Source organism: Monodon monoceros, unplaced genomic scaffold (genome assembly GCF_005190385.1).
Source record: "Monodon monoceros isolate NGI ecotype Baffin Bay Population unplaced genomic scaffold, NGI_Narwhal_1 Super_Scaffold_18, whole genome shotgun sequence".
Taxonomy (NCBI): domain Eukaryota; kingdom Metazoa; phylum Chordata; class Mammalia; order Artiodactyla; family Monodontidae; genus Monodon; species Monodon monoceros.
Window position 1 is genome coordinate 171,695,206 of NW_021703774.1, and position 70,815 is coordinate 171,766,020.

Consider the following 70,815-nt stretch of genomic DNA (forward strand, 5'->3'; position numbering starts at 1 on the left):
CATCTATTGAGGTGGATAAAACACAACCAGATTAAAAAGCAGAATGTAGTCTGTCCTAGAGAGGGATGAAGGGCTGGGAGTTCAAAGAGCAGAGGATCAAATCCAACTGGGAAGGACTCTCCTGGTGGCACAGAGGTTAAGAATCCGCCTGCCAATGCAGGGGACACGGGTTCGAGCCCTGGCCCGGGAAGATCCCACATGCCTCGGAGGAACTAAGCCCGTGTGCCACAACTACTAAGCCTGTGCCCTAGGGCCCGAGAGCCACAACTACCAAGCTCATGTGCCACAACTACTGAAGCCCGCGCGCCTAGAGCCCGTGCTCTGCAACAAGAGAAGCCACCGCAATGAGAAGCCCACGCACCGCAGTGAAGAGTAGTCCCAGCTCGCCGCAACTAGAGAAAGCCCACGCGCAGCAACGAAGACCCAATGCAGCCAAAATAATAAATAAAATAGAAAATAAATAAATTTTTTAAAAAATCCAACTGGGAGAGTGAGCAAAGGCTTTGGCGTGGGGGGTGGGGGGAAACGTGCAAAAGACCCTTAAGGATGGGGGAAAGGGTGCACCACGGAGAGAGACAGCATGGAGTACGAAGATACACAATGGCTGTGTTTCGTAGGGTATAGGGTACGATGCAGAGAGGTGGCAGGAAACACCCGGAGACCTCACTCGCTCTGGCCTGAGACACCTGGGGGAGTTTCTGCCTTGGCCACTGGGAGCCTTTTGCTTCCCAGGCAGGGAGAGAGGCATTCCAATTTGAGGAGGGCCACTCCAGTGATGCCACCAAGGAGGATTAGTGGGAGAGGGGGCAGGGGCCAGGGGACCAGCTAAAAGGCTGTGAAGACAGTCCCAGAGGAGGGAACCTGAGCTGATACAGGAGCTGGGCACACGGGAGGGAAGTGAGAGACTCAGGAGAACCCCTCAAGCAACTCCAAGACTAGGAGCTGCTGTCCTGCAGAGAAGCCCTGTGCCTCCTCCCCCCAGGGGCTCGTATGTCCCCAGGTTCGCTGAGGCACAGTGATGCCTCTAGTCTTGGCACACTGCAGTCAGGCTGGGGACCAGAGCCACCAGCATCCACACTCAAGTCTCAGACCTGGGACTCTCCTGACCTCCTCTGTTTACAGAACAACCTCTGGGGCAGCGCCCCCAGGTCCCACCCTGGCACCAACTGTGAATGCGTCAATTCTGGTCTGACCACCTCCATCCTCTGCCCTTGAGAACTGAACTCTAAAGGTGTCTTTAGCCTTAGCCAGTGAGTCACCTCACATGAGTCAATGCCACCTCCCATCTTCCTCCCTGGTCAAGATATCCAGATGGGTCAGCACACACCCATCCATCAGGGTAAGATCGTGAGGAAAGGATGAGGCACACCTCCTCCCAGCCAAGAGGGGAAAGGAAGAGGCGTCCCTTTGGAAGAAAGAGAGCCCCCCATGCCCTCCCATGAAACACAAGGAGTTTGCTGAGCCTCAGTTTTCCTTCTCTGCAAAATGGGGCTATTCTTTTTTTTAAATTAATCAATTAATTAATTTTTTTGTTTGTTTGTTTTTGGCTGCGTTGGGTCTTCGTTGCTGCACGCAGTCTTTCTCTAGTTGTGATGAGCGGGGACTACTCTTTGTTGCGGGCTTATCATTGCGGTGGCTTCCCTTGTGGAGCACAGACTCTAGGTGCGCAGGCTTAGTAGTTGTGGCGCACGGGCTTAGTTGCTCCGCAGCATGTGGGATCTTCCCGGACCAGGGCTCGAACCCGTGTCCCCTGCATTGGCAGGCGGATTCTTAACCACTGAGCCACCAGGTAAGTCCAAAATGGGGCTCTTCTGTCTTACCAGACCATGGAGACAGCCTCAAGAGGCAAAGGTGGAAGAATCCTCTGTACACTCTCTCTCCCTTGCTATTGTGGTGGGTGCAGTTAGCGCTGAATAACAGCTCTGGGGTCTCTGCTCTCTCCATTTTCCTGGAGCCCCTTAGACATCATGTTTGTCTTGATAACCAGCCCAGAAGTCCTCCCTCACCCCTGTCGCCCAGAGCTCAGGCACAGATCCTTGGGGAGGTCAGCCCAGGGGAATCTGAGGGCACTGTCTCTCTCCCTATCACCCCAGAGTCCACAGACGGCAGGCTCTGAAGTGGCCACTGGACACTCCAGGTGGGTCCTGGGGAAGGGGTCTGGGCAAAGGGCATGGAAGACAGTCCACAGTCTGACTGTGCCCTTATTAGGTGCTACTGCACACCTGGCCCTGTTCTTTTACACACGCAGCCCCAGTATTTCTAAGAAAGAGGAAAACCGTAGCTCAGAAGGGAGGAAGTCTTCTGAAGAAGGTGCCGGGCATCTGTAGTGGGGACAGAGCCCCAGTACAGATCACTGCCTACCCCCACCCCCAAGTCACCCCGGAGAGGCCAGGGGTCGCAGGGATAACGGGAGTTGGGTTTCACAGTCTGGCTGGGATCTGCTCAGGGCCCGCTGGCCGGCCACCGACGGCGGAGGGACCAAGGTGCGACTCCGGGTCGCGGTGGCCAGAGTTCCGGCCCCGGGCGCACGTGTGCCAAACCCGGGGTCCCCAGAGGGTCGCCGGCGGCGTGCATCTGATCCGGTGTGGCGGGTGCGGCGCCTCCGTCGCTCCGAGCCCCGCACCCCTGTCACGGCGCCCCGGACGCCCCGGGGCGGGGGACGCGCGCCAGCCTGGGGTGGATGGCATGGCGCCCCACCCCGCCCCAGACAGGGTCGCGCGAGTCACCTACCTGGGTGGGCACGGCGCGCCCTGCGGCCCAGAGCTGCAGTCCGACGGCCAGCGCGGCCCAGAAGGCGGTGGGCACCATGGGTGCGGGCGGCTCGGCGGGCCCCTTGCGCCCTCGCGCCACCGCTCCCGCTCCGCTGCCTCTGGCGCCTCTGACTGAAAGCGAAAGCCGGCGCGCGGCCAAAGAGAGGCGGGGGGGGGGGGGGGGGGCGGGGGCGGGGCGTGGACACACCTCCTCCCCGCCCCACACAGCCGGCCGCCCCGCCCCCAACCCCCCCTCTCACCCCAGCTCTGCCAGCCTAGCGCTGGGTCCATACCTCCAGCGCCAGCCACTCCCAGCCCTCTGAGACCCTCCAGCCTCCTTCTAACGTCCCCTCCCCTTCGAGTCACCCTTCCCAGCGGGGCTGGTGGGATGGGAGAGGGGGCAGGAGATCCGCATTGGGGTTGGGCTCCCACCAGGCTTGCGGCTGCCCCGAAGTTTTCTCTCTCGACCTGCCTTGCGTCCACCTACCCCTCCCACCTCCTGCAGGCTCCCCACTCCCTTGGCGGTGGGGCACGAATTTGGTGAAACATCCCACACAACTGACGCTAGCTCACGGGCATTCTAAATTATTCCCTCATTAGACTTTATCTGACTTTAGAGCCAGACCACCTGGGTCTGCATCTCTGCATTAACCTCACAGAGGTAGACTGAAGATTGAAAGTTATATAACACACATACTATAGTATATATTATATATGTATGTAAACTTACAAAGTAAGTATATAAGTAACTTAATAAGTTCTGTATACATATTAGCTGTAATTACTGTTATTCATTTGCTCATTTATCCTTAAACATTCCTCATGCCCTCCTCAGAGTGAGCCGGAGCCTGCCCTGACCTCCTTCTTGAGTCCCCTGTCCAGGTGGCTGACCAGTAAACAGAGGCTGGGACAGAAAGCTGTGGGAGCCCAGAGTGGGGCTGGCCCAGGCCAAGGGCCGTGAGGGCTGGTTCCCCTGGAGTTGACATCTGAGCACCCACTCCAGCTTCCAGCTGCACCCCCTGTGCTTTGAGTGCCAACCCTAATACCAGGGCCAGCACTGCGGGACCAGAACATATTCCCCCAGCCCTGGGAGTCCTTGCCCCAGCACATAGGGCGTTTCTGAGGGGCAGGGTGGCAGGAGGGGATGCTATTCTGTTCCCTCACTGCAGGCTGCCCCAAGCGAGGTCCGGGGACCCCTGCTCTGGGCCACCAACCCCTGTGATGGAGACAGCAAGGATGATGCTTCTAGATGCTGAGTGAGAAACTGGGAAGTGACCCTTGGCGGATGGAAAATCCCACCTCCTGATCAGGAGACTGGGAAATTACCTGGTTTCCACACGTTTCTAAGACATGGGCCATGCTAAGGGTGAGGCTAGCACAGCCCCCAACCTTAACTCTGCAGAGAGGGTCAGACTCTAAAACTAGCATGAAGATTTCTTCTGGCCCTTACAAGTCTTGTCTGGGAGCAGTTTGGAGGAGTCCCTGATCCATAAGAGAGAGCCAAAGGCCAGGAGTGGGGTGTCACCTGGTGAAAACAGGAGCAAACGGTTCTCCATGGATGCCCCCTACACACCTCAAGCCCAGTGGGCCCCACTGACTCATTGCCTCCAATGGCTCCCCATCCCAGGGGGTGGCAACACCACCACCCAAACGTGGGATCCCACCTTCCATCCCAGCTCCACCAACTGGACTCCAAGAGGTGGGTGACAGCCAAGCCAACAGGAAAGCAAACCCTCTGTCTAGTGATTCTGTACAAGGTACTTAATACAGAGGAATTGGCTGTAAAGATGTTAGAGAATTAAAAGAACAATTAGAGGAAAGGGAGACTAGTCTGAGATTAACAACTGCAAGAAGCCACCACCATCTCTGGGGCCGGAAGTGGCGTTACCAAAGCCAGGAGCTGGGACATCTGGGGGCATCTGGAAGCGTGGAGGAGACAGAGCCACTGTTAGAGACGCGCGTGAAGCAGAGAGGAAGAAAATATCCGGCTTCTCCCTTCCTCCCACCCTACAATCTCCCACCAGTGACTCCCATTGACCAAACCTAAGACAGGAGCCACTTAGCAAAGGAACCTGGGAAATGTAGTTTGTTGGGGTCAGCCCACTGCAGTGGAGGGGGTGGGGGGACAAGATGGCAGGGCCTGGAGCTGAGCGCAGGCAGATAACAGGCGAGGGTCTAAGGAGAAAGTCTCACTCCTTGTTACACTTGCTTGGGGGACCTATCTTTTCCCAGACTCTGCATGAAATCCTGCACAGGTCCTGGAAGTTTTCCAGGCACTCTCAGGCAGGAAGAACCTTCTGGTCTACCAGATGAGAGTCCAGTGCTGCCCTGGGAACTCAATAGAGCTACAGTCTTTTCTCCAGGGTGGAGTTTCTCCCCTTCTCCAGCTGCACCCAGGCTGGATCCTGCCTGGGTGTGGGAGGACCCAGCAACTCCTCTCTTGACTGCCAAGTGTGGTTGGGGAGAGGGTTTTGGAAGCAAAGGGCACAGTGTTTCATAGCAGCTAGAGCTGTCACCCCACCCACATACACTGGGGCCTCTGGGAGGCAGTTTCTGGCTCATTCTCTCTCGGGGCACTTTTGCAGGTGTCTAGGAGACCTTCTTGCTTATTCCTCTGACCATGGCTCCCCAGCACCAGGGATACCTGAGCCTCCTGCTGGCCATGGCTTACCATATTCCCCTTGAACCCTACATGAGTGGTGGTCCTCCAGGCTCCTGCTGCCCAGGGCTCCTCCCCATAGGAAGCACTATGGGTCAGAGATGACCCAAAGCCGGCTTCCTCCCCGGAGCCCACGGCTGCCCTTCAACCTACACCTGGAGCAGCCCGGTTCACACCCATGCACCCTGTCTCGCTCCAGCTCTGCCGCCTCAGGCCCATCCAGCCACAGGCTCCAACTCACATCACGACCTTTCTGGAGCACCTGCTGGGTGCCACCCTAGTAGTGCACAAGCGCCTGAGAGTCTCCCATCAGTCTTCTGGTCCCTAAACGCCTGCGATGTCAAGCCAGGGGATTCAAGCACGTAGTCAAGGAGCTCTGCGCATCTGTCTGCCTCTCACTGCTGGACTGTGTGGTCCTCAAGGGCAGAGGGACTTAGTCGTGGTCCCCTCTATTTCCCTGCTGACAAGGTGATACTCAGAGTCGGGGCTCAGTAGGGTTGAAGTGGATAAGGGCTGCATACAGGACGAGTGTACACAGGAGGCAAGAAAGGGGAGAGGAAGTGAATGAGCGAATGAAAGTCTGAGTGAATGTCAGGGTCAAGGCCCCAGAATCCAGTCCAGCTCCATCACTCCCAGACCCTATGCACTCTGCCAGGTCTCCCAGGCCATGCATCTCTTAGACCCCTAGTCCCATGACGCAGAAAAATCCCACTTGCTCCTTGGTAATGGGTAGCAGGCAGGCTTCCAGCACACAGGACCATGGCCCTCTGGTCCCCAACTCAGGTGCTGCGTGTACAGTTATCTGAACCCTGGGGCTCCCTGGAGGCTTTCCTCACTTCCCAGTGCAGCCCATAGCCCCCAGCCATCTCGCACACACCACCCCAGCAAGCTGATGCCCGTGCTTTACAAACTGGTGTAGAGGAAAGCTTAGCCACGGCAGGCATCGTGCACAAGACCAGCCAGCCTGTCCACCAATATTTACTGAACACCTACTATGTGCTGGGTGTTCTAGAGAACCGTTTGGAGGAATGGCTCTCCAGCATCAGCCAGCATCAGAACCATCTGCAAGTCTTGTTCCACGGGCAGATTCCTGAGCCCCACTCCCACGTCTGTTGAGGGCCTGACAATCTGGCTTTTTAATGAGTCCCCAGGTGACTGACAGACACCTTTTGGGAAACAGGGTTTAGCTGCAGCAGGTGCCGTGGCTGAGGGTGGCTCGGAAGGCATTGCTGTGGTCGCTCTGGGAGGGGGAGTTTACACTGTGGGCGAGGTCTCAGAACGCGCCATCAAATCTTGTGACCTGGTCTCCAGGAGTTCCAGTGGGATCCTGTCTTGGGCAGCAGGATCCCCTCCCCAGCCCCACCCAGTTTGGCCCACAGCCTGGGCAAGCAACCTTCTCTCTCATCCTGCTGTCCTGCTTGCCTCAGCGCCCTGGATGCTCTGGGTCAGCCCCTTGATGACTCATGTCCCAAAATCTCGAAAAGGAAGTAGCGCTGGGGTGAGCCACAGCTCTGCACCCGTCTCCTTCATCTGTCGAGGCCTCCCACCTGCCCTCCTGCCTACCCCAGGGCCATGTCTTGGGCTGAGCTGGCCATACCAAGCTTGGGGCAGGGGGTGCTGGACCAGGAAATACTCCCCAGCTCCTGTCCCCATTTCTTCCAAAGAAGGGGAGGGCAGCTCTCCCTCCCCGCAACCCTCAAAGAGGACCCCAGGCAATTTGGGGAAGGTTGCCAAGAGAGCCTTCAGGCGTCCTCCTCCCTCCACTCGACTGAAACCTCCCTGTTCTGGGTTGTCTTTTCCCAGGAACCAATCCCCAAACCTGCCCCAAAGCTTCTGGAGACCCTTAGTTTCTAAGCCCAGCAAGTGGGCCCAGCTCAGACTCAGGGGAGTTCCCATCCTAGCCCCCTCCCTGTGTGAGGGCCTAGAACATCTAGAACATGAGGGTGTTGGATTAGATCAGGGGAGGCAGGCTGCTTTCAGCCGAAATGCTAACTCTGCTTGGTGGTAGCTGCCTAGGGCTTCATGTTGAAAAGGATTCTGAGCCTGTGTGTGGCCTCTGCAAGAAAGGATGCTTAACCAAGTAGCCAGGTGGGCGCTGGGTGGGGAAGGAGGCAGCTACAGCAGATCACCCGGCCTCTGCCATCTCTGGACTAGGTCCAAGTGCCCCTCCTGTCCTGACGTTCAAGGACTCTGAGGTCCGTGAGATGTGGGGGCATGGGGATGGAGCTGGGCTGGGCTTGATTCTAAACCGCTGCCTTTAACAGTACAGAGGGGGGACTTCCCTGGTGGTCCAGTTTAAGAATCCGCCTTCCAATCCAGGAGACGCAAGTTCCATCCCTGGTTGGGGAACTAAGATCCCACATGCCGTGGGACAACTAAAGCCTGTGTGCCGCAACTACTGAGCCCTTGCGCCGCAACTAGAGAGCCCGCATGACGCAACTACAGAGCCCACATGCTCTGGAGCCCGCACGCCGCAACGAAGAGCCCACGGGCCGCAACTAAGACCCTACTAAGCCAAAAAAAACCAAAAAACAAAACAGTACAGCAGGGACATATCTGTCCTGCAGGAATGACCACCTTTGATCCCACTCAGGGCCTTCCACGATGGGTAGTTCTCCCTTTCATCCTACTGCAAACCACGCTGCTGCCTTTTACACCCATCTGTTTTTTAACTTGACATTGTCTTTGTCTCAGTTTTTTTTAATTAAAAAAAATCCAAAGCATAATATAAGAAACACCCATATTCCCACTACCTAGAATTGACCAACGTTAACAACTGGGGCTGCCCTCCTTCCTCTCTGACCTTCTATCCTATCACTTGACACCTCTGTTCTGGCTGGTCCTGCACAGGCAAAGCACCTGGATCACCCATCCTCCAGACACCTGTGTGACTCCCCCGCTCACTTTGGTCCAGTCTGCTCAAACGCCGCCTCCTCAGAGATGCTTCTCTGAGCTCTCCTAACTAAAGTTACTTTTCTTCATAGCAGCTAGTATAAGTTCTCTATTTGTTTATTGTCTCTCTCCTATGATGGCAGGAACCTTGTCTGTTCTGTTCTCTGCTGTGTCCCCAACACCTAGAAAGCAGCACTGGCACTGATTTGATTTTTTTTTTTTTTTTAATAGTAGGCTCTCGGTAAATTTTTGTTGAATTATTTTTTTGCTTCAGATTCTTCTCTAATTAAAATCAAAGTCCTTCTTGACCCCCAGCCCCTGGTCGGGTCCCTTGTGTTTCCCTCCAAAGGTAACTATTCCTCTGAGTCTGCCATGTTTCTCTCAAATCCGTTTTCTGCCTTTACATGGAAAGGAACGACAGGGAGTGTTATTATACACGTGCTTCTGTGTTTATATCAACATACCAGACACGCTCTCCTGCCCCCTGGTTTTTCCCCCCACCACCCCTCGGCTGTGTTTCTGAGAACTTTCCGTGTTGTTGAGTTCAGACCTGGTCCTGCCCTGCACGCCTGACCTCCACTCCCCCCACCCCCTCCCCCACCCCCGTTTCTGTTTACCTGCTGCCCTGCGAATTGACTGTCAGGTGTTTGCACTTCTGGCCCAGATGCACGTTCTGGCACCTGTCTCCTGAAGCACGGGATTGAGATTTTCTCTAGGTCGTAAACCTAGAAAGTAGCACTGCCAGGCTGTGGGGTTTACACATTTTCATTTTTGCTAGGTCCTGCCAAATTCCTCTCCCCAGGGGCTGTGCCGCTCACACTCCCAACAGTATGTGAGGAGTCTCCCTCCCGGGTGCCCACATCTGCAAGGACATTTGATCTTGTCAGCGGGTTCCTTTTGATAGCCCTTTATATTTTCAAAGGGTTTTCAATTCTCCTACTCTTTCCAGCCTCACCAAGGTCCTGCCATATTCCTTTCCTCTGAAGGATGAGTCTCCCCTCCCCCAACTCCCAACCCCCAGTCCCTCACCCCTCCACCCCTACCTTCATTCCTTCTGCCCACCTACCCACCCCACCCTCCAAACCCCGCTCTCACTGACTCTCCTTCAGGCCCTGGAAGAGCCAAGAAGCAGCTGGTCCTTACTTTCTAGGTAAAGCCTCAAAGACAAGGAATGCCTGCTAGGCACACTCTGGCTTCAGTTTCCCTGCCTCGCCTTGAGTTCTCCACCCCATTACAAACTGGGCCGCTCCCAGCCTGGGCAGGTACCCAACCCCCTCGACTAGTCCCTCCTCCAGCCCCTTCCCCCTTTGGGTAAGTGATTCCTAGCTATTTTATAACTTGGTCACTGGTGTGAACGGAATCTTTTTTTGCATAACTTCTCTCGCTCTCAGGTACATCGGGTTCAGTGAATCATACTCCTCAGATCTTGCCTTACAAGCCTCCTCTCTTGCTTTATTTTCCCCCCAATCCCTGCTCCCCACCCCCACCCCCATAAACTCAATCCATGTGTCCCTGTAAAGCACATGGTGGTGTCTGTGGGTGTTCGCGTTTCTCTGAAGTGGGACTGCCAGATCTTGGAGTCATTGTGTATCTATTTCACCAGCATTGCCAGAAATTTCTCCAGGACCGCAACACCAGCCACACTCCTTCCCATCAGCATGGTCACAGGGTTCCCCTTTCTTCACACTCTCCCCAAAACTCATCATTAGCCAACATTCTGATTTTGGCCAATTTGATGGGTATGGAGTGGAGCCCACCATTGTCTCATTTGCATTTCTCTGAATATTCGTGGGTTTGAGCACCTCTTCATTACTTAGTCATTTGGGTTTCCCCTTCTGTGAACTGCCTATTCATATCCTTTGACCATATTTCTATTATTTCCTGTCTTTTTCTTGTAGCTTTGCAATAATTCCTTGTATATTCTACATATTAATTCCTTGTCATTTTTAGGTATCACAAACAATTCCCCATTCTGTCATCTGTCTGGTATCTTGGTTTATAGTGTTCTTTGCTGATTCAAAAAAAGAAAAAAAACTTTAATTTTAATGTAATTCAAATCCATAAATTTTTTGCCATTTTGTTCTTAGCCAAAAGGTCCTTCCTTACAGTGGGATGTAAAAATATTTTCCTATATTTTCTTTCATTAGCTTTATGATTTTACATCTCACTTCTAGGTTTTTCACACAACTGAATGATATGTGGTATATGAGATCTAGAGGCCCAACTTCATTTCTCTCCACAGAGTGAGTCAGCCTTTCCTATACCATTGGCAAAATAGTCCATCCTTTAATCGCTGATCATAATTGCATGGGTCTGTCGCTGAACAATTCCTTCTGTTCCATTCATTCTTGTTCCTAGGCTACTTGCACATATTTTTTATTGGTAGAACTTTGTAGAATGTTTAGTATCTGGTAAAGTGAATCTCCTTAGCCCCTTTTTGAAATTCACTTAATTCTATAGGTTCTTTATTCTTCCACACACATTTTTGAATACACTTGTTAAATTCTTCAAATTCCAGCTGAGATTCCACCCCCTGACCCCCCCACACCCCACCCCCACACCCCGGTACGCGGGCCTCTCACTGTTGTGGCCTCTACCGTTGCGGCGCACAGGCTCCGGACGCGCAGGCTCAGCGGCCATGGCTCACGGGCCCAGCCGCTCCGCGGCATGTGGGATCTTCCCGGACCGGGGCACGAACCCGTGTCCCCTGCATTGGCAGGTGGACTCTCAACCACTGTGCCACCAGGGAAGCCCTCCAGCTGAGATTTTAATTGAGATTGCACTGAATTGACAAGAAAATTTGGGGGAGAACTGACATCATTGCAGTGTTAATTTAGCTCATCGGCAACGTGGTATACCCTTCACCAATAAATGAAGGAAGAAGAGCTTCTTCTGTGGCTTTTAATAGTTTCCCCCCGCCCCCCACCCGGGCATTCGGGTGTGGCAGGGTTAAAGTCGTCAGCGCCCCTCCCTAACTCACCAGCTTCTACACCTGGGCTCCCATTTGATGTTTGCAATAACTCCAGGCGAGCTGAATGGCAGGACCTAATAGTCCTTTGTGTAGATGATTTTAAGGAGTTTATCCAAGTCCACACAGCCAGCACGATGTGAACACATGATCTCTCCGCATTAAATCTCGATACCAATGCAGGTGTTGAAGAGTAAACGCTATGATACGTGAAAAGTACCTGGCTCATAGCAAGCACTCAATAATGATGTCCATTAGGATGGAAACCCAGTTTATATTATAAGACAGATCCAAGGGTTACTGCTTCAGCTCAAGGGGGCTGGGGAAGGTTTTCTCCCCACTAGCTTGGCTCTCTCCTGAGGTACTTCCCCAGAGCCCTAAAATCCCACGGTCCGGATCGGTGATCGCAGACTCTGTAGAATAATGGGAATAATTAAAAATCTGAAGTAGGCAAACGTGATTCCCTAAGATAGCACAGATGCTGAGAAGGAGCAGGTCTTGTAGGTTAAATAAAAGAACAAGAACTAAAAGCAGGAGGCCTCTGGGCATTCCCTTCACAATCAGCAGAAGCAAATCCTCTCAGGGCGGCCTCCATGGCAATGGGGTTCATGCTGACAGTCTCAGTTATGGATTTCTAACAATTTGTAATTGTAGGATGAAAATGACTTTAACAATGTGAGTCGGGCTATGAACAAACACCCATAACAAGTATAACCATAAGTTGGGAGATTTTATTTTATTAATAAGTCACTGAAGATAATTTTTAAAAATTATTTAGAAGAAGGAAAGAAACCAAAATGTTTGAAGTGCTTATAATGGGAGATGGGATCATGTATAACTCTTGTTATTTTCCTTACACTTTTTTTTATTTTTATTAGTTTTTCTTTTTCCCCCAAATTAGTTACCTCTCTATTTATAAAGGTGTGTAGTTTTTGTTTTAAGTTTTAAAGCACCAGCAACCTGGGTGCTAGTCCTCACAGCCACTGATTCCCTATGTGACCTCGGGCACATCTCTCTCCTCTCCAGGCCTCAGTTTCCCCATCTGTACTCTGAGAGGGAGGGGCTGCATGGGGCTCTGAGATCTGGGGGGGTCGCGAATCCCTCTTGCACATCAGCCCTGCCCCACATCTGCACATCCCGCCTGGGCCTACCAGCCCAGATGGCCTACAGGTGACACTAACGAGAACATTTTTTTCTCATTAGCGAAAACTTGGCTCAGAGCAGGAACAGCCAATGAGCCAGGAGGGGTGACAGGGCCAGGGAGCCATTCCCCACCAGGCTGGACATGAGGTGGCTCTGGGCCCATTTTCCTGACACAGTACCCAGCCCTCCCTTTGGGAGATGCCGCACAGGAGACCCTGCACGTCAGCAGTGCCCAAGTCACCTACCTCATTTCCCCAGCAAGCTTTCCCTTTCCCAATTCAAAAGGAGGAAGAAATAAGTAATTTTTCCCATACTACAATTTCCCAATCTTCACTCATTTGGATGTTTACGAGGACATGTCTACCAGCCACAGCCGGGCAGGGCTGGGCAGGGATGACTCAGTTGTGGACACAACCACTGCAGGAACTTGGCGGGTGGAGGCCAAGCACTTGGAGGAGGACAGAGGGACCCTGGCTGAGTAGCCCGGAGGCTTCTTGAAGTAGGTGGCAGTGACTTGGCCCCCTCTAATTCATCTCCCAGGTGAAGTCTGTCTACAGGACGTCACTCCCAGGGAACCAGAGCCCCACACCCCCCGTCCCAGGCATGTCTTGCCTGACCTGCAGACTCCACATGTAAGTATTGAGCACCTCCTGTGTTCTAGGCAGAGTTCTACGGCCCCTTCACCTACAGTTCATGGAGATCCTGCTCCAGCCGTGCACCCAAATGAGGATCCCAGAACACTTAGTTCCTAGGAATGAATGGTGGCATTTCAAGCACCAAGAAGGCATCAACTTTGCCACCCTCTAGACCTGGACTCAAGTCCTAGCTCAGACCACTTACTGCCGTGTGACCTTGACCTTGAACAAATCACTTCATCTCCCTGAGCCTCCATTTCCTCACCTATAGAATGTTGGGGGGAGGGGGGGAGGTCCCATTCTAAGTTCCCTGCGGGGATGCTGTAATGATCAGAGTTTGGGAGTCCACCGCACCTGGCACATAGCAAGTGCTCAGTAAATGCAGACTCAGAACTTAATGGTGGCCATACACTCTGCTTGCCCACGTTGGAGTCCTGCGTCTCCCCCTGGTGCAGGGGAAGCTTTCCCTGTGAAATTCCCGAAGTTCTCAGCCTCCCTCTTCCCCTTGACACCCAAAGGAAACCCCGGTGGGGCCCCAATTCCACAGCAGTTCCCAAACTCTCCCAAGGTTGTTGCAACTTCCCACCAACCTCCCAGCCCAGCCCTTCCACTCTCTCTCCCAGCTCCTGCAGAATAATTCCTGCCTCTGAAACCAGCTCCATCACTTCACCCCTTTCTCCCCGAGAGATCTAGAGATCCGAATGCAAGGGTGGGGCAGCCTCCACCCCTGCCTCACAAAACCCGTCATTTCTGACACCCCAATCACAACGGCTCACTTCCCCCTGCATGCCCCAAATTTCTCCAAACTTCCAGCTTTTGTCTGACTTGTGTGAAACCCCCAAGCCCTGGCTGCGCACCTGACCCACACCTAGGACCCCCACTGAGCTTTTTGTCTTTGTAGCAGTTACCACTGGCTAAGGTGTCTCATACACTTTTTATTGTCCCTCTCAATGAGGGCAGGGCTGTGTCCCCGGCACCCAGCAGCAGTTTGAGTTCAATAAATATTTATTGAACAAATTAATGAATGAGTTTAATCTTTGCAGCTTCTCTTCGGGATAGGGGCTTATTAGATCCAAGTTACAGAGGAGGAAGTGGAGACCCACCACCTGGGCTAGATGCCATGCAGTGGGCACTAGAGCCCCACGCTTACCTCCGTCACAGCAATGACCATGCCCTCAGCCATCACCGGACTTCAGACCAGTCTCCCCAGTTGGGCTTTGACTCCTTGAGAGCGGTACCATGTATCCCCGCCCTTCCCAGCCCCACTGTGTTCCTCAGCACAGCTCCTGACACGCAGTAGGTGCCCTACACAGACCTGTTGCTTGAGTGACTAAATGAGGGGCTGAGTGAATGAATGCATGAATAAATTCGTCTTTTCATACAGAAATTTTTTTTTTGTGGCTTCTGAAACTAGGCCTCCAACCCTCTTCATAGTCAGTGCTGTGGGAACTTAGAGGACACAGAGGTCCTGGTCCTGGATGGTCCTGGAAGGCTTTCTGGAGAAGGAGGAGAAAGTTGAAGATAGAGGTTTGGGAGTTGGGTCACTGAGCAGAGATTTCACGGTGGGGATGTGCCCTTCATATTTGGTGACTTGGGAGAAACACAGTTGGGTTTCAGAGGGGTTTCAGATACAGAAGCTATGCAGGCAGCAGGACAGGCCTGGGAGAGCCAGATTGGCAGACTTTGGCCTGTAGGCACTGGGGAATTATCGAAGGTTCTGTGAGAGAATGGCCTGGTCAGAGCTGGGCTTTGGAAAAGAAAGGTGGACAGGAGTCAGAGGACAAACTCCATGCCCTGTACATTTACTGAGCCCTGTACTTGCCCAAACAGTGTTCTATAGGGCCTGGGACTCAGGGTTGGGGCCACAGCACATTGGTGACCCCAGTCTGAGCTACAGTGGAATAGCATGGCCAAATGGTTGGAAACTCAGACTCTAGCCAGATAGCCTGGGCTTGTATCCCGGTTACACCACTTAGCAGCTGTGTGCCCTTGGGCAAGTGACTTAACTACTCCGTGCCTCGGTTTCCTCATCTGTAACATAGGGATAATAATAGCCACCACTTCCTAGAGCATTGTGAGGTTTAAATGATATAGCCCCAAAGCCTCAATAATTGAGTTCTTTATTATTTCTCTAACGAGTGTGTGACTTCCTGGATGGCAGGGATGAAGCCTCCTAAATCTCTTTTGTCTGAGCCCAGCTCACAGGGGCGCAGGGTGGCTCTCAGGGAACTTTTGATAAACACGCCTGGCCCAGGGGACCTGGTCCACCTTGAGAGTGCCCCAGTGTTCGTTCACAGGGGGTCTTCCGCCTGAAGCGAGGAGCCCTCCCTCGACACCTGCCTAGGCTGTGGGTATTTCCTGAGTGAAGTGTCATCTCAGTGAAAAACAGTGTCCCTGTGACAGCCTGTTGTTGCATAATCTGCCCACAACTCTCTGTGACTTCCTGACCGGGCAGCCCCAGGGGGGCCCCTTCCTGCCCTGGAAGGTGCCAGACCCCGTGCCCCTTCTCAGGGGAGGCCCAGCAAGAACTCTCTCAGCCTCAGTTTCCCCATCTGGGAAACTCGGGTGTTGGAGCTGATTATTTCAAAAGCCTTAAATGTTCTCGAATCAGACAGATTCTGGCCCTGTCCCACTCTGATTGCATGGATCCCTGAACGCACAGGTCGGGCCCCTGGTCCAGAGCTCACACTCCGGAGACAAACTTGGATTTGGTGATTTAGCTTCCTTGAGGCAACGTTGGGAACAATAAGAGTCAAATTATTGGGAGGAAGAAATAAGGCAATACGTGAAGTGTGGGGCACAGTGCCTGGCACCTAGTGAGATCTCAATATTCCCTGACACTCCTATTGAGGGGTGGGGGCTACATCCCCTCCCCTTGAATCTGGGCTCTGTGACTTCTTGACCGATAGTATGTGGCAAAAGTGATGCTGTGCCCCTTTCTGGGCTCCGATTTTATGAACCTGGTAGTTTCCACTTGTTACGGGGTTGTTTGCTCTAGGAACCCAGCCACCGTGATGTAAGGAAGTCCAAGCCGCTCCAGGAGAGGCCCATGAGAGAAACCCACAGCCAACCCTAGCTTGCGGCCATCTCAGAAGTGCGTTCTCCAGTGCCAGCTAGTACTGTGTGAGCAGAGATGAGCTGTCTCCTGCCAAGCCCAGGCCAAAGTGCAGACTTGTGAGCAAAATAACCACCCGTCGGTGTTTTAAGCCACTAAGTTTTGAAGTGGCTCATGACGTAGCAGGAGATAACCAGGACAGTTAAGGTCAGTTACTAGCCGGTCAACACTTTTGAAAAACGGGGACCAGCAAGCTCATCTAGAAATATGGTCACTGTGATGTTAAGTGGTGATGTATGTAAGGTGTCTTGGCACTGAGTAAACTGCTAACAGATAATTTCCCTGCCCCTTATGCAGGATCAGCTACAGAATCTTGGGGACCCAGAGAAAAATGAAAACACAGGGCCCCTTGTTAAAAAATTATCGATTTTTCAGACAGCAACAGCAGAGCATTAAACCAAGCACGGCTCCTTCTAAGCTTGGGGCCCTGTGACTGTACAGGCCATATGCCCGTGAAGCTGCAAAGCCCTTTTCCTACAATATTCTTGTCTGATTATGGGGACCACTTTGGCTCTTGCAAAGCTGTCTTATAATAAGAACCCAAGTCTCTTACCACAGTTACTACTTTTTTTTTTTTTTTTTTTTTGCGGTACGCGGGCCTCTCACTGTTGTGGCCTCTCCCGTTGCGGAGCACAGGCCCCGGATGTGCAGGCTCAGCGGCCATGGCTCACGGGCCCAGCTGCTCCGCGGCATGTGGGATCTTCCCGGACTGGGGCACGAACCCGTGTCCCCTGCATCGGCAGGCGGACTGTCAACCACTGCGCCACCAGGGAAGCCCCACAATTACTTTTATTTTAACAACAGTTAAAAAAAAAAAAGAAAGGAAGAATAAAAATTGGCAAGTAATCTTTACTGTTCCGTTGGACTAAAGAGTGATTCCCTGCATCAGGTCCCAGCGTATGGCTAGAGCTATCTCCACCACAGAGCACCAAGCTGGGCCTTAGGCAGACTGTGTACCTCTATGGGGCTCAGTTTTCCCATCTGTAAAATGGGGAGGCTTGCTCTTGACATGTCTCCCTTCCTGGAGACAGGTTCTCCAGCACACGTTCTCTGTCCTGCCTGTCCTCCCAGCCTTGTGTCAACCCTGACCTCAGAATCAGACCACTGTTAAGGAAAGCAGCTTCAAGAAACAAGGCTCTGACTAGGTCAGCTCTGTGTCCTTTCTACCTGGTCAGAGGCATCAGAAAGCCACTTGATCTCAGGAAGGTTTTACCCAGCCTCTTGCAACCGTCCCTGCCTCCCCATAAAAGGGGAATAAAATTGCCCTTCCTAAAGGAAGCTGGTCCAGAAGGCATAGTGCCAGTTGGTAACTGCGATGTAGACACAGCCCCAACCACAGAGGCAGCCAGAGTTGAAGTGTTGAATTCCAGCTCTGGCACTTCCAGGCTATGTGACAGTGGGTTGGTTTCTTAACCTCTCTGAGCCTCAATTCATAAAAGGGGGTACTGATACTCAGCCTATTTACCTTTCAGTTATTATTATGAAGCCCAAATATGCAAAGAACGTAGAAAGCCTTGGGCAATCTCTAAAGCTCATAAAATGCTACATATGATGAATATCATTTACTGAACAGGAAATATGCCCAGCACCAGGCCAAGCTCTTTACCTGTCTTACTGCTGAACCTCACAACCATCTTGGAAGATAATTATTACGTCCATTTTGAAGATCAGGAAACTGAAGTTAAAAGCGCTTTGAGAGCTTCACCTGAGGCCGTGTAGCTGGGAACTGCTTTGGCCTGGAGGTTGAACTCTAATGGGCCCATTCCTCCCCCTACATGGAAGCAGGGGTAATGAAATGGGACAGAGGCAGGTGCTGGAGGGCTAAGGAGGAAAGGGCGGGCCTCGATGCTAAAATGACCCACACCCCACACCAAAACACAAACGCCTCCAACCTCCAGGATCTTTTGGTTTGGTTTTTACTCTCCTGGAAGACACCCAAAGAAAGGGGAAACTGGACAGACCCCTCACTCCTGGTGGTGACATCAGCTGAGGGCCCAGGGCTGCAATGTTAACCAGGAATGTAGTCTCAGCCCCCTGCCCTTTCTGAGAAAACACATCCAACAGCTTCCTGGCTACCAGCAACGGCTGCCTCTTTAGCCCAGCTTCCCTCTGAATTAGGTCAAAACGGCCTTCGCGGCCCCTGGTTTGCCTTTCCTGCCCATTGCTGAGATAATACCAGGATGTTTATTGTTCTAATAGGAGGAAAATAGATATAAAGAGACTGATGTTCTTACAATATTTATGATAAAATCTAAGTGCCTTACAACGGCCCATCAGGCCCTCCAGGATCTGGCCCAGCTGGCAGTCCCGCTCACCTCCCTTTCCTCTCTGCCCTGATCACTATGCTTCTACAAGGCGGTGTGCTTCCTGAACCCCAGGACCGGGAGCGCCCCACCTCAAGGCCTTGGCATTTGTGGTCCCCCTGCCTCCTGCTTTCTCGGCATGCTTGCGGGCCCCCACCTCGCCCACCCATCATGTCACTCATGCGGAGTGCAAGAAGCCCTCCCTGACCACCTGGCTAGAGTTGGCCCTGCCCTCCAGACTCTCTGCCACAGTCCCGAGTGGGGCCCTCTGGTAGCACAGAGCACGATCCCACTCAAGAATGACCTTGTTCACTGATCTGGCTATGCGGTCCCGGACGGGTGGGGTGCAGGAGCCCAGGATGGGCTCGGCCGGCTGCTCCCTAAGGCCCAAGGAGCTGCCCTTGAAGCTTTTGATATTCTCACTTTGGCTTCCAGTCAAGGGTACTGACGCATTAAAGCGTTCTTCTCTGGCCCTACCTGTGAATCCCTCCCCCGACCCATCCTGGCCCCAACACCTCCCACCCCACACTTCCCCCACTGTTACATGGTAGAGGACAGGGAGAGTCAAGGAAGGGCTGGAGGAGAGAAGGCACACAAGGAACTGCGGCCAGAGAGCTGCCTCTCATCTCTGCACAGATTTTCATTTCTGTTCAGCTCAACAAATCAGGTCCCAATGACCGTGGGACAGAGAGGATGCCAGAGACACCTTCTTTAGGCTCTCGTGGCTGGAGGGATGCGCTGCAGATTCAGGCCTTTGTCCTGTCTTAGGGATTGGCCCTGGCCTTAGAGATTCTAAGAACCTAGTGCAGTTTACAACCTACAAGACTGTCTTGGGAAACAACAGATTTTCTTTGAATGCGGTAGTTTCTGCAGGACGCTTATTACTTACTGTCACTCCCTGACTACAACTGTTCAGGAAAAGGGGTGTGCCGGTTCCTTAGAGCCTGGGAACTGCTACGCTGGGCAGCAGGGGCCTTGTCTGTCTGCCCACCTGGACGTCAGAACGACCAGAGGTTAAGGAGGGGTCCGTCATCACTGGGCAGGGAAATTCGCTCTGGTTCTCGGATCGACCATGTGACAGGCAGTTGCTGGTTCAATGGCCAGGCTGGTTGTGAGGTCTGGGTGTGGACTGGAGTCCTGGGGGTGGGATGGGCGAGGTCTCCTTCTTCCAGCCACCAGGGGAGACATAGTCAGAGCGGGGCTTCAGGCGGGCTGCCTGTGGTGGAATGCAGGCCCCAGACTGCCCCTGAGTTGTGACCAGTTGTGAAATAGAATCCATCTTTTATGGCAAGGCAAGAAAAATTTAAACATAAGAATTCTTCTCTGCCATTTGGCCTCCCCTCTCCCCGCACTGTGCATTGTGTATCTGCATTATGCATTGACCAAACCTCCCCCATCTGCAGGAATACCCGCTCAGCCATAAAGAGCAGCATTCTCCCGGCATCAACAGGACAACTCCTGAAAAGATAGCATTCCTTCTTGATCCTATAAGGGGTCACATGACCCACTGCCACGGGCTTAGATCTGGATTACATAAACTGTCAATAATACGTCATTGAATGTACAGCCCTGTCTCAAAAAACTTCTATAAACTGTGTCTTGACTTCCAATGGGTAGAACCATTCTCAGAGCCTTCTGAGATGCTCTTCCCGGGTAATAAGCCTCAAATTTGGCTCGAATAAAAATTTCCAATTCTTTCTTAGATCGACTGATTAAGTTTTCATTGACACCAGGGAGGCAGGCTGGAGCCTCCCAGCTCAGGCTCCAAGCCCACGACTCACATTCACCCCCGGTCCTCTCTGGGCTACCGAAGGCTGGGGCATTCACGCTGCTACTTTGTGACTCCCTTTTCCCCAGCTGTGAGGCTGCTGGGCCCAGCCCGGAGGGAAGAAGGCCATGGGGAGACCAGGGATGCCTCCTGCCAATAACGAAAGGGAGCCTTAGGACGAGAGTGCTTTATTCTGAGTAGCCTCAAAGGCCGGGCCTTGGACCGACCAGGGAGTGGGAGTTCCACAGGGACAGGGCCTGCCACCATCAACAGGGAAGAACCTCCAGCAGTGGGAAGGGCTGTCCCAGCAGGTAGGGGTCTCCCTGTCCCCAGAGGCTGGCAGCCTAGGTGTCTGGGGCAGAGAGGTAAAGGGGGAGCCGTTGTCTTGTGGGGAGAGAGATTGCTCGGACCCTTCTGCTCAGAGGTACTCAAATCTCAGGGAGAATTTCCTGAGCCTTATGATTGTTTTTTAAGGGAACTTATGAATTTTTAAAGGACCAAAGTTTTGTGAAGGGCCCTTGGGGGGTGGGGGTAGTGGCAGGAGGGAGCAAAGTCCTCACACTGTCCGGGCACAGGGGGTTTTGGTCATTGTCCGGACCACGTAAACTTCAGGTTCTGCTGTAAATGGTCTCTCACAGCATCCAGCCTCTCTCCAACTTTCCCCAAAACATCTGAGCGGTTTCAGAAACTACCCTGGTGAAGCCGGAGCCAGCCTCAACTTCCTCCAGAGACCAAGCAGGCTGGTGAGTAAACAGCAGCCTTCCCGGGGCTGGCTTCCAACGGGTAATTCCAGCAGTCTCCAGGCTGCCTGCAGCTCAGTGCCCCGGGCCTCATCTGCCCACACTCCCTTTCCAAGACCACTTGTTTGTTGCCATGAGTCTGAGAGCCCTGGGGAGAGCAGGAAGAAGCCCCAGGTCAGGGCACTTGACTCCTCTGTGTGAAACGTAAAAATCCTGAAGTCCAGACTGAACTACGAAACGCTCTTTCTCTTCCGGCAGAATGTCTGAGTGAAACCAAGTAGTTTTCTGACACCCACACCCCCATCATGGGTGCTGAGCAACCAGAGCCGAAGGCAGGGCCTGGCACCACCAGGATCTGTGCACGTGGCAGATCTGGGGAAGACGCATCTTTGGTGGCCCGGGACAGAGCACAAGGTGCCCACAGAGTGGGTAAGGACCCAAGAAGGGCCCACAGTTCCCCTTCTCCATGCGGGGAGGGAGCCCCCCTGGGCGAAGCAGAGCAGGCCCTTCTCCAGGCAGCAGCTGGGTGGGCAGGGTCTCCGGCCAGGCAGGGGCACCACGGCTGCAAAGAATCTGCAGGTCTCTGGGTCCCGAGAGGCCTCCTGCTGCGGGAACAGTGATGTGCGCTGGGCCCTGGGCCCACCGTGGAGGCTGCAGAACAGGGAAGGGCTGGCAGCAGCAGAATGCAGGGTGCCCAGGCCCTGCTGGCTGGCTGTTGCCCCAACACACAGCGCTGTTCAGAACCAGCCCCTTGGTTGTCTCTGCCACACAGGTCCGGGCTCCCCAGGCTCTGGGTTGGGGGGCAGCTGGGTGGGGAGGCAGGTACAGACGAGCAGAACCTCCTGCGTTGATAGGCTGGGTCTACCGCTGGATGCTGGAACCTCACCTCAGGCCAGATGGGCCTCTGCCACCAGGTTGGTGTTACCAGCTTGGTGCCACCAGGGTCACCGTGGCCTCCCAGAGGCACCCAGCTGCCCTCTCAGCCCCAGCCCAGGCCAGGCCTCATTTCCCAGAGGCGGTCGTGGGCAAGGGGTCCTCCTTCCCTTCCTCCTCCACCGAGAACATAACGTCCCCACAGCTGCCCGCCAGTGGTTCCGTCTCCTGCTCTGGGTAGTGGGGGGCATGGTCCACCTCCAGATCCTCCTCGAACTCGGGCCCTGCCAGCCCCACCGGGCCCTGGCCCTCAGGCACCTTGGCCTTCACGGTCCCCACAATCACGGTGTCAGCCTTCATGATGTAGATGTTCTCTGCAAGGCAAAAGGATGGGGGAGATGAGACAAGAGCTCCAGCTGGATGGAAGCAAGGAGGCAGAGGAGGGTCCCAGTCCCAGCTCTGCCACTTCTGCTGTGTGGCCTCAGGCAGATGGCACAGCCTCTCTGATACACAGTAGGCCCCGCCGACTTCACAGGTATCCTGAGGCTCAAAGGAGATAAAACAGCTAGGAACTGTGTGCTGAGGGGTTAAGGACTGGCCCACGTATAGGAAGTGCTTGTGATTTTCTCGACACTTCTGCCAAGATGGGGTAGAAGAGAAGACAACGGGGTTAGGAGAGAAAGGAAGCCGTGGGGAGAAATTGGAGAATGACATGGACACCAATAGCACCAGTGAACACTCGCAGGGTTTAGCCGGATGCCGTTCCAGATGCTTTTCACACATTAGCTCCCGAATCCTCACGTCACTTCCACAAGGTAGATAGTCTATCGTGATCCCCATTTACAGATAAAGAATCTGGAGCCCAGAGATGTTAAATGACCTGCCCAAGGTCACCAGGTAGTTAGTAGAAATCCCCAAAGAAACTCCACCCTGCCCAGCCGCCCTTTCAGTTCATATCCACGTGCCTAAAGCAGAAACCTGGGGTGGGGGCCGGGTGGTGGTGGCAAGGGGACAGCAACATGTCCTGGTTTGCCTGAGTTGCTCCTACTGGCTTTAGTATTGAAAGTTCCACATCCCAGGAACCTCTTCAGTCTGGGCAAACCCAGACATGGTCACACCCTGCAGAAACCTCAACCCTGTTAATAATCACCAACAGCCTATGATCTGGACAGCTTTGCAGGGGCTGGTATAGCTTGACGTTTATTGCTTATTGCCATGTGCCTGCCTAGCACATGGGGCTGCTTGTGTGGCTCGCGTGGATGAAAAAGCAGCCCAGCCTGTTAGAGGCATGATCCCCCACGGTCTGCTGACCACCTGCTACTAGGGCTTTGGAGTCTCAGGGGAGCTAAGTAAGGTGCCCAAGAAGCTGGGACGTGGGGAGCCTGGCCTTCACCCAGGTCAGCTAACTCCAAACAGCAGCAGCCCAGCTTCTGATGGCCTTGAGCTCAGGGCAGGGTGCGAGCTCCCAGCCGCTCAGCCCTGGAACTCTCTCTGGAGTCCGAATGGGGAAGCTCAAGAGGGAACTTGAGTGCTAGGGTGGGGCAGGGAGCTCGGGATCCCTGCCTCTCTGAGGAACCCAGTTATACCCCTCCGATTCAGGAACCCCCCCAGAGATTCTGGAGGCCCCCACACGCTCAACCCCATTGCATAATGCCAGTTCTTCTGTTTTGGTCTTTAATACTTCCAGGATAGAGAGAAGTGTTCAAAATAGCAGTGAGAACTAGAGGGAAGGCTACAAGTGTGAAACAAGCTATGGGCTGGGAGCCCCCCTACACCCCAAAAGAGAGAGCGTGGCCTCAAGCCACATACCCTCCATCAAGACCTGCAGGTCCTTTGCCCTGGGAACCTGACCAAAAGGGCTGGCAAAAGATGGGAGCCAGTGATGGTGAGGGACAGGGGACCCCAGGAGGTGACAGAGAACACAGAGGAGGCCGCACAGTGCTAGAGGAGATGAGACAGACAGACAGACAGACAGGAGTAGGGGTGTGGAAGAAGAGGGGTAAGTTTGTCCAGGGAGAAGCAGGCAAAGCTGGGGGCCAGGCTGTGATCCCCTCACATTCCTCGGGTCCTGATTCCTCTAGCTCTATCCCCCATCACAGGGCTGCCCACTCCCAAGTTGGGAGAGGAGGGTCTTCCAGAAGTTGCTTGGATTCCTGCCCCACCCAAGGCTCCAGAATCCAAGGAAGTTGTCCTGGACGGGGAGGGGGATGAAGATGAGGGGAAGGGGCTCCCCCTGCCCGGTGCCCAGGGGTAGAGGGGTAAAGTGCAACCAGAGTTTGGTCCCCTTGGGAACTGTACAAGGGGGTACTCCTCTCGGGAGGTGTCAGGAGAACAAAGGGCTCACCATCTCTTGAATGTCCCAAGAGAATCTCCAACCTGCTTACCAGCCAGGCTTACAGGCCAGGCTGCCCAAGCCCCAGCCCACCTGGGAGCCTGGTGCCTCCCTCCCCCTTCCCCCCCAAACACTCCCAGAGCCCCAGCCCTGTGGTTCCAGGCACTGCACTCAGCATTGACTCAAATGTTCAAATTAGGACTTCTTAGGAAATTTGCAGGAGATGCTTTCAGTGGTATTTCCCAAAATACATTCTTTTCCAGTAAAACTTGCTGAAAGCTACAATTCCAAAAGTTTCAGTTTGGTGCTAAGGGTTCTGCCCTAAAGAGTTCTATCCACCAATCCCTGCCACACAAATGTGTAGGACGATCACAAATGCCTCTTTGGAATTATCTCAGTGATGGTTAACCCTCCAAAGACAGAGTTGGAGCCAATTAAGGCCCTGCCTCCGGGGAGCTAACAGCCAAGTGGATGGGGGTGGGGGTGGGGAAGGAGGCTGCAAACACACACTGCTGGGTGCTTAGGACACTAGGAGGGGAGGCCTGGGCTCTGGGGCCACACAGCACAGGGGCGTCTCCTAGACGGGAGAGTGGAGAGGGCAGGGAGGGCTTCCTGGAGGAGGAGGCAAATAAACAGGGTCCTCAGGACATCAAGAATTAACTAGATTCAAGGAGGTGGAGTTGGCTGTTTCAGGTGGGAAAGCAGCGCCCGCGGAGCTCAGAAGTGAGAAAGGGCTCCGGTGATTAGGAAACTGACATTGAGTGGGAGGAAGGAGCAGACCTGTGGGGTGGGGAGGCTGGCAAGCCTGGTGGGGAGGAGGCAGCTTAAATGCCAGAATAAGAAGCCTGGAATTCACCCTGCAGGTACCAGGGACCCCCTGGAGGGCTTCAAGCAGGGGTGTAATATGGGCAGGTAACCATTTTGGTAGAAACGTTCTGGTTGTAGCAGGGTGGAGAGGAGGGGGAGAGAGGCAAGGAGGCCTTCGGGAACGGAAGTTTCGTCCTGGCTGGAGGGTGGCTACAGTTCGGGGCGCGCTGGCCTCCGGGTTCCACTGCAGGGTACTGATGCGGACAGACCGGGGGTTTCGGAGCCTGCAGCCATGCTGCCACTTGGTAGCTGTGTGACTGGGAAAATCACTTCTCTCCCCTGAACCGCTGTTTCCCCAATTGGAAAAAGGAGGGAAAGACCCCATCCTCGGAAGGCTGTGTGACAAGAGGTGACGAGCGTGTCATGCCCAAATGCGTCAGCCGAGCGGCAGCTCTTACTTCCCTGATGCCTCCCTCCATACCCCTCAGGGGCCCTTCGTTGGGGGCTGGGCTGGCGGTTACTTTCCCTCTAATCAGAGCAGGCACCAGGCAGGGGGAGCCCCACCCCCCAGGACGACTTCATGCACATCATTTCACGAATTTTCACGATGGGCTCCATGAAGGCAGAACTCCTGCTATCCCTATTTTACAGAAATTTACACTGGGATGAAGAGGCGGAGGCAGCTGCTCCATATCCCCTGAGAGTGGCTTAACTCCTCCACAGAAATTGTCTCCTACTCATGAGGGCCAGTGGAGGAACCCCTGCCTCTTCCTTGCTGGGCCTTCCGTCCTCAGGGTCTCTAGTCCCCGCTGGGGGCTCAGGGCCCATCTCTCCTGCCCCTGAGCACCCCTGGACCCCCCAAACAGGCCGACTCACCAATCCTGTTGTTGGTGTGCTCCGTGGTCCCTCGGGGCTCAGGAAGGTCCATGGAGGTGGAGGGGCTGCTGGCTGGGTTGGCCTCCAACAGCTGCAGGCTCTCCAGGTTGGGGCAGGTCTCCACAGCTGGGGGGCTCGTTAACCCCTGCTCCTCAAGGCCAGGCTCTGCCACCGATGCCCTCCTGATCAGCTGCAGTGGGCACAGAGGAAATGGTGCTGACGCAGGATGCCCCAACCTCCCCCAGTCTCTGAGCTGGGGAACCCCCGTTTCTTCATCTCCATAGACCCCAATGAGTCTCCCTCTCTGCTTTAAAGCCGTCATGTGCTACCCTGGGCTTCTCAGCCTTGATAGCCTGACATACCTGAGTGTGGGACCCTGTGAAGTCACGTTGTTTTTAACTTGTACTAAATAATGATACTGTCAGCATTGCATACAATGCTTACCACGTGCGTGGCCCTTGACATGTGTTAATCCTTAACAACCACTCTACAAGGTGGCTAATATTAGCACCCTCCCCATTTTACAGGTCAGGAAACTGAGGCACAGAAGAGTCAAGTAGGGGCTTCCCTGGTGGCGCAGTGGTTGAGAATCTGCCTGCTAATGCAGGGGACATGGGTTCGAGCCCTGGTCTGGGAAGATCCCACATGCCGCGGAGCAACTGGGCCCGTGAGCCACAACTACTGAGCCTACGCGTCTGGAGCCTGTGCTCCGCAACAAGAGAGCCCACGATAGTGAGAGGCCCATGCACCACGATGAAGAGTGGCCCCTGCTTGCCACAACTAGAGAAAGCCCTCGCACAGAAACGAAGACCCAACACAGCAAAAATAAATAAAAATTAATAAACTCCTACCCCCAACATCTAAAAAAAAAAGAAGAGTCAAGTAACTTGCTCAGCGTTAGTTGGTAAGTGTCCGGCCAATGCTTGAACCCCACCCAGTATCTCGCTTTGGAATCCATGCACGTTAGCCCCAGTCTACAGGTATCAGCTCCAGGCCCACCCCAACTCCCCTGCTCCTGGGACAGCAGCCTTTTATGATCACACTAATGTATTCTAAAAACAGTTATGTCTCAGGAAAATGTCGGTTTCGTTTTTCACTTTTCTGTAAGTGCCAAGGAGAAATGCTCTTGTAAAATGTTCTAATGTAAATACCATCTACCTTCAGCCTTCAAAAGGGAATGAGTTTGAGTAAGGCAGAAAGTATAGCTACATAATCTTGAGTATTCTTTTTTTTTAAAATTTATTTATTCATTTTATTTTTGGCCGCACTGGGTCTTTGTTGCTGCGTGCGGGCTTTCTCTAGTTGTGGTGAGCGGGGCCTACTCTTCGTTGAAGTGCGTGGGCTTCTCATTGTGGTGGCTTCTCTTGTTGCAGAGCACGGGCTCTAGGCACGCAGGCTTCGGTAGTTGTGGCACGAGGGCTCAGTAGTTGTGGCTTGCAGGCTCTAGAGCGCAGGCTCAGTAGTTGTGGCGCACGGGCTTAGTTGCTCTGCAGCACGTGGGATCTTCCTGGACCAGGGCTCGAAACCGTGTCCCCTGCATTAGCAGGTGGATTCTTAACCACTGCGCCACCAGGGAAGTCCCCTGAATATTCTTTTAAAACAATTTGAAGTCCAAAAGACGGCATTCTTGAACATGTTACTATTGATGCTTTGGCCCACATGGCCAAAAGATATTTGATTATCTTATAAATCGTTAAATACCTTTTCATGAAATTTCTTGGCCTCATAACAGCAACCTGTCTGACCCAAGCATGTCTAAATGTGACCTCCCATGATTTGAACTTGAACTTGTATTGTGGTTCCATCTATTTTGTTTAAAGATAAAGGATGGAAACCGTTCTCATGTACGAAAATTTGAGTTAAAAGAAAATAACAGGGCTTCCCTGGTGGCGCAGTGGTTGAGAGTCCGCCTGCCGATGCAGGGGACGTGGGTTCGTGCCCCGGTCCGGGAGGATCCCACATGCCGCGGAGCGGCTGGGCCCATGAGCCATGGCCACTGAGCCTGCACATCCGGAGCCTGTGCTCCGCAACGGGAGAGGCCACAACAGTGAGAGGCCCGTGTACCGCAAAAAAAAAAAAAAAGAAAGAAAGTAACAGAGAACTGTTAAGTGGAAAAGAAAAAAAGTGGGCGAACCATACACACCTGAAACCCAGCCCATATGGTGTGCTTTGTCCTGCTCCGCCCCTCAGCTGTGGAGGGCAGTGCCCCTGCTCCCCCCCCCCCCCCCCACTGGTCCCCACGCTGCCCCTGGGAGGCTGGGCACAGAGCAGGGCGCCAGGACAAGCCCAATGAGGGCCCGGTGTACGCACCGCATCTTGGGTGGTTGCAGGACCAGCAGTAACATGTGCAAAGCCCCCAGCCCAGCGCCTGCACACGGCGAGCGCTTCATAAAAGGCAGGTGAAAATGCTCTTGCTAGGAGGCAGCTCAGGGTAACAGTTCAGAGCACCAGCTTCGGAGTCACACAAACCAGGCCTCAGATCCTAGCTGATCTATTTTCCAACCGTGGAAGCACCTTTCCTGTCTGGGCCCCCGTTTCCTCTTCTATACAGTGGGACTACAGTACCAACCTCTGTGTTTTGTAAGGACTACCCAGAGCAACTTCCAGAAAGCACGAAGCCAGGTGCCTGGTGCAGCGTAAATGCTCCACATGAGAAAAGCTCAAGTTTCAGAAGTTTGTGCTGCTGATTCGACATCCCAGCTTTGAGGACGAGACTCACGGAGGAGTGATGGAGAAAGGGGGGGAATGAACACAGCCTTCCCTCTGACCACACCTGGCACCCACATGGCCAAAACCAAACCCACTGTCTGGCAGGCCCTTCTGGAAGTCCCCGGCAGGATGAGCCAGGAACCAAGGCTGCTGTCTGGGGTGGGGCTCTGCGTCCTCCGCCAGGGCCTGGCTCAGGCCCCACTGTGCTCAGCGCTCCCTGCGTGGGGCAGACCCGGCCTGAACTTGCAGGGGAGCCTGCACCTGGGCCCTGGGAGGGCTGGGATCCAGGCAGCCGCTCTCAGAACCAGCAGATCTGCTAGGGAAGGAGTCAGAGTTAGGGGCACAAAGCTGGGGTGGAGGCAAGGGAGGGGCTACTTACTGTTGGGTTCCTCCCGGGCCTGGAATCTGCAAAGAACAAAAGAGCAGTGACTTCACCAAGGTGGGTCTGGCAGCTGCCTGGCCCTGCCCCCCCCCCAACCTGTGGGCAAATGCCCCCTCCGCTGCCCCCAGGGTGGCAGCTGGTGCCTCGGTCAGACCTGGAGAGTAGTGGACGGGTTTCAGGTCCAGGGCACAGGGGCTCACTTCCCAGCGGCAGCCAGAGAACGGGGGAGTCACCTCTCTTCCAGCCACCAAGCCCCTCAGCACACCGGACCCCTGCACAGCCCTCCCGCTCCCACACATGCACAGGACTGGCTCAGGACGAGCGTGCACCCCAGCTGGACCGAAGACACTTCTGCTGGGTCAGAAGTTGGTCTGCGGCTGCTGCTACCACCTGGTGGCCTCCAGGGGCTGGAGAGGCCAGAACGGCCCGGAGCACCATGTGAAACTCACACGGAGGACCCCTAGGCGATAGAGAGCGGGTGACAGGTCCTGAGGACCTTTTCTTAGACCTGCATCGGACATGCGTAAAGCCAGTGGACCCCGGAGCCCTTTTGGCTCAGGCCAGCGTGAGTTCGGTTTTCTATCACGTGTGCCTGAAATAGCCCACGTGACCGGTCTCACCGGTCATCCCACCCTCTGGTGGGCTCAGTATGCAATGACCCTTAGGGCACAACCTTTTTCTTCTCATCCCAAACCCCACCCTCCTCTCCAACTTTCCTCTCGTATTAAACTGGGCTCCGGGTCATGGTCAAGTATATGCTGACATTTAATCACGGCCCAGTGGCCACCTGGGAAAGCTGGAGATGGTACCAGGCGCCTGTCTAAGCCGGGGCGAGTCAACTCCTAGGAGCTGACCGTCCTCTGGGGGCACACGGCCTCTTACGACTCCCGAAGAAATCACCTACAGAGACTTGGCTTTTGTTGCTATTCGGTGTGCACACCTAACCAGAGAAACCTCGTGAAAAGAGGCTAGCATGCCAGCTAAGTCACCTCTGGAAGACCGTCTGACCTCAGCCCCTCTAGGGAATGAGCATCCCCGAATCCTAGCAGAAACGCTCACTGGAGGCCGACTGACCACGAAAATACAAGACGGGCAGTTTGAACCTGCTGTGTGGACACCAGGTCAGTCTGGAGGACACTCTTCCATGTCCCTTTTAAATGACCATCAGCAGGTAAAGTGTCTAAAGTGGAAATGGATCAGAATAATGGTCAAAAGAAGCACATGTGTAAAATGACACAATTCTTGACTCTCGATTTAACAAATCTGGTAACTGCTGTTGCCAGCAGAGTGGTCACCTTGAGAGGCCGTGGCCCCTCCCACGAGGCAGCCACTGCCCATCGCCTGAGCCAGCACTTTGAGAAACACTGTCTGGCCTGAGGCACATTCTTTTAAAGGATGTCAGTGAAGCCAAATCTTCGTCCTTTGAGAGTGATTTTGACTTTTGCAAACAGCCAACTATTTGGCAGCAAGTCTTGGGGGGAAAAAAGGGTGCGACAAAGTAACAAGACAAAAGAAATTAAAGTGATAAAATGCAGTCTTGGAGAGGACGCGGGTAAACAGGAACACAGCGGCTGATGCCTATGAACTGGTTTCCTCTTTCTCAAAAGCCATCGGGCAATGAAAACTTCACACACTTTGACCCAGTAATCCCTCTTCAGGGACACACCCTCAGGAAATAACCCGAAGGAAAGCGACCAGCCTGTGCACAGCGGTGCAGTTTCTAATAACCAAAAAGTGGAAAACAAGACAGGTGCCAAACGATAAAGCAGCTTAGCAGTCCTTCGTCGCAGGCCTTCCTAGCAGTGAAACCCCAGCACGACATCTTTCACCTTTCCCAGCCTTTAGTTCTCTCATTTGGAAAAGGGGACAGGTCATGCCAACTTTGGAGGGTTTTTATGAAGATTAAATGAGATCTCAAAAGTGAAGGTGCCCAGGGATTAATCACGTTGAGAGCAAAACCCTTGATATGTTGTGATGAAAATAACACTGAACCCATATGGTCTTCCTCTCCCAAACCCACAACTCCAATCTAATCAGGAGAAAGACACTAAGCAAAGTCTAAGCAGAGAGCCATCCTACAACTTAACCGACAAGCGAGTTGTGGGATGCGCCTTAACTCCTCAAAACTGCCAAGGTCAGCAAAAACAAGGAAAGCCAGAAACTGTCGCAGGCCAGATGGGCCTAAGACATGATGACTAAATGTAATGTGGTATACTGGGTGGGATCCTGGAGCAATGAGAGGACGTTAGGCAAAACTAAGTAGATCTGAACAGAGTATGGACTTTAGTTAATACAATAGTAATGTATCAGTATTGGTTCGTTTATTGCGACAAACTTACCGCACTGATGTAAGATGCTCATGATAGAGGAAACTGGGTGTGGGCTATACGGAAACTCTCTGTACTAACTTTTCAAATTTTCTGTAAGTCTAAAACTTCTCTAAAAAATGAAGTCCATTTAGAATTTTTTAATTAAAACGTTTAAAAGAGAAGGTGACCGGGATGCCGCCTAGCACATAGGGGCCCCAGGATACTCCAGTGGCTTGGCAACTCCATCACACCAAAAAGAAAACCAGCATTCGATACTGACTCTCGGAAACAAGCATAAAATAACATCGAGGTGAAAAGGTAGAATCCGGAGGGCACCAACATCGGCCTACAGGCGTGTTACAACCCTCATGTGTACTTTGATAAAGACCTAGAGCAAATCGTGCCAAGTACAGAGGTCAGATTTCATAAGTGCTTTTCCCCTAAAATGTTGCTTCAGTCCACTGTCTTCACTTATTGGTATCCTTGCTCTTTGGAATAAGAACAATTTTCTCATAAAATATGTCCAGCACCCCAGGACACAAGTCCAGGGACACACGCACTGGACATCGGTGGGCCCCTCCTCCCTCGGGGAGAAGTGCCTGGTTTCCCAGGGCTTCTCTGAGGGCTGCTCAAGCCAAGCACGTGGGTTCTGACACCCAAGTTATCCATCCCTTCCATTCCCATCGCTCTTCCCTTTCAGTCCCATCCCCTCTCTGGCCTGGGGTCCCAGCTTCTGTGGAAAGCAGAACAGACCCAGGGAAGGCGTTTGGCAACAAGCACCCCTAGATTCAAATCCAGGACAGGGCAGGGAATTACAAGCTAAGCTGGGAATATCGTAGAATAAAGCAGTGCTCCAGTGAATTCCCTGGCGGTCCAGTGGTTAGGACTCGGCCCTCTCAATGCTGAGGGCCAGGGTTCAACCCCTGGTTGGGGAACTAAGATCCCACAACTCTCCCATCTCGGCCAAAAAAGGAAAAAAGAAGAAGAAAGAAAGAAAGAAAGAAAGGAAGGAAGAAAGAAAGAAAGAAAGGAAGAAAGAAAGAAAAAGGAAGGAAGGAAGAAAGAAAGGGAGGGAGGGAGGGAGGAAGGAAGGAAAGAAAGAAAGAGAAAGAAAGAAAGAAAAAACAAGTGCTCCAAACACAGAAGGATGGGGACAAAAGGACACAGCAGCCAGCTTGAAGGGGCCCCCACTTTCCCTAGCCTGGGAAAATGTGAGCATCAAGTTAAGTAATGATGGCAGTACAGTAAGAGAGGAATCCATGAGTCCAGACAGATATACATACAGAAATGGAGCAAAGTTGATGAGGCACCTGTTATTCATAGAGCCTCAGAGTACTTAGCAATAACCACGGAGGAAAGAGGACTTCACGGTGGAGAAGCCTGGCAGACACCACCCTAATCAAGGGCTCGTGGTGAACACGGCGGGGAAGGGACAAAGGGAAACCTGGCGGGGTGGATGACCCACTCCTGGGATCCTCCCACCAAAGACGCACCACCTGAGTCCAAGCGTGAGGAAACGTCAGGCAAACCCAAGGTGAGGGCCAGCCACAGAATCACTGGTGGAATCTTCCAAAGTGGCAAGGTCATGACCGGGAGGGAAATACAGACTGGAGGGGACACGAGACCCAATCGCCAAATGCAGTACGAGACTCTGAACTGCATTCTTTTGTTCTATACGACATTATTTGGATCAATGAAGAAACTTGAGTGGGGTCTGAGAATTAGTTGGTGGTGATGCATCAAAGTGAATTCTCTGATTTTGATGGTTTGACTACAGTCGTGTGAAATACACACTCAGGTACTCAGGGATGATACGGCATTATGTCAGTAAGTTACTCTCAAATGGTTCAAAAAAAATAAGTTCTCTGCACCGTCCTTGAGACTTTTCTGTACGTTTGAAATTGTTTCAAAACAAACAAAAACTTTTTCCAACTTAAACCTGCCTGAAGTAGCAGATAAAGTGATGACTATAGTGTCCTTTACAATGAAGGGTTAAAAGCATTTCAATCAGTGTTTCTCAACCAGGAGTGACATTCCCCTCCAGGGGAAATTTGGCCATACCTGGAGACATTTTTGGCTGTCACAGATAGGAGGAGCTACTAGTATCCGGGGTGTCTAGAGACCAGGGAACTGCCTGACATCCTGTAACGCACAGGACAACTCGCTTGGCAAAGAATGACCCCATGCAGATGTCAACAGTGCCAAGGGTGAGACCCTTTATGCAAAAATCTCACCACCACCACCAACAAAATCCTGGTTGGTCGTACTGCTCATTAATCAAGTGGCCTTAAACAAGTTCCTTCATCTTCCTGTGCCTCAGCTTTCTCATCTGTGAAATGGGGATAACAGTGGGCGCCTCACAAGGAGGAGTAAAATGAGAACACGTGTGTGCCTGTCACCAAGTCAAATCCATTCAGAGATGGGGGTGAGCATCAAAGGGGCATCTGCCCAGATTGCTGACGCACGGCTTACCGCACCAGGGTCTCCCCCAGCCCTGGAGCTCCGGGACCGGGAGGGCTGGGGCAACCATTTCCATCCCGCTCGCCTTTAGTCGCTTGAGCAACTGATGCTGGTCTGAAAGCTCGGGAGGGCGGTTTCCGTACCCAGCACAGGGCCAATAGGAAGTGCCCCACAGAGACATGAAGGAGCAGACGAGTGGATAAAGGCTCCTGCACCCTTCCAGGCCCCACTGCATCCACCCCTGCGGCACCTCCTTCCCTCTCGAGCCTGGGAACCAGACCCCCAGGGACCCACCGGAAGCCAGCGGGCCAGAAACGGCCCCAAACAGAGCGGCCACCACTGAGCCCCAGGCTTGGTTCCTGGTAGGTCTGGTTTCTTAAGGGAAGGTGCTTTCTGTCTTTCTTGCTCTCTCTCTGTCTTGTGTGTGTGTGTGTGTGTGTGTGTGTGTGTGACAAAGCTGCTATCACGGAGGTTTGAAGAAAAAAAAATAAACTGACAGCAATGGAAACTCTAATACTAGAAAAATGTCAAGAAAGCAAACGCGGGTTTCAGTGAGACACTGAGCCTGACAGCTCACGGAAAAAGGCTTGAAATTGTCAAAACACAAAAACCCCCCTTGCGAAGGGAACGCAAGCACCTGCTTGTGAAACTCATCAAATCCAAAACATGCCTCACGGGACTGTGTTCAGGGGCCCAAGTCAGAAACCGTGCTACAGCAAGGCTCTCCATGGGGCCTGGGGACCTGGGGGGCAGGGTCTGAGTTGACCACTGGGCTCCAGGGTGGGCACTGGGTGGTAGACAACCTGGTGGGGAGGAAGGAAGGGGGGGCAGGACTGAGCCCTCTACAAACAAGATCGGCCGTCTCCAGGACCAGCGCCTGAATCTGGTGTGGCCCCTACAGGTGGTGTGGCCCCGGGTCTTGTCTCTTCTTTACGGAACGAAGAGCATCACCTGCCTCTCCTGGGGCTCCTCAGTCAGTGAGTCCCTTTGCGGGAGCCTGCCTTGAAACCAGAAAGGGAAGTTCAGACCATTTGTGTCCACTCCTTCCCCTGTGGTCAGGGCCTGTACACAGTAGGTGCTCAATCAATGCTTGTGACATGCTGAGGAGGACGTTGCCCTGCCTTGAAAGAGGCTGCCCAGAGGAAAGGAGACACTTGGCACAAGATGGCTGGGGTCCCCTCCCCCGAGGTGAGAGCTGAAAGAGTCTGCTGCCTGGATGGGTGGAGCATGGAAGGCTGCCTGGAAGAGGTGGCTTGGAGGCTGGCCAGGGATCAGAGAGAGGAGTTCAGAAAAATGTAGAACTCAGGAAGGCCTGGGACTCCTGCTGAGGAAAAAGGCCCCAGACACGGGGGCGGGCATCAGCAGACAGCAGCCACTATGTGCTGAGCTCTGACTACGTGCAGGTGCCCCGCACAGCACTTAACAGGCCCATCGCGACGGATCCACACGCCCGCCCTCTGAATTAGGCCCCACTGTTCCCATTTTACAGATGAAGAAACCGAGACACAGAGGAATTAAGTAACTCACCCAAGGTCATGTAGCTCATAAGGGGCAGAATCAGGATTCTAGCCCTGTCAGCCTACACCCACCCCCACCCCGACCCCTATGCCCTCAGCTGCCAGCAGGAGGGAGGGAGTGAGAGGAGGAAGGGAGGAATGGGGAGGGGAAAATAATAGGGAGGCTGGGAAGGGGCGACAGAGAGAAGAGAGGAAGGGAAGACCTCTCCTGAGGGCACAATAGAGGCAAGAATGGAGGATAAGGTGGATTTTTGAAACTTCATCCGACGCCGAACAGGGCATGTCACAGAGTTTCCACCCACATTATATTCCCATCACAGATGAGGTTGCACAGAAAGGAGGAGCAGCTTGTGGGAACCCCTACAGAGGGAACCCCGAGGGAGATCCAAACCCACGGTCCAGAGCTGCTGTGTAGCCGCACGTAGCCCCTTTGGACCTCTGGACACTCACCCACAGGCTCCAGCTTGGGCTGGAAGTTCTGGACTGGGTAGCACAGGTGGAGCTCTGAAACGACAGTGGGAGGAAGGCTAGGGAGGCCAGCCTCAGACAGCCTCAGCGGGCAGGGTGGGAGAGGGACCCAGGCCAGGCTAGGACAGAGTACCCTGCCCTCCCAAGGCCCCAAGGACACATGCACTCACTCTGCCCCATCCACTTCCTGCAGCCCCTCCGGTGGCACAGGAGAAAGGAGCCAAAGCTGACGACCACCACCAGTGTCAAGATCACCCAGAAGAGCACAGGTCCTGGAACACAGAGGCGCCCTGCACTCTCGCCTGCCCTGGCACTGGTGGCCCCCGAAGTCTGCATCATGGCGGTGAGCCGGGGCCCTATAGCAACCACACAGGACAGCCCTCGCCCCAGACTACTTCCTCCTGGACACAGACTCTACTGTGGCTGACAGAACCTGGTCCTTTGCCAAGCCAGGACAGAAATCCAGATCCTGTCTCTATCTATCTTGTCCAGCGCTTACCCACCTGTCCTTCCTCACCTGGCTCTAGGAAGCACATTAGGCCAGGCCAGGGGGACTCCAGAGCCCACGCTCTTAACCACTATCTGGATATATTTCTTTACCACTTAATACTTAACTTGCTTTGCTACTTTTGAAAATCAATATATAATTATTATTCTTTAAAGTCCATTTTTAGATGTTAAAAAAGTAGCATGTGCCAGATAAGTGCTTCTCAAACATTCCTGTGCATATGAATCTCCTGGGGACCATGTTAAAATGCAGATTCTGATTCAGTAGTCTGGGGTCGGGCTGGTAATTTGCTTTTCTAAAAAGTTGCTGATGGTGCCAAATCCAGGACCTCTTTGAGCGCCGCTGGCCTGAGAACTACTGCCACCTAGTGTCTTAGGGTAGAACTGCAAGTCCTAAAACGCATGGTACTTAGAGCGACCGTCTAAGGGGAGCGGGTAAGGCTCATGTGTACTGGACACTGCTTACTACCCTGCATGGTATATGCTGTTACAACGTTACAGGTGATGAAGCTCAGAAGAAGTAAGAAACTAGTCAAGGTCATGAAATCAGTCACCAAATATTTTCTGAGTAGCAATTATGGGCCATGCGGGTGAATAAAATCCCTGCTCAGAAGAATTAAGGAATCATCTCTAGCGAGTGACAGAGTCACAGCCCCAGATCAGGAAACCGGAGACCTGGGGTCAGGCTTGGTCCCTCCCGCCTCCAACCAAGTGGATGTTGTCGCCTAGTGAGAACCCTCCCTCCTTGTGGTCCCCAGGGAGGAAGGCCCTGCTTCATGGGGGTGGTCATTACCTGAAACCAGAGTGGGCTTCCCTGTGGAGGAGGATATAGGAGTGCTGGTTGAGATAGAGGCGCGTCCCCGCACGTGGGTGACGTCCCCTCCACGCTCCTTACCGGTCAGGGAGTTGGCCAGGGAGATCAGGGAGGGGGTGGGGCTGCGGGGAGAGAGGCCAGAAGTAAGAAGGACAGTCAAGATGGAAAAGGAGGCCTGAGACCCCAGGTCCCCTGCCTACAGCCTCTGCCAGGCACTTTGAGGGCAGGGTCTGGGTTTCTAGGCCTTCAGGGCTTCCATGGTGGCAACACAGACCTAGGCCCACATTCTCCAAAATGACTTGTGGGCTTGGCCCAGAGATCTATCCCAAGTCCCACTTCCACTCCCCCGGGCATCCCCTGGGTATGAAGGGCAAATGGAGAGAGGGAGCCAAGGAGTCACCTGGCAGGCACCCCGCTGTCCTCTGCGTTGGTGCTGCAGTTAGAGTGGGTCCCCGGGGGAGGTGGCTCATAGGTGGTGTCCCTCTCAGCCGTACCTGCAGGTTAGAATTGGTACCAAGGATGGTTACCAAAGGGGAAAGGGGGGAGGGAGGGGTAAACTGGGAATTTGGGATTAACAGATACACACTACTATATTTAAAATAGATAAACAGCAAGGACCTACTGTATAGCATGGAACTATATTCAATATCTTGTAAATGAACTATACTTCCATTTTTAAAATTAAATTAAAAAAAAAAAGGAATCAGTGCCAAGGAGCCCTACCCATCTGGACTAGTGACGTCCAGGGAGGTAGCAACATGGGGCGGGAAGGACACTGCAGCCAGGCAGACCCAGGTCTGTGTCCTGGCTCTGTCTCCTCACTTCCTCTCTCCCTCCCTCCTCACTTCCCTCCACTGTAACAGCCCTTTATTCAGCACCTACTATGTACTGGGGACTGTGCTGGGAGCTGCGACAGAGCAGTGAGCAAAACAGACAAGATCCCCACCCCTGGGGGCCCACCGGCTGGTGGGGCTCACAGACTCAGGCGTCACACGAAGGCAGGTGGGGTCCCTGTAATGGGAGACTTGACCTCATCTGGCCAGGGAGGCTTCCCTGAGGAAGGGATTGCTGGGATGTGAGTAAGGGTGGGGATTTCTAAGCAGAGGAAATAGAAGGTGGGGGGAGGGAGGAGGTGGCTCATAGCAGCATTCTTCATAGAAGTCAAAGAAGTGGAAACCACCCAAACGCCCATCCGCTGGAAACAGATGAACAAAATGTAGTAGACGTGTACACTAGAATATTGTTTTGGCAATAAAAGGAATGAAGTACTAATACAGCTACAGCATGGATGAACCTCGAAAGTGTTATGCTCAGTGAAAGAAGCCAGACACAGAAGGATGCATATTATGGAAATGTCCCCAAAACCCTGATCTAGAGGAACAAGAAAGTAGATTAGTGGTTATCCAGGCTGGGGGTGGGCATGGGATTGACTGACCCATGCCCTACAAGGGTTAGGGTTAGTCAACTAACTAACCTACAAGGTTTCTTAGAAGGTGGTGATAATTAACTGACCCAAGGGTTAGGGTTAGTCAACTAACTAACCTACAAGGTTTCTTAGAAGGTGGTGATAATTTCACAACTTTGTAAATTTCTTTAAAATTACTGAACTGTACACTTAAAACTAGTAGATATTATGGTATGTAAATTAGACCGCAATAAGGCTGTTTTAAACACTGGGTCTTTCTCCCCAAAGTGATGGTTTTAATTAGCAACAGGATGGGATAGGTGTGGTAGATTGCATGGTGGTCCCACCTCTGTATCCTGCCCCACATCCACACCCTTTGCCAGGTGAATCTGCAGCTCCTTCAGGTCAAGGCAGGTGTCTGTGCGTCCCCCACCCCTTTGGTGTCTGAACTTGGCCGTGTGACTTGTCTGGTCAGTGGAACGGGAGAGAAGCGACGGCTGGGCCTCAAGAGGCATCTGACCTCCACCGCCCCCTTTCTGCACTCCCACCGTTGCCATAAGTAGACCACGCCAGGGGTGGGTAGCCAGCCCCCGCTGGTCCCAGAAGTACATGCAGAGCAAACCCAAACCAAACCTTCAAGCCCTGGCAAGACCGCAGGGCGGCCCAGCTGACTCACAGAGGAGTGAGAGATGAATGCTGCAATGTCAAGGTTTTTGTAACACACTATTCCTGTGGCTCTAATTGGCTGAGACGATCAGATTTGTGTTTCAAAAGATCAAAGTGGAAAAGCTTCTCCTTGGGGGACTTCCCTGGTTGTCCAGTGGGCAAGACTCTGTGCTCCCAGCGCAGGCGCCCAGGTTTGATCCCTGGTCGGAGAGCTAGATCCTGCATGTCGCAACTAAGAGTTTGCATGCGGCAAATAAAGATCCCACATTTTGCAACTAAGACCTGGAGCAGCCTAAATAAATAAATATTTCAAAAAAAAGAAAAAAAGAAAACTACTCCTCATCTCCAGCCAGCTGTGACCATGCGGGAAGTTGGCCTCGTGACTGCAGACTTCCTGGTTTCATTTAAGAGAAATCTCATTAAATAAATGTAAACCAATAAATAAATTTAAACATCTTCTGGTATGTAAATGTCACCTCAATTCTTCAAGTTCTTTTCTTCTGAAGTCAGTTTTATTGAGAAATGTCCCCTAAGCGCACGGTTTGATGAGTTTTGAGGAGCGTATGCATTGAGCAGTCAGCCCTCCATATCTGCGGGTCACATCCGAGGATTCCACACCTGAGGACTCAACCAACTGCAGACTGATTGACCGCACGGATGCAGAGCACGCAGAGATGGAGGGCCCACTGTACCTTGCCATTTTACATAAGGGATTTGAGCATCCTCAGATTCGGGTATCCCCCGTGGATACTGAGGGATGACTGTACCTTCATGTAACTGTAACTCCACTCAAGATCTAGAACATCCCCACCTCCCCACTAAGTTCCCTTGTCCTTTTGCAATCAATCCACCCCCACACCCGGGCAGCCACGGATCTGCTTTATGTCACTACAGATGAGTTTGCCTCCAGAACTTCATTAGACAGAATTGTGCAATGTGTACTCTTTGGTGTCTGACTTCTTCCACTCAGCATAATGTTTCTGAGATTCATTCACGGTGCTTGTCTCAGTAATTCATTCCTTTTTATTGCTGAGTAGTTGTTCCATCGTAGAGATGTACCTCCATTTATTTAGCCGGTGACCAGTTGATGGACATTTGGGTTGTCTCCAGTTTGAAGCTATTATGAACAAGGCAGCTATGAGTATCCTTGTACAAGTCTTTGTGAAAACATATAATTTCATTTCACTTGAGTACCTATAGGAGCAGAAAAGCTGTGTCACTGTGCTGACCAGACAGGATGTCTTTGAGGACCAGTTCAAGCATGGTCGTCTCTGATCTGACCCAGCCACCTCTTTTTACAAATGGAGAGGACCACAGAGCCGGAGCTAGAGTCAGAAATCAGGGCTCCTGAGTCCCAGCCCAGAGCACCTTCCATTGGACCACACTGCCTCCTGCCTGGGGCCTGAGCACTTTCTTACAACCTTATGATTAACTGCTTTTCTAGGACAGAAAAAAAAAATGGCCCACATTTGAAGTAGGTCCAGCCCAGCTACTAACCCTCTCTGCCCCCATGTTCCTGGAGGGGGCACCCCTTCCCTTATGTGGCACAAAACAAACCTCCCGCCCACACACGCCTCCCTTCTAAAAGCTCTCATGATACCTCTCAGAGTTTTCCTGAAACACTCTGAAGAGAAAGTGAGGCTAGGATTAATTTTCTTCTTGCATTGGTAGGGTCCTGAGGAGCCGTCTGATTTTGGGGCGTCTCCAAATACATGCTATGTCTTTCCACGTGGTCACCAGACAATTGCCTAAATTAGTTGAAGCCTGGAGGCCTTGGGCTATGAGGCAGGTAATGCAGCTTGTTATGCTAATTTCTATTTGTATTTGAGATGTTGTGGGGATTCAGTGAGAGTTGGCTTCCAGAGGATTGGAGGAGCTCTTGGGCTCAAGAACACCAACTGTGGCTACACCCAGTTAGCACCCTCTGGCCTCTCTCTAAGGCAGCCTCGGTCTGAGCTGCCACTGGAACACCTGCGACAGGAACCAGCAACAGAACTGCTGCCCTCGCTCTGAGCGGAGAAGCTGGGCCCAGCGCTCCTGGGTGCCTCTCATCCCTTCTCTGTATGTACCATACCTCACCCTCTTTTCTCCCTGGGTACTGACGCTCCCTTTTCTTCCTCCTTTGGATCTGAAGGTGAGAAGAAGGCATGGTTTAGCCCATACTTAGTCTGCCTGTGTTCTCTGGCCCATTGGAAGAGGGGGAAGAAAGAAGCTGCCTGCTTTTAGTCTCAATTTAGAAACTAAAAAAGATATACCACACTTAAATATTTCTCTTTAAATTGAAACACCTGATCCTTGGGTCATTTGAAGGAGAATGGTCTTAACATCAAGGTCAAATGGAATCCTTTTCTGGTACAACCAGAAATTGCTTAAAATCAGATGAAATTTTCGTCTTCATATTTGAACTGTACATTTCTTGTCAGCTTTTTATTTTCCCTGGAGTTTTCAGTCACCTTTCTTTTCCCTGTTGATAAAAGAATAATGTGCCTTTACCGTATCCTCAAGTTTTTCAACTCTACTACTCATGAAATTGTAATTCTACCTTTTATTCCTACAGACAATTCCCTGGAGCCCTTCATTTTCTTGCTCTGATGGGGCTCAACCAGATGTTGTAATGTCTTTAGCACAGCTGTCATTCTGGGACTCCCCTTCTTTGCTCTCCTGGGATAGAACCACTGTTTTCTAGAGTTCGTGGCTTTTTCTTTTTTCTTTTTTGCCCCTCAGTTAACAGAATTACATCTTCAAGTAACTTTCTAAGAAAGGATACATGGGGGAAAAGCAGAATTTCTCCCCTGTTATGTCTGAAAATATTTTTATTCTGCTTTCAAACATAATTGTATTTTAGCTAAGTAAAAAATTCTCTGTTCAACTAAGAAGGAGCTGGTGTGGTCCAGTAGAGAGCACTTGGCTATGACTCAGGATCTCTGTGTTCCAGCTGTAGCTCTGGCACTATGAATGGTCCTCTCCACGTGTAAAATGATATGGTTGGATCAGATGACAGGTGGCCAGCTTTGATCTGGCCCTCAAAGACATTCTGTGTGGCCAGCACAGTGACCCAGTCATCCGTCTCCTAGGTATTTACCCATGAAATGAAAATATATGTCCATACAAAGACCTGTCCAAGAACAGTTGTAGCTGCTTTATTCAGTTGTAGCTGCTATTACTCATAATAGCCCTAAACTGGAAAAAAGCCAGATGTCCATCAACTGGTGAATGGATAAATAAATGGTGGTGCATCTATTATGTCTACATATGGGTAATTTTCATTCATCCTGCTTTGCTGCCCGTAGGTCATTTCAATCTGAAGTCTCACTTTTCAGGTCAGGTACACAGGGAAAGCTGGGCCACCACCGCGGGAGCACACAGTAACTGTGTCGAGAAATGGTGTGCAGACCCAAGGCTGGGAGCGGGGCAGGGTGGGAGGGTGGGACCACAGAGGAAATTATGGCATTTTTGCTGACATGAGGCCTGAAGCATGGAAGGTGGTCGCCAGACCTAGCTTGGGTCTGTGGTTGCCGAGGGACTGTCTACTCTGGAAGCATGACTGGGGCAGGACACCACCAGATGTCCCCATCCACAGGCCCTGCAGGCAGACTCTGCAGCAGGAGCAGGAAAAAACAAATATAGCCAAGAGAAGCCTCCTTTCTCCCGCAAGGGTCCTCTTGCGCCCCCTACTGGCAAAGCATAGCATCACACTCAAGGAGGAGAAATCTTCCAAGAGTCTAATCCTCTAGGGCACAGCAGGTACTCAAGGGTGAATTGGGACCTGAGAGGCAACAGATTGGTAACAAGGGCACTTTCTAAAAGCCATTTCTTGCCCTTTACTCTCTTGCTCTTCCTTCTTCTTTGCCTTCTGTTCTCACTTTGTGGTTGTAACAACTTCTGGAATTTTTCTGTGGACACTAATTTTTTTCTCTTCCATTCCTGGGTTCATCATTGCTTCATCTGTAGTAAGTTTTTCTGTTTGTGTATCTTGTTATTCTCCTTCATACTGCTGTGTTTCCTTATAAGTCTGAAAATCTTTACTGCTCATTCATATTTATTTAAAAAGAACGATGTTGACCATTCCAGCGGCAGGTGGGGTTTCTCCTACTGTGTTGTTAGGATGTCATTTTCACAGTGGGTCTCTTCCCTCAGCAGGAGGTCTTCCTGGGAACTCTGGGCTCATGGGTGGGGAATGTGAGCTGGCAGGCTTCACTTCAGCGTGACTTAGCAGGAACAGCCCATTGACAGGATGTACTCCCAAAGACACAAGCAAAGGGGGCTTTGCACCAGAGTGGCCAACATCTAGATAGTCCTTCAGTGTCATTAGCTAAAAAGTTGATGATTTTCATCAGGGGATAAAAAATCAGGCACCATCTCTCAGACTGGTCAATGCCCATGGTATATCATTGTTACACATTCTTTTTGCTGTTGTTATATTCATTCGTTTGTTTTATTTTTAGATTGTACTTTGGTTGGTGGGTTTTGCAGTTACAAATTTTTAATTTTTATTTTCGAGATGAAGTTGCAGCTCACTGCACTTTCTAATTCTCCACTTCACCCCCATCCTTCATCTTACTCACCTGCTCTAAGCCCAGAGCCTCTCTGGTGGGTCTTAGGAGCAACTTACCCCTCACTTTTCTGCAGGCCTCATGGAGTGAATTCTAGTCACGTAAGCTTTCCTTCACTTGGCTTCATTTGTTACCACCCTTCCATCTGTTTTCCACCTTCTAAAAATTTGTTGAAATCTCTCATCTGCTGATGAACTCTTTTTTGTTTGTTTTTTTTGTCCACTGTCAAGGGTTTATACTTTTTTACACTCTGGTGAATGTCCATCATTTGAATTGGAAGCTTCTTCATAAACTTTATATTGATCTATCTTGAGTCAATAAAACAGCCTTGCAAACAAGTCAAGATTTTACCAGACCAACAATTTCAAGAAGAAGAATAAAAAAAATTTTTAATAATTTTAAAATTTTAAAATAATCCTCAGAAACCCTTACCAAAATGCCAAGTTTGGATTTTATCCCACTCCCTGGATCTAACTATTCAAAGAGAAAACATAGCCCAAACCTGACCTAGTTAACAGCTGGGATTGAAGGTCATTTGTAGTTGGGGGTGGGGAGAGGGGCAGCCCTAGGGACAGAAAACTCAGCCCCTTGGTTGGGGGTGTGAACTGCTTACCCTGGAGCTTGGTGACCATCCCTGGTGGGCAGATGGGGCGGATGACGCAGCGAGCACAGGAGTTGGAGGCTGATGTGGCACAGAACATACCAGGTCGGCACTCGCAGACGCGGGAGGAGTTCCACATGCAAGGTGTCTTCTCCACGAGGTGGTCTGCGGGACAGAGAAAGGTCCTGAGGAAGGACTGGGATGGAGAGGGCAGGGGTCCAGAGAAGCCCCAGGAGGACAGAGACATATTTGCCCAGGAGCACATGCTCATCTGATGATTCCGTTGAGCAGATCTTTTGGTGCACAAAATAATTATCCTGAGCGAAAGAAGGTGGACAAGAAAAGGTGTATATAGGGACTTCCCTGCCAGTCCAGTGGTTAGGACTCTGAGCTTCCACTGCAAGGGACACAGGTTCGATCCCTAGTTGGGGAACTAAGATCCTGCCTGCCACGTGGCACGGCCAAAAAAAAAAAAGGAGTATATACTCTATGATTCTGTTTATAGGAAAAGCCAGAAAATGCAAATTATTCCATAGTGACAGAAAGCATAACTGTTTCCTAGGAATGGGAGCAGAGGCAGGGAGCGACGGGAGGGATGGTAAGGAACATGAGGAAAGTTTTGGGGGGGTGACGGACAGCTCATTGTCTTGACTGTGGTGATGGTTTCACAGCTACACACATATGACAAAACCTATCAAACTGCACACTTTAAACGTGTGCATTTTATTGTATGTCAACTATATCTCAATAAAGCTATTAAAAGAAAATATCCCAAAAAACTAAAATAAAATAATTTTTTTTTTTTTGCGGTACACGGGCCTCTCACTGTTGTGGCCTCTCCAGTTGAGGAGCACAGGCTCCGGACACGCAGGCTCAGCGGCCAGGGCTCACGGGCCCAGCCACTCTGCGGCATGTGGGATCCTCCCGGACCAGGGCACGAACCCGTGTCCCCTGCATCGGCAGGCGGACTCTCTACCATTGCGTCACCAGGGAAGCCCAAAATAAATTTTTAAATAAAGAAAATAATTCAGAGAACAGGCGTGAGTGGGCATGGGTAGAGATGAACCAAGACTGGCCCTGACTGATAATTCTTTACAACTGGGTGATAGTCCGTAACCATTCCTGATTCTCTCTACTTCTGAATATGTTTGAAATTTTCCATGATGAAAAGTGGGTTTTTTCAAAAATCAAAAAAAAATTGTTAGTGGTTTTGTAAAAGAAGAAGTATAATAATGCATTTATACATGTTTGGGGATATTCTACATGCTCTGTTTACGGGTGAAAATAGAATTACTGCATCAGTAGTTTAGACAAATGTGATTCGCTCAATAAGGACATTTCTCAATCAGCGGGATACTTACAGGCTTAGAAGCCTTGCACGATAAAGATAAGGGACTGCACAGTGTCTTCCTGAAACCTCTCATTATTACTTATAATATGGTATTAACATAACCAAATGTGTGCAAGGCAGTGATTTTAGTGCTCTATCCAGATTAACCCGGCTTAACCTTTTTAACTCCCAGAACAGGTCTCTGAGAGAGGTCTATTATTCTGCGCATTTGACGGATGAGGAAACTGAGGCCCAGAGAGGTTAAGAAACTTGCTTGAGCTTATAAGCTCCCGAGCAGTAGAGCCAAGACTTGACCCCGGCCACTTGGGCTCCACTCCACAGGATTGCAGGGCTTCGGTTATTCAAGTTGAAGGAATTCTTGGGCCCAGAGCCATCTCTTGTTTCCCCATCTGACACAGCAGCTGTGACAGGTGACATTTTTCCAGGAATGGCCGCAGCAATAGCTCTGGGTCTGTCTGCTCTTCCAGAGCTCAGCCACTTACCCATCAAGAAGCATGGTCCCTGGTCAGGGAACTAAGATCCCACATGCCATGCGGCACGGCCAAAAGAAGAGAAAAAAAAGAAGGCTTTTTTTTTTCCTTCCATGACTCAAGGGGGCCCTGTGACCACCTCCACAGGCAGAATGTAGTGGAAGTTACACCGTGTAACTTCCGAGACTGGGTCGTAAAAATGGGTATGGTTTCTACACCCCACCCCACCCCAACTCATCTTTGAGTCCAGCACCCAGGACTTGAGGACGCCCGAAGCAGGCCATATAGAGGCCGACATGGAGAGGGTCTGAGGGCCCAGCCCGCAGCCGCATCGAGCCCAGGCCAGAGAATGAAAAAGCTTTCAGATGATTCCAGCTCCAGGCTTCAAGTTTTCCAGCTGAGATCCCAGACGTCGTGGAGCAGAGACCAGGTGTCCCCGCGGTGCTGGGTCTGAATTCTGTCCCACAGACTCCACGAGTACAGCGAATAGTTTGCTTTTCACCACTCAGTTTTGAGAAAATTTGCTCTGTGACCTTAGTAATTGCAACAGTGACCCCAGCAACCACGAACGGAGTGTCCTTTCCCCCACTTGGCCTCCCTGAACTCCAGTCCGTGTTGCTGCAGAGGCAGAATCACGCCTCCCCCTGGTGGTGGTGGCCACTGTGAGTGGGCCGGGGCTACATCCATGGCAGCCCGGGGCCTGGGCAGCTGCTTGGACATCACAGGGAGGCTGGTGGTGTTGTGAGGCTGCGGGGAGCTGGCCGCAGGGGAAACTCTGGCAGGACGTCACCCCACCGTGCATATAGCAGTCAGTCTCTAAGTGCTTGTGCAGAGGTGCTCTAAGAGTCAGCACAGTGGACTGATGAGCTCAGAACCCAGGGGCAGACTCCCTAGGTTCAAATCCTGGCCCTGCCATTTGCGAGGGCTTGTGGCCCTTGGAAGCCCCCTGACTTCCCTGAGCCTCAGTTTCCTCTTCTGTAAAATGGGGGCAATCGCAATCCAGACATCATAGGATACGTACAAAAATAATGAGACAAGCTTGAAACAAGTAGGTGATCGACAAATATTTCCTTGCAGGAGAGACTGAGTGAATGGAAGCCCTCTGAAAAGGGGTCACGGCCATCAAAACCCACAATCGTGAGTAGGAGTCACTAGAAGCCAACTGCTCAAAAAACGCCAGAAAGGTGAACCAGGCTCCCAAGGGCTGAGCATCCGAGACCAAGCTCAGGGCTCCCACCCCCAGATTCTTGGCCTCTTGTCTAAGACCCCACCTGCTCCCTGGAAGGAGCCTCTGGAGGAGAAACAAGGCCCTTACCTCCTGAACAGCTCACACAGGCCGTGCAGCGACCGTCCCTGTCCAGGTAGTAGTCAGGGTCACACTGCTTCCTGCAGTCGGCAGACCCCTGAGGGCATGGCTGTTGCAGGGTCAGCCCTGGGAAAAGAAGCAGAGAAGCTTCAAGCCAGGCCACCTTGACAGAGGCCTCGCCCACATCCCACCACCACTCCCATTACTGAAGCCCCCCAGCTCCATGGCCAGCTCCCAAACTCTGCACATGTCCATCACCCTTCAGAGGGAGTCCTGAGGCTCAGAGACAGAAGGAATGTGTCTAAGGCCACACAAGAGAAGAGTGCTAACTGCCTCCTAACTGCCCCCCACCCCCACTTCCAGTCCCTCCCCTCTGCCAGAGCCCTCTCCCCAGTCTCACTGCTCTGTCACTGCCCTGCTCAAAACTTTGGTAGCCACTTTCCCTTTGAGTTCAGCAATGAGGCAAGGATGCCTACTATCACAACTTCTATTTAGTTTGGTCCTGGGGATCATAGGCAATGCAATAAGGCAGGAAAAAGAAATAAAGGTGGTAAGGTTTAGAAATGAAGATACCAAGCAGTTATGGACAGATGATATCATTAAGTGCACAGATAATCCGAAGAGTCTGAAGATACATTATTAGAAGAAATAAGTGAGTTTCACGAGGTAGTTGGATATAATGTTACTACATCAAAATCAATTGAACGTCTATATATTTGTATTGAACCACATGAAATTGCCATTTTGATAGTACAGAAACAGTCAAATACTGGCATTTCACACAGTTCAAAATAATGCTAACAATAAAAAGTTAGAACATGAAATATTAAAAAAGGTACTATTTACATCATCATCAGAAATACCAAATACTTAGAAATCGAACCAAAAGATGTAAATATTTCTACACAGACAATAATAAAACATTATTGGGAGAATTTAAAGAAGGCCTAAATAGGGGTGGGAGGGATAAATTAGGAGTTTGGGATTAACATATATATATATGTCGGGATTAACATATATAACATATATGTTTGGGACTAACATATAACATATTTTATATATATACACTACTATATATAAAACAGATAATCAAGGACCTACTTATAGCACAGGGAACTCTATTCAATACACTGTTATAACCTATATGGGGAAAGAATCTGAAAAAGAATAGATATATGTATATGTAGAACCGAATCACTTTGCTGTACACCTGAAACTAACACAACATTGTAAATCAACTATACTCCAATATAAAATAAAAATTTTTTAAATAAAAATAAAGAAGACCTAAATAAATGTAGAGCTATACCATATACTCAATACTGCAGAGGTGGATTCTCTTCAAGCTGATCTGTAGATTCAATGCAATCCCAATTAAAATCCCAATAGGATATCTTATGAAATTTGAAAAGCTGATTCTAAAATTTATGTGGATATGCAAATTACCAAGAACAGCCAATACACTGTTGAAGACCAAAGTTGGAGTAGTTGCTTAAGCATCCAGACTTACTGGAAAACTATAATAATCAGAGAGAATGGTGTTCACACGGAATACACAGAGAACAATGAATAGAATAGAGGCTCCAGAATCCTGCCCACACATCTATGGACCCTTGATTTACAGCGAAGATGGCACGTGAAACAGTGGGGAAAAGACAATTTATTTGATAAATGGTGTGGGTTCAACTGAATGTTCATGGGGGCTCTTCAAACAAAGGCAAAACAGCAATGACCTTAGAAAATAAATGTAGGGCGTCGTTGAGACTTCAGCGGAGGAGAAGCCTTACAAAGCAGGACATGGAAAGCGCTGGAGTCATAACGGAAAAGATGGATCAATCTGACTACGCTGAAATGAAGAGCGTCGCTTCCTCAAAAGACACCGCAAAGAGGAGGAGAAGGCAAGCCACAGGGTGGGAGAAGACGTTTTGGACACAATTATAGGACAAAGAATTATAAGAAGCCCTACAAATCAATTTTTTAAAAAGAGAGAAATGAAAACATACATTCACACAAATGTTTTTCATTATAGCCCCGAAATGGAAACCACTCAAAAATCCAAAAACTGTTTGGATGAACAAAGTGTGGTATCCCTATACAATGGAAGGCTATTGGGTAATAAACAGGAGTGAGCTGAGGACCCCAGTCTGTCACCATGGGAACCAAGGGCGGGGCATCCAATCGACACCTGCAGAGGCTGGCCTGCTCTGCTGCATATGCCCCAGCACCTGCCTCAGTGTCTGGCACCCGAAAGGTGACACGAATGAGTCCTTCCATTATCTACTCTGGCCCTCGAAGCCCTCAGCCCCAGAAGACCCGGAGACCCTCTTCTCCCCACGCTGGGAAAGACCACAGCTCGGTGCCTGCCTGCCCTGACTGCCACACACAGTCACCCAGCCATCGGACACCGTTTCCCTGGAGACAGCGCACAGCTTCTCTGGAGAACTTACCTGGATCTGGACTGAGCCTCCCCATGGAGGAGCTAGAGTGGGCAGTGATTTTAGAAGCATCTTCTGGGGCGAGGGGGGTACCCCCTCCGAGAAGTGTGGTCCTGGCATCAGAGCTTGCTGGAGAGGTCAGGGTGGGCTTGGCATGGGGGACGGTGCTGCTGGGAAGGAAGCAGGGGATGGGACAAGGGGAGTCTGTGCTCAGCGACAACCATTTCCATAGAGAATAGGTCCCCAAATGCTCTGCCCACAGCCTCTGGCGGGCCCACCGTCAGCTCCTGGGAGTAAGGGCTGTGTTTTCTAGGCCTTCTCGGTCTCCTGTGTGCTCAGGGCAGGCTGGGCACACAGTAAGGCCTCAAATGACTTGTGGGCTTGGCAGAGAGGCTCCCTGGGCTGAAACCCATCCTCACCCCCAGCCAGCAGTGCCCTGGACCTCCTGTGGGGTGGGACAACCCCATGCTAAGGTCAGCAGGATAGGAGGGGGCCGGGAGTCACCTGGCAGGGGCCTTGCAGTCCTGCGGGCTGGCGCTGCAGTTGGGGCTGGCCCCTGGGGAAGGCAGCTCACAGACAGTGTTCCTCTGCGCTGTGCCTGCAGGGAGGATGGTGATGCCTTCAGACTTGGTATTACAGAGCCAGAGGCTCCGAAATACGCCTTTTACCACCGCAACCCAGGAAAACACAGTGGCCATCTGATGTTTGTGCCTGCCCAGCATCCGTTCCCTTTTGAGGTAAAGCCATCCAATTTTCCCTGGAGAATTACACCTCCCAGTCTCAATGTCTGTGGTAGGGGGCTGGGACCCCACTTCAGGAGTAGCCATGGGACCAGGCTGGACCAATCAATCCATCCCATTCCTCTGGCCATGATGGACTGGTTCAGGGGTGGGCACACGACCCAAGACACGCCTATGAGAGGCAATTGCAAGATTTTATTTTGGTTGTTGAGAATGTGGGAAGGAGAAGCTGTCTTTCCACTAGGGTTGGGTAGGAAGCAAGCCAGGAGCTGCTGGTAGGTATTTTACAGACAAACCAACACATAGGGTAGTAGAGATGAGAGACGGGAAAAGACAGAGCTCCTGGATCCAGCCATGCCTTAAGCTCCACTAAGCTATCCTCAGACACTTCAGTTACATGAGCCAAAAACATTGTAACTTGCAAGCCAAAGAGTACTGGAGAATACTGGGTGGAAGCAAAAGTGGAGAAGAAAACACATAGTGCTTTCAATCAAGTGGACTGGAGTTTGGAAGTTTTGGTAGAGGAGGGTGTGAGCAATGCTGACTTATCTATCTGCACTGTGGTGGGGTGATAAGACCTGGGCATAAGGTTCAAACACTGGATTAGATATTCCCTGCTCTGTGGTCTTGAGCAATTAATTACCTGCCATCTCTGAACCTCAATTTCCTCACATAAAATGGGGCTAATACAGTCTTATGACGTCTGGAGAATTTCAGGGGAGAAAGCCTATGCAAGGTCTTAGTGTAAGGCTTAGCCATAAGCTTGATCTGAGACAGAAACTACTTTCCATTCTACAGCGGAAGAGACTGAGGTCCTGCGAGTTGCTCAGTGGGAAGTCCCACAGAGGAATCTAGAAGTTAGCCAGGCTTTCGCGGCCAAAGGTCGGAGCACTTCTAAAGCAGTGCTAAAAAAAAAAAAAAAAAAAAAAAAAAGCAGTGCTGTCCAATAAAATATGTCAATCACATGTCATCGTTTTAAATTTTCTAGTAGCCACATTTTAAAAAGTAAAAAAGAAACAAGTGAAATTAAGCAATACGTTTATTTAACCCAATATATCTAAAATATTATGCCAATAGGTAATCAACATAAAAAATAATTAATGAGATGTTTTACATTCTTTTCCTATACTAAGTATTTGAAATCGGGGGCATATTCTATACTGACAGCACATATCGGTGCAACTGGCCACATTTTAAGCGTGGCCCGTGGCACCGCCTCAGGCAGCAGGTCTGGGGGCAGCAAAGAGAGGCCTCTGGCGCCACCGTGTGGCAGGTGCAGGAACACCGTCGAGAGCGCTTAGCCAGCCAGAGCTGGTCCACAGGCTGGAGCAACAGAACTCAAGGCTACTTTTCTTAGACACAAGAGTTTCTGAGCTGAAAAGCCCCCATGCAAGGCCTTCTAGTCACACCTCTGCATTTTACAGATGGGAATACTGAGGCCCAGAGAGGACTGGGAACACGCCCCACGAGGCAAAGCTGTACAAAACCCCAGGTACCTGATGTCCAATCCAGAGCCCTTTCCACGCCACCACCTGCCCCTGCTTGTGGGTGGTGGGCTTCTGAGGGTCCCTGCGCTGAGGGTTCTGTGTGACCAGAGAGAATCCGGCCAGATCTGAACCCCACCACCCCCAGCTCTGATCTCCCTGTCACATCATTCAACACATATCTCTGAAGAGCAGATTCTGTGCCAGGTGTCTAATTAGGCAGCGGGGAGATGACCGTGGCCCTCACGAAGCTACGGCCTAGGGAGGGGTACAAGCACCGAGACAGACACAAGCGTTCGCCTCCATGTCGAGAAGTGACCTGGGAGAGGTCGGGAGGAGATGTTTGGACAGAGAGCTGAAAGCAGAGTTGACTGAGTGAACGGGGAAGGAAGGGTGTCCCAGAAAGAGCAAACAGCATGGTGAATGCGTGGTAGAGTGAGAAGCATGGTTCATCCCTGGACCAAAATGGGAAACCAGCCCTCATATTCCAGGAAACTCCCAGGACAGAAACTTCAGGTTTCTTTCTTTTTATCAGGCATTAAAGAATTTCTACCCTGATCCTCAAACCAACCCAAGACCTCTTCCAGCCAGGGCGGTGCCTGGGACTCTCTGAGCCTGGGACCTGAGGTGCAGGGAAGGGGCAGCAGGGGCCTCCGTTTGCATCCCTGGCATCATCGTGATAGGAGATGTGATCTGTCCAACAGGAAGGAGGAGGTGGGAGGTGGAGAGTCGTTGGGAGGTCTGCGGGGGGGAATCATTGGCACAGATCGTGGTCCTGGGTGGGGATACTCACCCTGGAACTTGACAACCATCCCTGTTGGGCAGACGGAGTGAGGGAGGCAGCGGGCACAGGAGTTGATGACTGATGTGCCACAGAACATGCCAGTCCGGCACTCGCAGACGCGGGTAGAGTTCCATGAGCATGGCTTCTTCTCCACGAGGTCGTCTAAGGGACACAGAGAAGGGTCACCGGGGACAGAGGGAGGGCGAGGGAAGGGACTCAGAAAAGTCCCAGGGACAGTCCAGCACATGAGGGAGGATGCTGCTATGGCATTCTGTTGGGCAGAGCAGCTGGTATGCCCAGCCCTTCCTTCCAGAGTGTTCCTGATGTGAGGACTAGAGGGCAGGCGGGGTCCATGAGGCAGCCTCCACCTCCCAGCCTGCATCCCTGGAGATGACTAAAATGGTATTAAAAAGAAGTGAATGTCCCAATATTAAAATGGGCAAAAAAGACATGGAGGAGCATTAAGTGCAAACTTCTCAGTGAAAGCAGCCAGTTGGAAAGGCTACATACTGTGATTCCAACTACATGACCTTCGGGAAAAGACAAAACTACAGAGACGGTAAAAAGTTCAGTGGTTGCCAGGGTTTGGTAGGGGGTGGGGGAGGGGAAGATGAATGGGCAGAGCACAGAAAATTCTTAAAGCTGTGAAATTATTCTGTATGATAGTGCAATAGTGGATAAATGACATTACACATTTGTCAAAAATCATAGCACATACAACACAAAGAGTGACCCTTAATGTAAACTATGAACTTTAGTTAATAATGCACCAATATTGGTTCATCAACTGTAACAATGTACCACACTAATGCAAGATGTTAATACTGGGGAAAAGTGTGAGGAGAGCAGCATATGGGAAATCTCTGTACTTTCTGCTCGGTTTTTCTATAAACTGAAAACTGCTCTAAAAAAAAAGTCTATTAAATTTTGGGGTTTTTTTTTAATGGGCAAAGGATTTAAGAAGACTTTTCTCCAGAGAAGATATACAAACGGCCAATAAGCATATGAAAAGATGCTCAATGTCATTAGTCATCAGAGCCATCTATGAGTCATCAAACCAAAACCACTATGACAGACCACGCCATATCCACTAGGGTGGATGGAATAAAAAAGACAGACAATGACAAGTGTTGGCGAGGATATGGAGAAATTGGAATCCTCATAGAATGCTAGCGGGAATATAAAGTAGGACAGAGCTGTGGAAGGCAGTCTGGCAGTTCCTCAAAAAGTTAAACGTAGATTTACTATATGATCCAGCAATTCCACTCTTAGGTACATACCCAGGACAACTGAAAACATATGTCCACACAAAAACGTGTACATGCATGTTCATTCCAGCATGATTCATAATAGCCAAAAAGTAGAAACGACACCAATGTCCATCAACTGATAAATGGATAAACAAAATGTGTTATATCCATATAACACAATATTATTCAGCCATAAAAAGGAATGAAGTACTGATACACACTACAACATGAATGAACCTTGAAAGCACTACATAAAGTGAAAGAAGGCAGACACTAAAAGCCACATACTGCATGAGTCCATTTATATGAAATGTCCAGAGTAGAGACAGAAAGTAGATTGGTGATTGCCAGGGGATGGAAGGAGGGGAGAATTGGGAGCTAAGGGGGTTTCTTTTTATTAGATAGTGGTGGTGGTTGCACATTGTGAATATAATAAAACCACAGCGCTGTACACTTTATTTATTTTTTAATAAATTTATTTATTTATTTATTTTTGGCTGTGTTGGGTCTTCGTTGCTGCGCGTGGGCTTTCTCTAGTTGCAGCGAGCAGGGGCTATGCGGTGCGCGGGCTTCTCATTGTTGTGGCTTCTCTTGTTGTGGAGCACAGGCTCTAGGCACGCGGGCTTCAGTAGTTGTGGCACGTGGGCTCAGTAGTTGTGGCTCGTGGGCTCTAGAGCGCAGGCTCAGTAGTTGTGGCGTACGGGCTTAGTTGCTCCGCGGTATGTGGGATCTTCCCGGACCAGGGCTCGAACCCGTGTCCCCTGCATTGGCAGGCGGATTCTTAACCACTGCACCACCAGGGAAGTCCCACACAGCACTGTACACTTTAAATAATGAATTTTATCTTTAAAAAAAAAATCACTGGTAAAAATAATAATTAAAGAATGCAAATATCCCTGGGTAAACAAGAAAGGGCATTTTTGGTCAACCAGAAATGATGAAGACTTCTTAAATATGGAGGGCAGATGGAATTGGATGGAAGGAGACCACAGTCCAAAACGTACCCCATACGACTGATTATGCTAGGAGAGGCTCTGGGTGCTTGTCTCCAAGTGGGTGAATGGTAGGGGCAAGCGGGAGGGAATCCCACAAGGTGTGCAGCAGAAGCACCCAGGTGGGTCCCTCGCCCCACATTCCTCATCCAGTCACACCACAGAGCTAGAAGCCAAGCGTCTCTCCAAGGATACTCGGGTGAGGTGAGCTGGGCGGCGCCCCCGGGCAGGTCAGCCGTGGGGGAAGGAACGGACCTTGCAGGCCCAGAGGACCAGCCTCTGATAGACCCTGCCCGGCACCTCCACCCCACCCGCTCATCCTCGCAGTCCCCGGAGGTGGATTTCATAAGCCCCACTCGCAGACCCCCACCCTACCCCAGTCATCAGATCCCACGTGCAGAACTCGAAGTCACCAAAGACCAGAAGAAACCAGCACCAAGAAAAAAGAGCCCCAAACTCAAACAGAACTAACGCTCAAGAAAACAGATAAAAGAGAAAACAGGACAAGCCTTTGGAATCAGTATAATTAATATCCTCAGAGATGCAAAAGGAAATTGCAGCTATGAGAAGGAATCCCCTGGAGCACAGCGATGCGTTCCCCAAATCCTGTTTCAAATGGACTCAGAGGAAGACTACATTTCCCAGCCTCCCTTGCAGATGGATAGGCGGTCATGTGACTTGGTTCTGGCCAATGGGGTGTGGGCAGCAATGATTAAAAGACACACAGACACACACACTCCTACGCCTGGCTCCTAAAACCATCTCAGGACCCTCTCCTCTCTCTTCCTTGTTGTAGTGACCCTGGTACAGCCCCTCACTCTCACCTGCAGCCTAGAAGCTGTACTGAGGAGAGAATAAAATCCTGATAATTTTCAAAAATCTGGAGACTCCACCTAAAGACAGTGGGTAGACATCCAAGGAAAACTCAAGAAAAAACACTCTGAGTAGCTGCCTGCATGTAATATCAAAGGCCTGGGCAGAGGCAGAAAAGACAGTGTGGGGCTTCCCTGGTGGCGCAGTGGTTGAGAGTCCGCCTGCCGATGCGGGGGACACGGGTTCGTGCCCTAGTCCGGGAAGATCCCACATGCCGCGGAGCGGCTGGGCCCGTGAGCCATGGCCGCTGAGCCTGCGGGTCCAGAGCCTGTGCTCCGCAACGGGAGAGGCCACAACAGTGAGAGGCCCGCGTACCGCAAAAAAAAAAAAAAAAAAAAAATAGACTGCGTGGACTTGCCAATTCCCTAGCTGGGGGAATGAGCAGAAGCTCCAGGAGTGGGGGGCACCCCTTCCTAGGCAGCAGGAGCTTGGTAAAGACCATCTGACAGAAGAGAAGGCAGAGCCCCGCCACCATGACAACACCCATCTCTGGCTGCTCTCTGACCCCCACCCAGGCCGCCCTCAGGCTCCTAAAACGAGTTTCAAAGGTAACAGTCAGGATTCCTCAAGAAATTAAACATAGAATTCCCACATGATCCAGCAATTCCACTGCTGAGTGGGTAAAGAATTGAGAGCAGGGACTTGAACAACTATTTGTACAGCTATGTTCATAGCAACAATATTCACAATAGCTAAAAGGTGTAAACAACCCAAGTGTCCATGGACATCAACGGGTAAACAAAATGTGGTAGATCCATCCAATGGACTACCATTCGGCCTTAAGAAGGAAGGAAATTCTGACACATGCTACAACATAGATGCACCTTGAAGATATTACGCTAAGTGAAACAAGTCACAAAAGGATAAATATTGTATGATTTCACTTCTATGAACATCCTAGAGTAGTCAAATTCATAGAGACAGAGAATAGAATGGAAGTTGCCAGAGGCTTGGGGTGAGGGTGCGGGGAGCGGTGAGGAACTAGTGTTTGATGGGGAGAGAGTTTCAATTGGGGAAGATGAAAAAGTTCTGGAGCTGGATGATGGTGATGGTGACCCAAAAATATGAGTGTACTTCATGCCACTGAACAGTACATTTTTAAATGGTTAAAATAATAAATTTTATGTTACGTATATTTTACCACAATTTTTTTTTAAAGTAATTCTTGGGAATTCCCTGGTGGTCCAGGGATTAGGACTCATTGCTTTCACTGCCGTGGCCCAGGTTCAATCCCTCGTTGAGGAACTAAGACCTCGCAAGCCCCGCTGCACAGCCAAAAAAAAAAAAGTAACCCTGAGAATCCCCAGTTGATGCTCTGAGCTGGGAAGACGAACTCAAGGCCAGTGAGATGGGGCAAGTGTGAAGGAGAAATCCCTCACACTGTATCAGGGACAGAGCTGCTGCCCCGGCTAAGCTCAAGCAAGAAGGAAAAGTATAAGAAGGCGACGGTGCAAACATGCTATAGCAGGAAAGATGGAAGGGAGGGAGGAGGGAAGACAAGAACAAGAGAAAGATCTAAAAAAGATAGGAATATAGTTTGCAAGGACAAAGAACCCAGTCTGCAACTAACAAGCAATCCCAGGAGTGCTTCACACTATAAATGGAACTTAATAAGAATAGTAATTCAATAAAGGAAGAGCTCAAAAAAAAGATGATGTTTTAAAAGGATGAGATAAGAAGGAAGACTGCAGAGCAAAAGAAAACAAACTGAGATGCACAACACCATAATTAGAAATTCAGTAAGTGAACTACCAGTGTCCTGGGGGCTCTGTCTTGCCCTGGGCAGCAAGAAACAAAAAAGATTAGACAGAAAATTGAGTTAACGGCATGAAGAAAAGATTGAGAAAATACCGGTGAATGCAAGGTAAAAAGACAGATATTAATGCAATTAATGAAGATGATAGACAAGGAGGAGAGGCAAAGACAATCAAACATAAGAATAATTGGTATCCATCAAGTTGACACTGAGATATAACTGTTTAGCAGAGATAAAATCCATGTCAGTTCCCCTGAAATGAAGGAAGAACTAAATCTGCAGATAGAAAAGACATACCAGATACCAGGAAGATTTGTTTCCAAACAATTAATATCAAGTCATATTCTGGTTAAGTTTTTGGTCCTTAAGACTAGAGAAAGAATGATTCTTGCAGTCACCTACAAAGAGGGGGAAAGAAGCTGACTGCAGACTCCTCCACAGCAATATCCATCACGAGAAGACAGTGCACCAATGCCTACCAAGTTCGAGAGAAAACATGTCCCAGGAATAATATTATACCCGCCCAAGTTGTCATTCCAGTTTAAAAGCAACAAATATTCTCAAACATGAAAAAAGTGAAGGAAGGTGCAAAGATGAGTCCTCCCTGAAAAGTCCACATGACCGTGAAACCTAACCAATCAAGTGACAAATCAAAATGAAAAATTCAGGAATGAGAAGCTGTGATAAATGGACTCATAGGGCACAATGAATGAATTTAAATAGCAAAGTAAAGGTAACATGCCAAGGGACTTAGGGCTACAGAAAAGATGATAAACATCATAGACTATGACGAAGCAAAAATAATGTAAGCAATAAAAGTCAGGAAGAGGATGGGGAGGCCAGCGAGCCATTCTTTTTTTTTTTTTTTTGCGGTACACGGGCCTCTCACTGTTGTGGCCTCTCCCGTTGCGGAGCACAGGCTCCGGACGCGCAGGCTCAGCGGCCACGGCTCACGGGCCCAGCCGCTCCGCGGCATGTAGGATCTTCCCGGACCGGGACACGAACCCGTGTCCCCTGCATCGGCAGGCGGACTCTCAACCACTGCGCCACCAGGGAAGCCCGAGCCGTTCATTTTTCATTACAGGGAGTCAAGCAACTCTCTGCTACCCCAAAATTGAAACAAGTAGAATATGACTGTACCAGAAGAGTCAAGTCATTCCTTAAATCATTCCTAGCCGCTTATTGATTTTCATCACCTCTTTTGTTAATTTCAGAGGGTTGTTTTTTTTTTAGGAACTACTGTCTCTTGTGATAGTTTAGCTTCTTCACTTTGGCTCCTTCTTCCTCTGATATATTTGAATAAAGTTAACTATAATCATTTTCACGCCATAAATAGTATGATCCCATCCTCTTAAAGATTCCTTCTTTCTATGTGTGTATAGTCTGTCTGGCTACTAACCTACCCATTCTTCTCTCTATAGAGAGGGACAGAGAGGTGTCAGTCACCCACTGTTGGGGGAAGGGCAGAGTTGACTTTCTTCCTTACACTTGTGTATTGCTTGAATTTTTATGATGGACGCATATAACTTTTGTTTAATAAAATGTGGTCGTTAATTTAAAAATTTTTAAAGACACACCAGAGAAATGCTAACATAAACAAGAATGGCAATATTAATATCAAACAAAAATGGAATTAAGGCAAACACATTATAAGAAACAAAGAGGTGTATTTCATGTTGATAAAACGTCCAGCCCACCAAGATAGCAATGATACTCATCAACATTGTACCTAATAACATAGCTTTGACATGGATAAAGCAAAACTAGAACACAATGAAAATCTGATGAAAATCAAGCATATTGGGAGATAGATTTTAACATGTCTATCTCAGAAACCAACCTCTGTGAAGGTGACAAAATAAATAAGGATGCATATTATTAAAATAACATAATTAACAAGCTTGATCAGATACGTATACATGGAATTTTGTACACAACAAGCAGACTACGCATTTTTTCCCCCCAAACACACTAAACATACTGAAAAGCATGAAAATGTATTAGGCCACAAGAAATCTCAACAAATTTCCCCACCTCACCCCCCAAAAAACCCAACAAACGCAAGATAGCACACAAACCATATTCACTACCCACAATAAGAAATTAACAAAGAAAGCACGCACTGAAGAAGTTCTCCTGGAAGCACTGTGGTCTTAGGGAAAGAACACAGCCCTTGGTGTCCAACCAGCAGCTAAAACTCTAGTGCTGCAAATTACCACAACATTGTAATTTTGGAAAGGCCCTTAACTTCCCTAAACCTCAGTTTCCTCACTGTAAAGCTGGGATAAGAAAAGAATCTTCCCCTAGGGGTTTAGCAAAGATTAAACTTAATACGTGGGACTTCCCTGGGGGTGCAGTGGTTAAGAATCTGCCTGCCAATGCAGGGGACACGGGTGAGATCTCTGGTCCGGGAAGACCCCACATGCCACGGAGCAACGAAGCCCGTGCACCACAACTACTGAGCCTGCGCTCTAGAGCCCACGACCCACAACTACTGGGACCACATGCCGCAAATACTGAGCCTGCACGCCTGGAGCCTGTGCTCTGCAACGAGAGGCCACCACAGTGAGAAGCCCACGCACCGCAACCAAGAGTAGCCCCCGCTCGCCGCAACTAGAGAAAGCCCGTGCGCAGCAGCGAAGACCCAACACAGCCGAAAATGTTTAATTAATTAATTATTTTTTAAAAAGTAAACTTAATACATAAGTATGAGTCCCTCCCTTGAGGAAACATGGTAACTAAGTCTCTCTAAAAAGTATGGATGCAGGGAATTCCCTGGCGGTCCAGTGGTTAGGACTCAGCACTTTCAATGCCAAGGGCCTGGGTTCAATCCCTGGTCAGGAAACTGAGATCCCACAAGCCACACGGCGTGGCCAAAAACGAAAAAAAAAAAAAAGTGTGGATGCAAAAGATCATGGTTGATATCAATTCACAAATCCAGAGGGGGTAAACTGAGGCACCAGGGGGCTGATTCAGAGTACAGACACCAAATCTTTTTTTTTTTTTTTTTTTGCAGTACGCGGGCCTCTCACTGTTGTGGCCTCTCCTGTTGCGGAGCACAGGCTCCAGACGCGCAGGCTCAGCGGCCATGGCTCACGGGCCCAGCCGCTCTGCGGGATGCGGGATCCTCCCGGACCGGGACACGAACCTGCGTCCCCTGCATCGGCAGGCGGACTCTCAACCACTGCGCCACCAGGGAAGCCCCAAGACACCAAATCTTGATCCGCCCCACCTTTCAGATTCTCCGCCTCCGCTGCCTTCCCACCCCCTCGAGGCTCCCCATCCTCCCTGGAAGGAGCCCCCGGAAGAGAGACACAGCCCTTACCTCCAGAACAGCTCACACAGGCTGTGCAGCGGCCATTTCTGTCCAAGTAGTAGTCGGGATCACACTGCTTCCTGCAGTCATTGGGCCCCTCAGGGCACAGCTCCTTCAGGGAACGCCCTGGGGAAGAGAAGCAGAGAAGCTCCAGGTCAGGCCACCTTGGAGGGTCATTGCTGCTGGGGTGTGGGCAGGGCCTGCCTCAGAAAGAGGTGACTCAGAGGTGACAGAGGTGGAGAGAAACGAACTCCTGAGGACATCATTCAAACCTGAGTTATGGCACCATGGACTACTCTGTTATTGACTCAATTATTTCCCTTTTGTCTTGTTTAGGCCTGAGTTAGGCTGCTGTTCGTTACAACCAAAGGAATCTAGACCAGCCGATCTCAACATTTCTCGTGTCCCCTAGTCATTCTGGGAGAGCCTGTGGACCCTGCAAGGAATCACGTTTTCAAGTGCACAAAATAAAGCACTTAGGATTACGAAGGAACCAGCTATGTTGGCATACAGTTATCAAAGCGTTAAACAAAATAATTTAAGATGTAATACATGTGATTCTTTGTAAACTCATTAAATAAGATCTAATAACTGCCATAGTTTCAAAGTAGTGATGAAAATGAACAAGGTCTTATGATGTCTGCGGCAGTTGTAATGTAAAATGAGAACACCTGGTTTCTACTGATGGAAAAGCTGTAGGTTCTGCTAGTACTGCTGTGCTTTGTTGCCTTAATTCATAATGGAAGGAATTCATAAAGGGAATTTTTGTTAGAGGCGAATGAAAATAAGTGAACTCAGTCAGGTTCATGGCTTCCCTGAAATCTACTCACGGACCCTTGGGAGTCCATGGACAACAGGTAAGAGTCCCTGCTCTAGAACAACATGCAAGAACCTCTCAAAAGTACTAGCTTGATGGTACACACCCTCTAGCTCAGGAAATTTCAGTAGTTCCCCAGTGGGCTTTCAGAGAGGTAAATCTGACCCACCACTCCTTGCTGAAAACTTTCAAAGACTTCTCATGGCTCCCAGGATAGAGGTCTAGGTCCTTACCATGGTCAGTGCCCACTCATATACCCCTGGCTCTATTCTCTAGCCACACTGGAGTCCCCCTGTTCCCCAAGGTGGCCATGCTCCCTTCTGCCCCAGGGCCTTTGCACAAGCTGGTCCTCTGCCAGGACTGCTTTTCCCCTCTTTCCCCTAGTAAACTCCCACTCAGCCTTCACATCATAGTCAAGGCATCACTTCCTCAGCAACTTGGACAGGACCCCTGTTATAAACCGTCAGAGACCCACATACCATGACCTCTTACACCTAACTCTGTTGTAGTTCCATATTTATTTAGAGGATAAACTTAGTGTCTGGATTTCCCACATGAGTGTCAGCTCCTCGAGGATGGATCTTTCTGTGTCTGCTCACCAATGAGTCCCCCGTCACAGGGGTGGCACATATTTGATCAATACATGTTCTGACAACCTAAGCAACACAGACTCCTCAGCCTGGCACTCCCAGGCCTCACTCTTGTCTGCGGACTCCTGGTCTGGCGTCATCGTACCTCATTTGCTTCATGTACTCTGTACCCCAGCCAGCCTGGGCCTCTCCCATCTTTTCTCTAGCACTCCTCAGATGTCCTGGAATGTTGTTATGGGTTGAATTATGCCCCCCGCCAAAAAAAAGTGAAGTCCTAACCCTCCAGTACCTCAGAATGTGATCTTATCTGAAGACAGGGCCCCTACAGAGGTCATCAAGTTAACATGAAGTCGTTAGGGTGGGCCCTCATTCCGTATGACTGGTGTCCTTAGAAAAAGGGGGAAATTTTGGATATAGAGACAGATATGCACACAGGAAGATGCCCACATGAAGAGTGGAGGTATGCTGCCACAAGCCAAGGAACCACCAGAAGCTGGGAGAGAGGTCAGAACCTTCCTTGGAGACATCAGAGGAAGCACAGCCCTGCCAACACATTGATCCTGGACTTCTAGCCTCCAGAACTGTGAGAAAATGAATTGCTGGTGTTGAAGCCACTCAGTTTGTGGTACTTTGTTAATGGCAGCCTAGGAAACTGATATGAGAGATACCCCCTCCATCTCCATTTCCACCCCAGGGAACCTTCGTATCTAGCCAGGTCCGGCTGAAACCACCCCCCCACCATGGAACTTTCCTGATCACCTGATCCTTTCCAGAGTCCCCTCCTGGGTCCCTTTAAAATCGCCTCTCAGCGCCAGGGGCTGTTCTGGCGTGAACTTTAGAAAACCCTCTGTTGCAGGATACACACTCACAGGTTCAGAGTAACTGAGTTGGGGGTCAGTCTGACTCACTAGACTCACACTTACTGACCACCAACTTCGCACCAGGGACTGATTTATTTTTATTTATTTATTTGGCCATGCTGCAGCATGTGGGATCTTAGTTCCCCGACCAAGGACCGAACCCATGCCCCCTGCAGTGGAAGTGCGGTGTCCTAACCACTGGACCACCAGGGACGCCCCCAAGCACTGATTTAAGAGATTGAAGGTGAGGTCCCTGCCCTCATGGAACTGACACTCTAGCCTGGGAAAGAGACAGCACGTAAAGAAAGAAATTAGCGGGACTTCCCTGGTGGTCCAGTGACTAAGAGTCCGTGCTCCCAATGCAGGCGGCCCGGGGTTCGATCTCTGGTCGGGGAACTAGATCCCACGTGCCGCAACTAGGAGTTCGCATGCCGCAACTAAAAACAGATCCCGCATGCGGCAACTAAGATCCAACGCAACCAAATAAATAAATATTAAAAAAAAGAAATTAGCAAGTGGGTTCAGACTTCAGAGACAGACTCCAAAGAACATACAGCAGGAGCTCAGGGAGAGGAAAGCAGTGGAGAGTGGAGTGACAGAGTGAGACAGCGGGGGATGGGGGGGGCCTACTGAGTCCCAAAGGACTGAAGGATGCAGCTGTGCAGGGGCCGGGGTGGGGGTGGGCTGGGAGCATTCCAGGCAGAGGTAAAGGCCAGTGCAAAGGCCCTAGGGGAGGAAAAGGCGTGGCTTGTGCAGAGGACAGAAAGGCCACGGGCCCTGGAGTAGAGGGAGCAGAAAAATGATGAGTGTTTATTGACTGCTAGTTTCTTCTTTTCCCAACTTTCACGTAGATCTTCTCCCCTGAGCACCACTTTCAGAATCAGAAACGAAATGGTTAAGAAAGCCTCAGGGGTTGTGCTGGTTCTGAGAACTGGTTCCCAAGTGTCCCTCTGTCCTGATCCTCCCAGTCTCCGCTCAGCGCCTTTCTGACTCCAGATGTTCTCACAGTTTGTCCTCACTTTCCGATCACCACCTCTCACCTCTGCCTCAGCATCAGGCAGGCCGGCGCCAGCTGCTTTGGCCCCCGAAACTCCCACGGGCAGAACTGCTCTTCGTTGAGTCTGGGCCGCCAGCCCCTCCGCCCTGCCTTTCCCCAACCCCCTTCACCCCTTTTGCTTCCGCCAAATGGAGCCCCTCCCAGGTCTTGAATGCCCATCCTTGCCCACTCCAGGCCTTGGCATATTCTGTGTCCGCTAACCAGAGCACACCTCCTCCCCACCTTGGCCTGGCCAACCCCTGCTTGTCCTCAGGATGCCTTTGGATGCCACCTCCTCAAGGAAGTCCCCCCTGCATTTTCCGACAAGGTCAGGTCCCCCAGGAGTGTGTTCTCATGGTTCCCAGATGCTAACTGCCTGTTGCAGCAGACGTATTTTGGAAGGACTTTTCGGCCCACAGGCTGCCCTTCTTGGAGAAATGCCCTCATTCCCCCCGCCCCCGCCCCACTAGCAGTGGTCCAGGGCAGTCCTTGCCTTGGGGAACCAGAGCAGAAGTGGACATCTGGACTTTTCGGAGCCATCAGATGTTTTCTTCTTGTGCTTTGGAATTGGGGCTGAAAGATGTTTGTCGAGTGTCCCCCCTGTTGCCCTGAAGATGGAGTGCAAATGGGGAGGGAACTGTGGACCAGCCGAGCTCAGCCAGAGCAGGGAGGGCAGGGGAGGCCTCCGCTTCCTCCTTGGAGAAACCCTCAGCTCCCCCAGGACAAGATGGGGTACACCCGCCTGGCCCCAAACAAACCGTGCTCTCTGCCTAACACCAGGCCTGGCTTCACATCATCCCCCCACGCCTGCGGGGGAGACCCCTCCTATGGGGGGTGAGTGTGGGCACAAAAGGTAGGGTGATCCAGGAAGGAGGGTGCAGAATAGGAAGGGGGTGTAGCCCGCACACAGGCTCTTCACTGGTATGTCCTGCTGCCTCTCCAAATGCAATGCCTCGGGGTCAGTACCAAATAAGAGTGAAGGGCTCAGGATTCTAGTTAGACAGCCATGTTTGAGCCCCACCTGAGCCACTTACTAGCATGTGACCATGGGCAAATCCCTGATCCCCGCCGTGTGCAAGTTTCCTCTTTGGGTTTCCTATCAGGGCTCAATGAGCTAAGATAGTTACAGGCCTCAGCACTGTGGCTGGCATGGCACATGCTCCACCAATGACAACCATTGCTGTTGTTATGAGTCAGTAAGTGAGCTCCCCGTCACTGGGGGGTGTGTAAGCAGAGGGCTGGGGATCAACTGTTGAGGATGTTAGAAAGGGCATAACAGGCCTGGGTGGGAGGAGGGATCTGATGACATCTTAATTTCTCAATCTCAAAGGTCTCCCCGTTTCCTTCCTCCACCAACCGGCCCCGGTACACAGCTGAGTGCTGATTGCAGACAGCGGGCAAAATGTCAGAAATTTCCCCGAGAGACAAAGGAAGGGGTTTTTGTGGGTTTTTCATTTTTCCTCTCTTGCATGCCCGGAAGCACAGGGTCAATAAAACTCCAGCAAAATGCCCCGCCCACCACACCAGCATGGGGCGCTCAGCCACCCCCGGTCACTGGGCCTTGGAGACGGAACATGTGGGGGAAGGGAGCCCCCTTTTCCCAAGTTACAGCATCTAAGTGGAGGGAGCCTGAGACTGAGATGTCACCCTCTCTCTCCCCACCCACTCCCCATCAAGCCCTGCCAGGCGGGCATCAAGGGGGGCTGGGGGGCATGGGAAGGAAGTGTCTGTCTTTCTCCCTGCGGCTGGGATTGCAGGTCCTATGGAAAGTCACAGAGCCCTGTGGGCCACACCACTCAGGAACCCTGACCGCTGCTCTCCTGGGGAGATGAGGTGTTGTTTAAGCCCCCAGTCTGCGATATTGCGGTATTTTGTTATGGCAGCCTGAGCAGACTGAGACAGATGGGCAGATGTATGGGGGATGGGTGGCAGAAAGAAAGGGAAGGGGGATGGGAGGCAGGAGGAGGGAGAGATGGACAGGTTAGTGAGTGAGTGAAAGAACAGCTAGGTAGACAGGCAGGTACGTGGGTGGGTGGGTATGTGGGTGGCTGGCCCTTAAGGCACTAAAGTCCCAAGCGCTAAAAAAGCATGGGAACCCACCTGTTACATACTTCAAGTCCAACACTAAACCAGAAAATAAAAGCGAGACAGTCCAATGAAGTTCTACTATTTCCCCTACAATGACTTCTTACAATCATTTTTGGAAATAAAAAATATCAAATTCTTTCCCAAAATATTTCTCTTGGTCCTTGGTGGCCTGAGCACGGGCTGGGTCTGCGCTCATGGTGGAGCAAAGAGGCTGCAGGTCTAGGAACAGACTGACCAGGGTTCCTGCCCAGCTCGGGCCACATACCCTTGGCGATCTTGTGCATTGTGGCCTGTCGCCATCCTCCAGACAGCAATGCTGGGCCCTCTACCTGTCCTGAAGACCCTTGCCCACTTCCAGTGGCTTGCTGTCCTCAAAGCGAGAGGCAGTTATGATGAGCCCATAGGTGCAGTCCTCCCTCACACCCTCTGCTGGCATTACTAATGTCTTTCCTCCCCCATGAGTCCCTGTTCCCGGAGGTCAGAGACCACAGCTGAGCCCCATGCAGCTAAGGCCACTGGATGTGCCTTGGGACTTTGATAACAACCACAGGGGATGGGGATGCTTCATGACCTTGTGACCCTGAGCCTCATCTGCAAAGTGGGGAGAACAAGACCCATGCCTGTTCTGGAAGGATTTCCTGTTGGTGCCCTTCATCTACTCAGGGGGCTCATCATTGTGCTGGGGGCAGGTGAGCCTTCCAGGAAGCGAGCTCTGGGCAGGGAGACTGGTCCCCAAGTGAGCTATAGTCCTGGCAGCCCTGGGACAAACGAGTTCCCAGGGCAGGAAAGATGAGGCTTGCCAACTGCTCGTAGGCCCGGAAATGAGCGGCGGTCAGGGGGTGTCAATAGCCCAGGCTCTGGGGTCATAGAACCCTGGGCTCCAGCCCCAGTTGGCTCCCCCATTTCCCAGCTCTGTGACCTTGGGCAACTTGCTTAACCTTGCAGCACCCCTAAAAGTCTCATCCGCAAAATGGCAATGACCAAGGATAATGGTGAAGATCCCATGGGAGGACGCAATGCGTGGGAGGCCTCAGACGAGTGTATATGCCGGGAGTATTCAACAAAGAGCAGCTGTTCATTAAAACCTATAGCCAATGGCAGTGACGATGTTGGCTCTGGTCTTTCCCACTCACCAATCTCCCAGGAGTGTTGTAACTTGAGGACAAAACTCCCCTCTCGTCCCCATTCCCAACACCCCTACTCACACTCGGGGCAGCGGTAGCAGCACTTCCCGGCAGCCTCGTTGTAGTAGCGGCTGGAGTCCCCTCCACAGGCATCCTTGGAGACTCGACCCTGGAGGGTGAAACACACTGGTGAGTCCAGGAGGGTCCCAGACACCCACCCTCCGTCCTGCCCCTCAGGTCCCAGGAGGCCTGGTCTCCACTTGCTATCAGGCCAGGCCTGAGGTGGAGCCTCACGTTATAGAAGTCAGGACAGAAACTTCCTGGAACCCGCTCTGCCTTTGGTCTTCCCAGCGGAGGTGGAGGCAACCCCAGCCTTCCATAACTCAGGCCCCAAACCTTGAAATCTCCCTTGACGCTCTCCTCCAGTACTCACACCCAGCCCATCAGCAAATTCTCTCAGCCCCTTCGGACCAACATCGCCACCTCCTCCACCTGGTCCCAGCCCCCAGCCTCTCTCCCTGGGAATAATTCACTTGCTTCCTACTTGGCTTCCAGCATGGGCCCAGCAATAAGAAGCTCTGGTAAACTTGTCTGTTGATGTCTAGCACTCATGCAGAAAAGCACACAGATCTCAAGTATATACACACTGAATTTTTACAGCATAAACACATCCTGCCACCAGCACCCAGATCCAGAAACAAGATACTAGTACCCAGCACCCACCTCCTGTCCCTTCCCGCCACGAAAGTCCCCCCCGCTAACCTGACTTCTACACCAGAGATTTGTTTTGTCCACTTTAGAACTTTACCTAGATAGAAACGTACACCCTGGCAACTGGCTTTTTTAACTCAAAATTCTACTGTGAGAATCACCCACATTGTTGCAAACAGCAGCCATTCATTCAAGTTCACTGCCTTGCAGTATTGCATCCCATGAATATGCACAATTTATCTACTCTACTCTTTTTTTTTTTTTTGAAGATGTTGGGGGTTGGAGTTTATTAATTAATTAATTAATTTTTGCTGTGTTGGGTCTTCGTTTCTGGGCGAGGGCTTTCTCTAGTTGCGGCAAGCGGGGGTCACTCTTCATCGCGGTGCATGGGCCTCTCATTATCGCGGCCTCTCTTGTTGCGGAGCACAGGCTCCAGACGCGCAGGCTCAGTAGTTGTGGCTCACAGGCCTAGTTGCTCCGCGGCATGTGGGATCCTCCCAGACCAGGGCTCGAACCCGTGTCCCCTGCATTAGCAGGCAGATTCTCAACCACTGCGCAACGAGGGAAGCCCCTCTACTCTACTCTTGATGGACCTTTGGGTTGTTTCCACTTTTTTGATCATTATGAATAATCCCACTAGGAACCTTCTTGTACCTGTTTTGGTGCACATATGCACACATTTCCATTGGATGTATACCTAGGAGTGGAATTGTAGGGTCAAAGTATGTGTACACTTGGCTTTGACTGATTCTCCATACAGTTTTCTAAATTGTACGAATTGACATTTCACTGCAGGGTGTGTGTTCCAGTTGCTCCACGTCTTTGCTAACACTTAGTATAGTCAGTTTTTTTTAATTTTAGCCACTTGGGTGAGCATATAGTGGAATTTCATTGCGTCTTTTATTTGCATTTCTCTGATGAGTGATGATGTTGGGTACTTTTTCACATGTTTATCAGCTGTTTGGATATTCTCTCTTGTAAGATGCATATTCAGGTCTTTTGCCCATTTTTTAAAAAATTAGATTGTCCGACTTTTCTTCCTGATACGTGGGAATTCTTTATATATTCTGGATACGAGTTCTTTTTGGGTATATGCACTGCAAACCTCATCTCCCATCTTATGGTTTGCCTTTCCACTTTCTTACTGGAGTCTTGTGATGAACAGGGTTCTTAGTTCTAATGAAGTGCAATTAATGTATCAATCTTTACTTTTACAGTTAATGTCCTATTTAATGTCCAATATTTGCCAACCCAATGCATTTAGATATTCTCCTACATTGTCTTCTAGATAGTGTTACTTAACCTTTCCTATTCAGATTTCATTTTGGTGCCTGGTGTGAAGTAGAGTCAAGACTCATTTTTTTTAAGGAATAGGCATTTTTAACAAGCTCCCCAATGTTCCCAGGGCTCCTTGAAAGCTAAGCCCCTCTGTTAGGGGCTGGTTCATGAGAGGAGAGTCTCTGCTGAGTTTGGGGGAAGGAACTTTGTCCTTCCTGCTGAATGAGAGGGAAGCATGAAGCAGGTTTCTGGGAAGACCCATAACAGGGAGCTCCGGGAATGGAGAGTAGGAGGGAGTGGGGGAGACAGGGGAGGAGGGAGCTGTGTCCCACCTCTGTGTCTTCAGCATCCGAGATGATGCCTGGCAGACAGGAGGTGGCCACTCATGGGATGAATGAGGTAAAGGCTTTCTTGGTTTGGGGGAGGAAAGCAGAAGCCCTTTACCTGCTGGGGAGAGGCCTGGCCGGCCCAAGGGGATTCCCTAGTCTTTTCTCCACCCGAGGGAACTGTGAAAATAATAAACGAATACGTCTGCTATGGGCAGAGAGCAGCAGGGAGGCCAGCGTGGCTGGAAGGTGGACGCGTGGAGTGTCAACTACATTCTTCATTTTTCTTTGTCTGCACATCTGAAATGTTGCCACATAAATTCGAAATGATAAACATAACCTACATTTGCAGACACCAGTCACACAGCACTTATGCGTCTCATGCAATCCAGAGCCCGGGGCCTTGAGGACAGTCTGTTTGCCAATGGCGCCCAGCCATCCCCTCCAGTGGAATCTCATTCTTCTCAAGTAAACAGAGCCTGTCTAGGGGCAGAGACCTGCCAGGACAACCCAAGCTTCTCCCTGACCCGCAGCATCTCACCATGCGAGCTCGGAAGCCTATGGCTGGGGTGGGCTGGGGGCAGGCGGCGTGAGGGTTCAGCCCTGCTAGGCCTGCTGATTGTGTGGGAAATTCTGGGCCCTTGGCCTGGGTTTTCCCCTCCTGGCCTGCCTACTCCTCTCACTGATAGCTGTGGACTCTGACGGGGACGTGGCCCTGATCAATCTCCCAGGGCCTGAGGGGACAGCTGAGGGGAGCCCAAATGCTTATCCTTCATCTCCTGCCACCTCACCCTGGGTCAGTGGAGGGCTGGGAGGGACAGAGAAGAAGAGGGAACCCATGGTATTACCTATCACTCCCCCCCCACCAACCATGAGTCACACATCACCTCCTTTAGGCCACCCCCAGCCCTTTGGGGCCAGATCACCACCCCACATTACAGATGAGGAAACTGCAGCTCAGAGAGGTGCAGTTACC

The 70,815-nt window shown here is 51.0% G+C and overlaps 2 protein-coding genes across 3 annotated transcripts in view; both read right to left on the minus strand.

The window, feature by feature from the left end:
* The window catches only part of TNFRSF1B (TNF receptor superfamily member 1B), a 35,949-nt gene extending 33,141 nt beyond the window's left edge, over positions 1–2,808 (minus strand). For both annotated transcript variants that reach the window (XM_029228207.1, XM_029228208.1), the window contains exon 1: positions 2,731–2,808. In XM_029228207.1, coding sequence (XP_029084040.1) covers positions 2,731–2,808 — 78 coding nt within the window. The remainder of the gene's footprint in view (positions 1–2,730) is intronic.
* Positions 2,809–21,459: 18,651 nt separating this feature from the next.
* TNFRSF8 (TNF receptor superfamily member 8) lies at positions 21,460–52,934 on the minus strand. Its single transcript, XM_029229916.1, has 12 exons — positions 52,832–52,934; positions 50,319–50,412; positions 49,827–49,984; positions 47,389–47,505; positions 44,265–44,417; positions 37,428–37,521; positions 37,007–37,149; positions 35,877–35,978; positions 35,689–35,742; positions 28,950–28,975; positions 25,862–26,051; positions 21,460–22,220 (listed from the first exon to the last, which is right to left on the minus strand). Exons 1-12 carry the CDS (start codon positions 52,917–52,919, stop codon positions 21,976–21,978), a joined length of 1,464 nt encoding a protein of 487 aa, XP_029085749.1. The 5' UTR covers positions 52,920–52,934; the 3' UTR covers positions 21,460–21,975.
* Between the last annotated feature and the right edge of the window lie 17,881 nt (positions 52,935–70,815).

What these genes read in the sequence shown, in the direction of transcription:
- TNFRSF8 (XM_029229916.1), bottom strand. Translation starts at nt 52,919, where the DNA reads ATGTTCTGTGGCACATCAGTCATCAACTCCTGTGCCCGCTGCCTCCCT. An exon ending in GATGGTCACCAAGCTCCAGG is followed by an intron (nt 37,522 to 44,264) that starts GTAAGCAGTTCA and finishes TCTAACCTGCAG; the next exon opens with GTACGGCTGAGAGGGACACC. An exon ending in CAGGAAGTGGATGGGGCAGA is followed by an intron (nt 35,743 to 35,876) that starts GTGAGTGCATGT and finishes CTGTCGTTTCAG; the next exon opens with AGCTCCACCTGTGCTACCCA.